We start from the raw sequence: 72089 nt of genomic DNA, 5'->3' as shown, positions 1-72089 counted from the left end.
ACTGTGATCATTTATATGTTTAGATGAAAATTTAACTAGATAGAGCCACAGAGTATGTAGGATCATACAGAAGAATTAAAGCCCCAAACCACAGAATGAAACTCATTCGTAGAGCATAGAATTTTTTTGGCTCCTAACTTACAATGACCAACAAGCCTCCTCCTGGTCATCCTATTGACCCATTCATTTTGTACAAGGTAAAATCCTATCAACTTATTAATTTATCTCATTGACAGAAGATTACCTCCAGAAGATGTTTATTATCTATGGTTGTTTCAATGTTTTTTTCCTACTGTGCAGTCTCTAACCCATATGCCTCAGTTATGACTTCTGCATATTTCTTATGAATCATTTATTCATGATTACTTCCATGCATGTTATCTATGACTGCAGCACATTAAACAGTTAGGCATGTACAGACATCAGTGTCATTCCCAGTGGACCAGCAGTGGAATTCCTGAGATGTGAAAGCCAATGTCTGCTGCTTCAGTACCACATCTACCCGGCCAGATCTTCCATTCTATGAGCCACTAATCAAACTCAGGATGACATATCTTTACTCCTCTGTACTATACTGCCTGAATTGGTAGACTGACATACTAGCAGCAACATATGCCTCTTATTATGAACTTGGATAACTAGTATAATTAGGATATAAAGGAATGGCACAAAGGATGCATGTTTAAAAATCAGCACTGATTGCAAAATAGCTGGAAGGTACACAGAATCAACGAGCTACCGTTCATTCATTCAGTCAGTATTTATAGAATGAAGGGATAGACAGACATATGAGTATTTCCTAGAAGGAACATTCATTACTGCACTATAGAAATGTTGAACAGCTGTGCACCACCTAAAAGAGAATGGCCAGATGTTTGACATGATAACAACAAAGATGCACTCAGCTTGTGTCTCATTTTGCTATCCAAATCTAAATATCATGGGGTAAGGAAGTATAATATTTTATTTTAACATATTTTGTGTGTGTAACAACTTGCTTTCAGTGCTTAAAGATCAGAAAGCTATGGGTTCCATTCCCATAATAGTGATTAGACGGATTTTCAAATTGCTGACACTGCAGTGTAAGATTAGGAGGTACTTTTACTCCTGAGTGTGCTGTCGTTAAAACCAAGGTCCTACCTGTTGAGTTCATGATAGTAAAAGATCCCATGACACCAATCAAAAAGAGAAGGGGAATGTTTCTCTAGTAGTATAAACATCACCTCGGGTCTCCCTTGAAAAAAAGGCCAGAAACCTAATGGGACTAAGCCTGTCAATAAAAAATAAATATTAATAAATAAATACATTTTGGAAGAACTGCCTTCCCACTTGTTTCCTATACCAGATTTTCTAATTTCCTTTTTCATAATCTGGTGCTTTCTTTGAAGGCCCCAGTTAATTCTGTACCTCAAACTGTGCAAGCCTGTCTCTGCCTTTGTGAGAATCTCGCAACTCCTATCACTTTGATAAAGAGGTGTTTTCCTTCATAAGCACCTCCACCACCACATGCGCAGTGATGTCAGGACACAGCAAGCATGTCACCATGCTTGTTCTCATCTTCTGTGAGGTGGGAGGACATTCACTCGTGGGGCCCTGCATCACAGATAGCCCTCAATGTGTTGATGGCACAGATCCCTAGAGTCCTCCCTCTAAAAAAAAAGAGAGCAATCTTTAGGCCACTTCAGCTTTCCTTCTCCCTCTTGTCTAGATATGCCTGCAGTTTAGGTTCATTCTTGAAAAGAGATGATAAGAGGCATGATCAGGTACCCTGGCTGTGTGCTATGACCTGTCTAGACTGGAACTATGCTGCCCGACTGAAAGAACTCCAGTTATATTCAGTTGCTTACCGCTTGCTCAGAGGTGGCCTGTGCCTGACATACAAGGCCATGTCAAACCCAGATTTGATGAACATGCTTCATCTCAAAAAATCTAGATCCCTCAGAGCCACAAGGGTGGGAGACTTAAACCTCGACACGGTTATTAATAGGTCGTGCTGGAGGGATAGATTCATCACCCAAAGACTCCCTATGCTGTGGAACAAAATCCCGGTTTATGTGAGGCAGAGCACCTCGCTGGCCTTGTTCAAGAGGAATCTTGACCAATGGATGGGAGATCGCAGATACACCCCAGGGGTTACCTCAGTGTCACTGCTCGACAGAGGCACAGCAAAATAATGGGCATAGTTTCTCCAAACCAAAGGGGTGGCGTAAGCCACAAAACTATGGGCTAGGCTTGTAAATGCCCTCGGGCAGATAGCCTAGTATGAACCTATGAACCTATGAACCTATGAATTATGGACAAATAAGTGCTATTTGCTGCTTCAAGCAAATGCATGCATGTCAAGTTGCATGAAGAAAGATCCATAACATTTAGATTTCTGATCTAAAACATCAAAATAAAAACATAAGTTTTGACAACTGCTTGCTTGTTCACATAGGTTTGCTGACTTTTCTGCCTACTAGATGAGCTATGGTTGTTATTTAATTAATGGCTTATGTTTCGATCACTGTAATGATTACCACTAGTTGGAATTCCTTAAATATTTTCAACACAACAACCTCCTCTTGAAACCTGTTTTATGCATATGCCACTCACTGTGTACTTTGTGAAAAATAATCAGTATTTCTTAATTCTCCCTAGATTTGAACACCTGGTGCTTTTAAATTGCATCATTTCAGTTCAATGCATGTCTTTTACAAAACAATCCTTTCCATATGGCTTTCTTAATTTCTTGGAGATATTTAAATATTCCTATCATGCTTTTCCCTTCCTTTGTTGTAAAGAGTATGCATATTACGTTGTTTCATGTTACATTTACATAGAATCTAATGAATCAGTTTGACCTTTATATAGATAGTGATGAATCAGCTTTGCTTCTTTTCTTTTAAACTGCTTTCATTCTGCAATTTGGTTGAAGAGAAGAATTTTGCAAAACTGGGCATAGATCACAGCAGGAGTCCTGGATTCAAAAGGATAGGAATGCTAAGCAACTCAGCATTAGGCTGCAGTAAGCTACTCAGTTAAAGTTTATCCATAGTTAACAGTTTGGGAGACAACTCTGCATGGTGATCTCATGAATAGTTAATTAATTGCTAGGCATGTTATAGCATAGTACAGACACACCCAGCTTGGTGAGCCATTGCCAGTAACAGCCTTATATAACAGTGATGTCAAGCTGCAGGAATGTCCTTGGACATAGCTTGGCATATACTGCCAGACAATTTAAAATGATTTAAAAGTCTAGAATACACAAAATAACTATTCCTCAATTTGCTGTAGCTGACTATGGAAAGTACAGTTGTATAAACTGAACATACCATAACAGTAGATATTTGGATGATCACTGCTGCAGTAGCCTTAGCTATATGGGTTATATCCTGCCAAGGATATAACAGCGGGCCAGCTTGCAAAGCTTCAAGGGCACCTTCCACATGCGCAAACTGTCAAGCAGCTAGAGCTGAGCTGACTAAAAGACAATGCCCTAGGGCAGATAGCCTAGTATGAACCTATGAACCTAAGTTTGGGAGCGAAGCCCTTCAGAGTTTTCCTGCCAGCAGACAGAGGGAGGCTGAGTTCTGAAAGGACAAGCTCAGGAATAACAAAAAATAAAAGTCCACATTCAGGCATAAAAAAAACACACCAAAAAGCAAGGGGGATGGAGGGAGGGAGTAACTACTGCAGCAGTGATCATTCGAACATCTACTGTTATGGTAAGTTCAGCTTATACAATTATATTCTCTACTTCATATTGATCACTGGGGTCTATGTTATATATTTGAACTTTCAAAATGTCGAATACCATATGTTCGATAACATATGGTCGATATTTGAAAGTTCAAATATATAATAAAAAAAAAAAGAAAAGAAAAACATACCTTAACAGTGCGAGCAGGAAGCCAAGCCCCCCTGCACCCCCCACACCCCCCCCATACCCCCCCTACTTAAATATACCAACTCCGAGACCGCACTTCAGTGCAGAAAAGGGAAATTCTCCCATTCTGCACCTTACGGCGCCATTAAAGTCAACCTTCAAACTCTTGAAATGTCGAACATATGGTCTCGACCATATGACGTTCGACATTTCAAGCATTCCTTTATTTGACATAGACCCAATCACTGCTGCTGTAGCCTTAGCTATATGGATAGATTACCATAACTAACTATATTTGGGAAGTGGAAGGAGAAGGGTCTAGGAGCCCCTGGAGAATGGTCCTGGCAAAGCATCATCTAGACCTAGAGAAGGAATCCAGCTTATAGTGCTTTGTAAAAATATGTACAGAGGGCCAAGTAGCAACTTCTAGAATACTTCTAGAATCCAACCCTTTCCAAAAGCCATAAAACAAGTCAAAGTCCTAGTAGAATGGATCTTGACCGCATCTGGAATATATTTGTCATGGTGAGTATAACAAAATATAATAGCCTTAGACCATTTGGAAATAGTCCGTTTTGACACCAGTTGTCCCTTCTTACCTTCATAAAGAAATTAATTTGATGATCTGAAAGATTTAGTTCTGTCAAGATAGCACCAGAGTTATCTGTGAACATCCAAAGTATAGAGTATTAATTCTCCCGCATTTTTAGGTTCAGGAAAGTAAACAGGGAGATGGATAGTTTGACTTAAAGTAAGCTCAGATACCACTTTAGGCATAAAAGGATTATTTCTCAAAGAAACCTTGTCTGTGTGCAAAATGAGGTAGGATTGACTCCCCATAAGAGCTTGCAAATCAGATACCTTTCTTGCAGAGGCCTGAGCAATCAATAAAACAAATTTCCATGTTAAGAACTTGAAGCCAGCCAGATTAGCTGGTTCAAATGGAGCAAGTGTTAGTTTCTGTAACATAAAATCAATATCCCAAGTAGGGGCCACCGGTTTACTTGGAAGCCTCTTATGCAACCCCCTTTCAAGAACATTTAGACAGATGACTACTTTGAAAGAGGAGGATCCATGAGCGGACATGCTGAAATAGCCAACAAATGAACCATGATACAGGAATAAGAAAGGCCATAGCACAGCAACTCACACAAATATTATAAAACCAGTGAACAATTAGCCCTGAATGGGTGTTGGTTATGTTGTTAGCACCAACTAGAAAACCTTTTTTCATTTGCTAATATATGATTTTCTGGTAGCCAGTTTTCTTGCCTACATCAGTACCTGCTATATGTCCTCAGAAAACTGGTGATTAAAGGGAATTAAGACCCTATCATCCAGGAAGTCAACTGAAGATGACTGATGTCAGGGTGTATCAAACACCTCTATTCTTGTGTGAGTAGATCCATTCTGTGAGAAAGCTTATCGCCTCTGGCCATTTCCAAAATAAGGGAGAACCATGGTTGCCTGGGCCACAAGGGAGTCACCACAATGATCTCGGAAGATTCCTTCTGAATCTTCAGAAGTAATCTGGATATTAGTGGAAAGGGTGGAAAGGCATACAGGAACATTCCTGTCCAAAGGAAAGAAAAGGCATCTGTCTTTCAGGCCTTCTTACCTGGAGTCCTGGAACAAAATTTTGCCAGTTGATTGTTCAGGAAGGAAGAAAAGAGGTCTACTTGAGGAACTTTCCCCAGATGGATCAAATTTTGTAAGACCACTGGATTTAGTTTCCATTTGTGAGGGTCTGTCCTGGTCCTGCACAGTTTGTCTGTCACACAGTTTTGCTCTGACGGAATTTAAGATGCCTCTGAAGCTATGTCCCAAGCTAACATAGCTAGTCTGAAAAGGGGGTACGGCTTGGTTGCCCTCTTGCTTGTTGATTTACCGTGTCACTGTGGCATTGTCTATAACCACTTGAAGAGGTCTCAAGGACCAAAGAGGTTTCAGAGAACTGAGTGCAGAACTAGAGTGACTCCAGAGGTTCCTTACAAAAACAATACAAGGCATAATAAACCCACCTTATGCAAATTGCCTTAAAGGCCTTTCCCTCTACTCAGTTTCATATAAATTGCTGAGGGATGATCTATGCCTGGTGTACAAGGCATTCACAAACCCCACACTTATGAATCTCCTACATATTCATAAGTCAAACAGTGCCAAAAATACACAGTCTAAGGTCCTGAATTTTGTCTGTGACTTAAACAGAACATACTGGAGAGACAGATATGTGTCCCAGAGACTGCCCCTCCTATAGAACAGGCTTTCCTTCCATGTGAAACTGAGTTCATCTATTACCCGGTTTAAGCTCAACCTAGACTAGTAGATGGGGAATAGAAAATTTACAATGGGCCTGGCACTTATGTCCTTTATGGACAGCTGTAGCTATAAATGCCTGGTTCTCAATGTCCTACTTGGATACAGGACATCATTATTCTTTTGGGAAAGCTTGGATAGACTTAGAAATGTTCCCTGGGTAATTAGCCTAGTAATAATCTATGAATCTATGAGAGAGATTCCTGACAGTTTGAAAAAAAACTCTGCAAAGATAAGGAAGTCATCTAAATACACTACAATGTGGATATACCCTGTAGCATACAATGAGCTATAACTGGAACTAGATACCTTATGAACACTTTTGGTGCAGTCTATAGTCCAAAGAGTAAGGCAGAGAACTGGTAATGCGATTCAGTCACACAAAACTTAAGAAATGCATGAACTCTGGATGAATAGGAATGTTATGATAAGCATCTTTAAAGTCTAGCGTTACCAGGAAACTGAAAAAGGAAGAAGAGTGAATAGGTTGTGAAGTGACATCATTTTAAATTTGGGCACTATCGCAAACAGGTTTAGGAAAGGAAGATCCAGAATTGGTCTCCAAGCATTCTCTTTCTTTGGGGCTATGCAGATCCTTGAACAAATATCCTTCCCCACCTGGGAAGTAGGTTGACCTGGTTTTATCACTCCTTGGGGCAGCATGTGTTGAAGAACAGGAGGAAACAAAACAGTCTGATTTGCAGGATGAGGAATGACACCGCCTGGAAAGGAGGAATTTCCTCCCACTGTCATCTGTAACTCTGATGAATGATTTTCAAAACCCATTTGTCTGAAACAGTCTGTTGCCAAAGAGAAAAATGAAGTTTCAGACTTTTTGGAAGCCAAAGAGGGCCTAGGTGGGAGGGGGCCACAAGGCTTCTTGAATAGTCATTCAGACCTGTTTGAATATCCTTGGCTTTGTGAGGTTTTTGGAACCTCCTTACCCCTTCTTCTTACATCTATGTTTACCTGAATTCTGTTGAGACTGTTTATTCTGTTTTTTGTTGAAATTGGATGAGAAGAAAGAAAATCCCTTGGACAATTTTGAAAAGGACGGCTGAAATATCTTAGAGATTCCCTAGATCAGCTCGTTTCTTTCATCACACTTTTTGATAATCTCTGCAGCAGAGGGGCCAAACACTAAATCTCTATCCAAAAGTGAATTTAAAATCTAATTTTTAACATCATCTGAAAGGTTCTGAGAATGCAGCTAAGCAAACCCCCTTAAATTTTCTAAAAACATGCATCTGGAGCATTACTCCCCGGGCCTCCGCTGAAAACAGGATCTGTGGAACCTAGTTGGACTTTCCCGGTCAACAAATGTAAAATAAAATAAAATAAAATTAAATTAAATTAAATTAAATCAGTACCAGTGACCATAGCCCTGGAAGAAGTATCAACAGAGTCATATATATATTGCAAACAATGAGAGGTGACCTGTGCAAAGAAACTAATTTATTTAAAGCAGATTTTTCTTCACAAGAAGAAATTGGAAATAAAACATTCCTCACGCTTTCACAGTATGTCAGAATAAACTTGAATATATGAGTCTGACAATTTAAAATTCTGAAAATCGAAGTTGAAAAAGTATATACTTTTTCCTGGACCTCTCAATAATTTCTTTTTGTTGCTAGAAGGAGGACTGACCGTGGCAGTGACAATCTGTTCCATGGTCAAGCTGAAAATGGTGCCTTTATCCTAGGGAATACCAAGCAACAATGTCAGTAAAACTACCAATCCACAAAAGTTACTTTTTTTGACAGAAAAAAAAAAACAGTAAAAAGCACTTTCAAACACTTTGGCAGCCCCGAAACCTTAAAATAAACATATTTTTTTCACAGAAAATAGTTAATCAGTTACATAACACTACTTTTAAATGACAGAAACAATGTGTGCTCTGTTTAAAGTATGTTACAGTCTCAAGACAATCCACTTAAACACAACATTCCTAGGTTTAAAACAACTTTCCTTAAGAGAAAAGTAATAAAACATCAGTAATAATAAGAAAATAGAAGTTTTTTCCCCAAAGGGAACTTGTTTGCCCAGCTAAGGAAAGCATAAGCCAACCATTGATCCTCAAAAGCCTCAGAGGCGCATACTCTTTGTCAGCAGTAAAGCTCTGAAGGTCTTTGCACCCAAACTTGTGTTTTAGTCAGTTCAGCTCAAGCTGCTGGACAGTTTGGGTATGCAGAAAGTGCCCTGAAGGCTTGTAAGTTGTCTGGCTATTACATCCTTGGCAGGATATAACCCATTTATCTAAGGCTACTGCAACAGTGATCAATATGAAGAACATTTTGTGTTCTTTATAAGTGAAAAGTCACCAGAGTTTTGAGCATGCACTGCTTGATTTTGGGTAATCATACAGGATCCTAAGGTTAGCTGTTCAGGATGCAGTAAACTCAGACATGCATATTGTGTGTACACAGAAAAGCACTCAGGATGTCTGCTACTGTGTTCTTCAGCCAGTCAGTCCCTCACTTTGTATTCAAGCTGGTAATAGGAGACTCTAAATATCTTCCTTGAACAGAAAAAGAAATAGAAATACATTGTGTGTTCAGTTCATATTCTCTGGCTGGCCTTTTAAATGGGATATATTCCTCCTCCTCAGACACGGTACCATGTTGGCTTTTCTTCCACCAGGCTGAACAAAGTTATTGCATTATCATGAAAACTACCTACGGCCTGTTTCAACACCCACAATGTGGGAAACAGAGCTACCCTTAAGCAAGCCAATTCTCCCTCACCTCTAATGTTTAGGAAGTGGAAACCTCCAGTGAATCCCTCCTAATGATTAGGACGTGAACCTAACAGTGGCTCTGCTCGGTATTACCTACTGCCAGTTTCAATGCCTACAATGCAGGAAACAGAACTGTCCTTAAACAAGCCAGTGTATGTTCTAATGTTTCACTACTAGTTTTTTTTAAATCCTTGCCATAGATTTGTACAGGGCACTCTGCTAGGGACCCTCAGCCACCTCTAACTTCCCATCTGATCTGTCCATACCCCTGCCCAATCCCCCCCCCCTGAAATTTTTACAAAGCAACATTAAAGTGATTGTTTACTCAACCCAGTGGATACCTTAGCAGCTTTCCAGTTATTAGTTGGAATAAGTGCTCTTTTTCTTTTTTCTTTTCATATTTCCCTCACTTCAGGTGCTTTGTCTGCTTACCTATTCGGGTGTTTTATTGCCTACTGCCCTCGCATCTTCTGCTTACATTAGTGTCTTCTTGTTTACAGTCTTTACCTTTTTCACTTAGCTGTTTTTCTGCCTTGCTGATTGTTTTTCTGACCTCATGGCTCTCAGATTTGAGTGCTACCCACTCCATTCGCCCTCCGCTATGCTCTGGGCTCACTACACTCCCCGTACCCTACCTCCATTCACACCCACCCTCAATTCAATTAGGTTTATACTTCCTTATGCCACACCCTCACCCCAATTAACAAATCACAGCCCTCCTACCATTCTAACAACCATAACACTTAACTCCACCCTAACATCCTCTCTTACCTCCTGCAATACTCCCTAGAGCCCTACCTCTTATATTCCTCCACTTAATTAACCCCTCTTATCCCATTTACTCTCTCTATTTCCATTTTGCACAATATGTCTTTCAACCCAGGACATACCATCCTCTCCATCAGCTTTATTACTATACTCTACCTACTATGCTACTCCACTTCCATCCACCACACATATTCCCTTTCCTAGATCTCTCACCCTTACAACACAACCTCTCAGTCATTGTAACAGCTTCTCCAACATTTCCTCCTCTTTATTCAGTTACTATACTTTTACCCCAACAAAACTAAAGCATGCCACAGTTATCTACACACTAAAACTTAATCTTAACTCACTTCATCATCCCCACTTTCCAGTCACATATCTCACTATACAAACAATTCATATTCAGGTTCTTTCCCAGTGTGGTGACATTCACCCCAATATTGGACCAACAAAATCTCCATCCCACTCTCAAAGAGCAAATACTCAAAACTTATTTATCACTACTGTGAACATTCGAAGCATCTGTAACAAAATCACTAAATTCCATGCCTGACTTTCTCTATATTCCACAGACATTGTGGCACTTACAGAAACCTAGTTAAAGCCACACATATCTGACACTGAAATAATCCCACCAGGATATAACATACTTAAAAACGACCATCTTCACAAAAAGGATGGAGGTGTTGCACTAATTTATAGTGACTCCTTAAGTATTACTCTTTTTTTCTAAACCTGTTCCTTCCTTTGGAAACTTAGAACAGCTGTACTCCATATCAGTAACAGAAAACAAATATGCATTGTCACAGTTTACATTCTCCCAGGTCAAAATATACCTAATCTAGAAGATTTTCTATCTTGGACAACTCTGAGCATAGCAAATGAAACCATCGTCCTGGGTGATACCAACATAAACAGGCAATCCCTCATCTCCAATTACCCTTCTAATAGTATAAACTTATATAGATTTCATCAACTCATAACAATCCCCACACACATAGTAAACAAAGAAACTAAATTAACCTTAGATTGGATACTTGTCACACACCCTCATAAATATTCCCAAACAGGAACCCTAATATCTCAAGCGACCACTTACCCGCCTTCACCCATAGAACTCTTATGCAAACAATAAAATCCCATCTGTACAAAACTTCTAGAAATCTTGCTCATTTCAATCAAAAGGCTTTCACAGATATTCTAAAAGCCCACAATTGGCTCCCAATTAAAACTCTTCCTCTGGATGATTCTGTAAACTATTTCAACAATGCCTTTCTTGATACACTCGACAGCCTTGCCCCCATGCGAACTAAAAGAATTAAGCATAACCATGCCCCATGGCTTACAAAATGTACTAAACAGATTCCCACTACCAGAGATGAAGCCTGGAAGGAATGGCATAGAAATAGAACCCCACAAAATGAAACGAAATATAAACAACTTCGTAACACTGCCAAAAAAAATAGTCATTTCTGACAAGAAAAATTACTTCTCCATTCAATTCAACTCCCAAAACAATAACCCCCAAAAATTCTGGAAATCTATTTCTTCACTTCTTAATCCTGGTATACAGCAAAATCCTACCCCGTCTCGTGAAAAAGAACCAGATAAAATTGCCCAAGCCTTTAATTCTCACTTCATTGAAACAATTCAAAAACTCAATGATTTTTCATTTCAAACAAACATTAACTATAAAAGTTCAGAAAGAAACTCGGATCTCTCCTCACTTAAGTCGAACACTTACCTCACCCCTGTAAATGACAACATAAACTATAGCCCACCCTCACCAATATTCATAATACAACCTGTCCTCACCTCTCTAGTACGTAAACTACTAACTAAACAAAAACCTTGCTCCCCCTCTACAGACAGACTTCCAGAAGAATACCTAAAACTAGTTGCAGATGCTATTGCATAAACTGTCAGCATTCTCATCAATCTTTCCATCACTGAATCGTACATCCCTCAACTTTGGAAAAATTACATTATAACACCTCTACACAAAGGGGGCAACACCAATGATTTCTCTAATTACTGGCCCATATCTATACTCTCTCCTTTATCTAAAATCCTAGAGAAGTGTATTTACACTCAGCTGCTAAAGTATCTCTTCAATAATAACCTACTTGCCCCCACACAACATGGCTTTCACCTCACACACAGTACAACCACAGCCTTATTGTCTTTCACTAATACCATTAACAAATCCTTGGATGCTGGTCTTCTAACCACAGCGATGATACTAGACCTATCCAAGGCTTTCGATATGGTATCACACCCTAAACTACTATTACAACTCAAATCCCTAAACTGCTTACCAAATGCACTAGCTTGGTTTTTCAACTACCTTTCTGACAGGAAACAGTCTGTCAAATGGCAAAACAAGCAACCTGATTATCTCATAACCAAAACTGGAGTTCCCCAGGGGTCCATTCTGGGCTCACTACTATTTAACATATTCATCAATAATCTACATAAAGCACCCCATTTTAGTACTTTGATTCAATACACAGATGATTCAACTATAATCACCTCTGTCAACAACCTATCAGATCTCCAGCTCCTAACACAAAAAGCCTTTATTTCTAATGAATCCTGGCAAAATGATGCTCAACCTCTCAATCCAAAAAATCTAAACTCTTAATATTTTCTTCAAAACCTCTAACTCAACACTTTAAATTTTTCTTACACAACAATACTGAAATTGAGCTTGTAAAATCATCAAAACTTCTGGGTATCACAATTGATTGCAAACTCTCCTTTGAAGATCATATTCACAATACAATCAAGAAGGCCCACTATAAACTTGGCATAAACTTTATATGGATAGGCCCACCAAGATGAAATTGGCTAACAATCTACTTCTCCCTACTCTCCATTATGGCAGCCCCATTTTCACTAACCTACACGGATCCCTCAAGAACAAATTACAATCCTACTTCTATAAAATAGCAAAATTTGCCACCAATATGCCAACCCGAACACATCACTGCCAAGCCTTAAAATGTATAAACTGGCTTGAATTATCCCACTATCAACAATACTCCCAACTAACACTCACTCACAAACTACTGTATAACCCTAATTATTGTCCCTCTCTTCAGACCTTGCTACAAACATACACCCCAACACAACATCTCAGATCCTCAACTAAACAACTCCTAAGAGTATCAAAACCCAACAAATGTGCCGGGCAAAGTCTTTATTCCTTTTCCATTGCCAAACTTTGGAATGCTCTACCCACTGCTATTACTCAAACAGACTCCTATAAAGCTTTCAAAAGTGCACTAAAGTCCCATTACCTTGATAATCTTATGTGCTCCTGCAACAACTGGTCTAAACCACCTTGACTACAATACTTTAATTAGTAACTGCCTAATAATTTTTCCTTAACTTTTCACCCCCCCAATTTTCCTATTCATTTTTTAGTTCCTATCATACTCCTTATAAGCTACTTGGATTACTTTAGCAGCTTAATAGAAGAACCCTAAGGTTATAATTGCCTAACTGCTAAAAAAAATACATTTATATATATATATATATATATATATATATATATATATATATATATATATATATATATAGTTTCACTTCATATTACCAAAATGCTGAAATATCGAATTTCAGCATTTCGACAGTATAAAGCCAAAACCATCACAACACCGACATTTCACAATCACGAAGCCAAAACATCGAACGTGCACAATACAGCACACAATACACAAACCATAACACCCACACCTCAAAAAATTAAATACAACAAAACATCACACAGACACACATCTACACTACACAAATGCAGGGGGGCAAGCCCCCCTGCACCCCCACACCGCTCCTACTTATATATATTAACTCCAAGATCACACAAACAGTAAAGAAAAAAAAAATCACACAGCCAACACACACAATCATACCTCCACCTCCCTACCCTAACCCACTCGTACAAGTTAGAAAAACACTCATGCACACTCACTCACCTTAAACTGCAAACACCATCCCAGCCAAACACTTCCACAACATAATGTACACGCATAAGCGTGAATTCGACATAGTCCTATTCGCGCTTATGCACTTTCGTTATTTTGAAGTTTTGACTTCATGGACATGAATTTCTGAAATTCGATATTTCAGCAATTCATGTTTATGAAGTGAAACCATATATATATATATATATATATATATATATATATATATATATATATATATATATATACACACACACACACACACACACACACACACACACACACACACACACACACACACACACATATATTCATATATTCTGTATAAACCTGCTGTAATTGATGTTATTTTTGTGTTTTGTTTTTGTTTTGTATAGTTAATGATAAAATGTCTCTTAGCAACTGTTTGCAACTTAAGTAACTTTCTGTATTGTTTTCATTGTAACTATACTGCAGCCTCTTTAAATGCAGTACATACTAGCGGCCACAGTGTTATAACCTTATATTTGTAACTGTACTAGGGGCTTTTCTCCCCGGGCCTCCACTGAAAATGGATCACTGATCCAGTGGACTTTCCCGATCACCAAATGTTAATAAATAAATAAATAAATAAATAAATAAATAAATAAATAAATAAAGGAACTTTGTTAGTTGCACAAAAGTGTGGACTTATTATCTGGTATAGCAAAACTCACCAAAAGCATCTATTATCTTACCAAATAATCTGTTTTATCCCAAATGTATTGTCACAGTGTCCATTAAATATGAATGATGTTTCTTTTTAAGTGTCATAAATGAAAGCATGCACAGAATAGTATATACTGTTATTAAAGCAGGCATTTGGTTCATGAAATAGTAACTATATTTCACAGTACATGACCAGTATTCTGAGCATGAATTTAGATGAAAAAGAATGTATGTTTAGTGAGACAGGGTGCATGGCACAGCAGATGTATAGACTCATGTTTCCATGATCTTGGATTGATACTGGTCATCATACAGAATTTATAGGGAACAATAACAGGAAATAAGTAGTCTCTTCAATGAGTAATGTGATCTTCAACTGTATGAAGACATTTTTCATACAAATAATAGTTACTTGTCTAGGTATAACTTCATGCTAACACTATTTCCAGTCAGGTCCATCATCATATGTGTGATCATTTATTTATGTGGGCTTCACCTTTACTTACTGGGTGCAATAAGAGTAGTTAAGCCTCATCATCTCTGTAAACTGTGGTTATAAATGTGGATTCATAACACAAAAGCCATTATGTTTTTATGACTGGAGTACAGAGAGCAGCCCTGATTCTTTTCATCAGCAAGAAATTTCAGTGTTGAACTATCTGTTGTATGACTGCCATGTGCTGTTTGGTATTTGTAGGGTAAGAGTTGTTACTATATCTTCTTTGTTAAGTCTTATATAATCACTTTGGTTGTGGGAGTCTGCTAAGAGTACGTGTTGCCTCACCTCCTATTCATAAATTAAATAGGTAGGATATGATGGTAAAGCTGAAGTCGATGAAGTATCCAGTTTAGGAGTGAGAGTTGCATGTCTTTCTTGTCTGTAGACATTATTACCCTCTTGGTTTCAAGTGACTCTGATGAGATGGGAGTCAACGCCAACAAGTCAGGGTCATGATTCTGTTCAGAAAAGAGTGGATTGATCTCTGTAGGTGTGTGTGGGGGGGCAGCTCCCATGTGTGGTGGTATTTCTGTATTTAGAAGACTTGTTCACAAGTGAGAGTAGAGGTAACTTGGATGGCGCAAACAACTCTTTTTATATCTACTCATTTAAATTGCCAACTCACTGTATCCATGCTGCTGTTATATTTAAGTAAGGGGGTTGGGGAGACTTTTGATGAATGTGGTTCATGAAACATTTTTTAAATAGCACCATAAAAAATACAGTACTGCTCTGGTGACCTATCTTGGACCACTAATATGTATCTCCGACAGCATGGCAGGTAGTTTCATAACTGCAAAAGCAGCAGAATTTTCCTTTTAGAATTTAAGTCCTCTCCACGTTACTCAGTGTAGTAAGCATTACATATGCACCATTATTCTTGCTCTTCAGTTCCTGGCACAAAACAAGAAGCATGTGTCGCTTGTCCTTGCAGTTCAGTCTTTGGTGAAATGTCAGGGGCACATGCACATCTTATACCCCATACAGTCCTACAGACATTCCATTTGTATGGAACCCTTTCATACACTAAAGTTCCTGTACATCAGAAGAGGTATGGACCCTTGCACAACTCATGCAGTTTCTTCCTTGAAATACCATTTATATGAATTGTTCATTCCTCCTGTTGTTTAATGAATGATGCATGCAATATTTTCCAAATTCCCTGGCATACAAATGAGATGTTAACCCCCTATGCTGTTTCATTCTCTATCACATGATAAATATTTTAAGTCTTTGTTTTTTGCTCAGGTTTTTATTTGTTAACCTGCTAAGCCCATTACATGTAGTTGACCCTTTTTCATGGCCAACCTGGGAGAAATTATTTAAGTGACTAGCACAGAGTCACTGTTTGCACGTAGAAAGTAAAGGAATCAAGACCAGTACGGCAGGATAAAGTTTGTTAGTAGGTCTCAACTTTAACCATCTAAGCTAAACTGTCAGATAAAGATTAAAGTTATCCCTTGCCATACAGTGTCTCAACATAATTAAATATTTAATTTTTTGCTTCTTGCATTGTATAGTCCCAGACTTACAAGGTATATATAAGCGTCCCTTCAATCAACAGTTCCTTTTCAGTACACTTACTTATAAAGAGCCTTCTCTGAACTTTCTGTCTCATCCTGATCACAGGAAGCCAAAAACAGCAATGCCACATTGCTTAACTGAGCTAGGTAAAAGTTTGCATAAATCAGTGATTTATAAATGTTTGATCACTTACATATCATCATAATGCTATTGAGATAAGAAATCCCTCAAATTCCTAGATTATACATGCAATTTAATGCAGTCCAATATAATAAACAAGATGGGGGGGGCTTTCAGTGCCTGACAACCCTTCCCCATACCAAGTACTGCCCCTGGATACATTGCATTTAGGACTTGTCATTATGCACTTTGCAGAAGCCATGTGAACACATTGCATGTCAAAAACATTTGGCATGTACCTGGCTTCTTCACAACTTTATTACTGTCTCTGTAATTCAAACAGATAATCATTTGGCGAGGAGTCTTTATACATCTCCGCAGATGAAATCTGCACAGAAGAAAACACTGGGCATGCTAATGTGGCATCATGAGGTTGAGAAATAATCCTGGGGATTCAGAAACACCTCATCCATGATCATGGCCAAGTTAACACTGTTTACCATGTATGCACAATGGCTCCTGAGAATCATTAGAAATGTATTCAGCCAGGCCAGTTTGCACAATGAGCAGTTCCTCATCACAGCTGCAGTAGGGACCCACAGGAAGATTGTGCAAGACCAACCAATTGCCAGAGTAAGGTATGGGCAACTAGTATAAACATTAACCATGCATGAACATCTAATGTAATTGCCATGTATACAGATGGTAATATTAATGTGCTGAATTATTGTTGTGACTCAAGGCAAAATACATGCAGAAAAATGTCTTTCAGACCAAAGTAAGGCTATGATTGGTAAGTGCTGAATATAGTGATAGTAGTAGGACAACAAAAGCAACAAAAACTGACAGAGGACTGCAAGGGGATCTGGTACACATAACAGGGATGCACGATGGAGAAGGGGGTATGACACATACAAGGATATCTATCTGGAAAACCTGAACATAAGCAATGTGAAACTCAGACACGATAGGGGGAATACAGTAAAATAACAATGTACTGACCTGCACCACTCTTGACATCATCACATTTTTATTTTGTCAGTATACCTGTACTATAATGGCAAATGTAATGATAAACAAAACATCAGTCCTGAGGTGATTTGAACCCATTACTTTGTTCAGTGATATTCTTGTATAGATAGCATTAACTAGGTGAGTTATTGGAGAAGTCATACTGAAATGATCAGGGAAACATACATCACAGGAATGTTATCAAACAGACTGGAAACAGTAAACAAAAGACAGGCTTTAAGAGAATTTAACCTATGCCTCATTCTAATGATAGTCTTATGAACTAGGTAAGCTGTTGCAGGAGTCATACTAAAGAGATTAAAGAAACATATGTTGGAGGAATGTTACACATGTACAGAATGGAGGCTGAAAAATTCAATAAAATATATAACCATGAGGGAATGGGAACACTCCACACTGTGCATTGTCAGTCTTCAAAGCAGGCCATTAACAAGCTGAGCCACAGCAGCAGTCAAATAAAGATGCAAGATTTATTTCATTTCATATTTGACAACTGCTGCGCAGCACCATTCGGCTAATCTTTGCAACAGATGGCAATATCTGTAGTGCTTGGCATAGCTCAGACTTAATTTTCTGTACAATAAGAAGTGCCATTTTTCATAGGTTAGATAAGGGCATTGAGAGTGCTCTCTGCAACCCATCATGCACTGTACAACCACACAAAGATGACTCATTTATAGGCCCTTTTTGTCATATGTGTCATGCATCTATCTATTTTTTGACCAGATTAAAGGTTGGAAATAGGAATATAAGACAGAGAGGATAAAGGGAAGCAAGCAGAGGGTGGAACAAAAGGCAAGTAAATATGGAATGAGCAAGATGGAGATGGGGCAGGTAGAATAATATATATATATATATATATATATATATATATATATATATATATATATATATATTTTTTTTTTTTGTGGGACAGGCGCCCACTTTTTAAGAGATGAGAAAGTTGAGGAATGAAGTAAGATAAAAGTAAGAGGTGTAGGTTAAGTAGCAGGGAAAGTCAGACAAAACTAACATGGTGTGAGGTACCACAATGAGGGAGGGAAAAATCCCCATAGTGAAGGAGAAATCAGATAAACAGAGGGGAGAGAATGGTGCTGGGATGATTGCTAAACCAAGGGTGACTGTGGACACAAAAGAGAGGGGAGTGCCAGGCTGTGGGACAGGACTGGGTCTTCGCTGATGCAGTCTCTGCCTGCTGAGACACTGTGAGAAATTATTCATCATCCTAGGTCCTTTCACAATAGGATCCTAGCTTAGAAGGTGGAGCCAGTGCTGGTCAGGGATGCAACCCAACAAGCATGATATCCATGTGACCAATGTGGGCATCCAAACTCCTGTTGGTGATATCCTTCCACTATGTCTGACAGCTACTGATGGATAATTAAGGTGTCACCTCTGCTTACACTGATACAGATGGGTACCACTGCACCAGCCTCCAGTGCTGGGCTACCTGATGTAGGTGGAGTAGGTATGCCAGAAGATGTGGAGACAAATGTGCCAGGTTAGGACACAGATATGCTTAGCGCTTCCACTTGTGGTGATGGTGATGCTGCTGCTGCTGTCTTCTCAGACACAACAGATTATAAATATATTTACAAAATCTTATGCCAAACAGTTTGACTCCACAAAAGGGGTGATAAGTTGTCCTAGTGACATCCAGGTAACCCCAGATACTGGAATCAAGTTAGATTATATTGAAAAAGAACTACTCAAACTCGACCTAAACAAAGCACAGGGAGGAGATGGAATTAGTAAGAATGACCTGAGAACACTTCAGCAAAAACCTAGGGTATCATTATACTATTATTCACTAGGTCAAGTAAATATGGGGAGATTCCTCTAGACTGGAGACATGCACTTATTAAACCTATCTTTAAGGGAAAGGGGAGTAGGACCAACCCAGAGTCATATAGACCCTTAAGTCTACTTTCATGTTGTGGAAAATAATGGAAAAGGTAATATTGGATTGTTATTGTCAGAACTGGATAGGTTGGGACTTGAAACCATATATCAGCATGCATATGTTGAAAACAGATCTATTACCACCTGTAACATGATGTTCTATAATAATATAATAACAGCTATGAATGAAAAATTGTGCTGTGATGTAATTTATATAGATTTAACTTCAGCATTTGACAGGGTCATACACAACACACTGATCAATAAATTAGAACAACTAGGTATTGATGTACTCTTGATAAGATGGATAGCTGCATGGCTTACAAATTGGACATGGCAAGTATAATACAACAACTGGACAGATGAAATTCTTGGTTACAGTCAGGGTGTCCCACAGGGCACTATCCTAGGCCCTTACATGTTTAGATTGTACCTTTCAGACCTAACTTTTTCATCTGAGGTGTTCTACAGTCTATACGCAGATGACCTGAAACTGTGTGAACTGATTACACGTGTTACAGATAAAGCATGTCTGCAATATAACTTGAGTAAATTGACTAAATTGACCATTTAGGTGCAGGAGAATAATATGCTGATAAATACATCAAACACTAAGCATATGAGATTTGGTTGACATAAATTGAAAGGTGAATATTTAATACAGTACACAGTGATTGAAACTGTAGACTCATTTAAGGACCTGGGTATATGGGTGGATCCACCTATGAGTTGTTCTGATCATATCAACTAATTGGTTAATGATAGTTATAGAACTACAGTATAGGTTGTATAAAAAGGTTTATAAAGTCTAGGGAATCAAAAATGATGAAGTCATTGTTTATTAGTTACATTAGACCCAAACTTGAGTATGGAATAGCAATATGGAAACCCAATAAAAAAACAAACATGAGTAAACTGGAAAGAGTATAGTGGAAATATACCAAGGGCATTCATCATCATCATCAGTTATTATGAAAGACTGCAATATCTGAACTTGTACAGTGTTTCTTATAGATATCTTAGAGGAGATCTTATTCAGGGCATTTAGAGGCAACTACCTCTGGGAATATTTGGGGTAATCAAAAAGTACTAGAGAATCATCAGATAACCTATGTAGAAGATTCTATAGGCATGAGAAGTGTACAAATTGGTTCACTGACAGAGTAGCTAATGCATGGATTGGATTACCAAATTACAATAAAGCAAGTACTAGTTTAGATATTTTTAAGAACAGCCTAGACATTTATTATGGGAACAAGTGTTTTGGTATATTGGCAAGCTAGAACGGCATTAATGCCTGTCCTTGAAATATTTGTATGTATGTATGTATGTATGTATGTTGTGAGGTTAAGTAAAAAGCACCGTGCATGCTCCAAGACAAGCTTCAGGGCATGCAAATACAAAACCACATTTTTTGCAGATTGGCAAGTTCTTCCGCATCCCCTCATGTGGGTGGCATCCCACTACTAATTTTATATTCTAAATTTGAAATTGTACAATACTGGGGAAAAAGCATATTCCCCAGTCCTGGTAAAGTAGTGATTTCTCACACCTGATGATCATTTATTTAGCTAACTGAAGTGTGTTGACTAAACAGATGTTGACTTTAATGACAGTCATCTTAATTACTAGGTCCCATTTGTGTATGTATGTGTGTATATCTCTCTCTCTCTCTCTCTCTCTATATATATATATATATATATATATATATATATATATATATACAGGGAAGCTCTAAATCAGCCATCCTAACCTGCAGTATTACAGACAGAAGATTAATGTCTGGGGCTATTTATGCAGACACATTGTGTGCCTGTGATCAGAGATGCATTTTTATGTCTGAGAATACTGTACATATAGAAAGCAAACATGCTTCTTAGAATACTTATTTCAGTCTCAGGTGATAGGCAAGTCCTATTGTAAGTTGTGAAATGTCCAGCAAAACAATAATGATGATCTTACTTAAATGGACCATGTACTGCTGCAATAACAGTACTGGTCAAAAAATATACAAGAAATTTTTTAATGCTAATAACAGAATGTATGGGGATGGGGGACAGAAATGAACGCACTGAGATGCCTATCATAGAGAGAGTACAGAAACTTTACATGGAGATCCACCTGTGCACGTATACAGAGTGGTTATGAAGAAGAACTTCCAACATTGCATAGTCATACTAATATCTTTGATCTATGCTAGCACTGACAAATGTACCACTGATGTATGAATGTTATACATTATTTTTTAATGCCAATGAGTGTTACTGTTCGAAGCCATACATTTTAATGACACTCTTGTGTGCTCCAGTCTGCTGCTGTGCATTTGCTTCTTTCTGTTGATCTTTTCAGGAGCTAGAGACATAAAAAGAGCAACAGGAAAATGTGATGGTGACATACAGTGGCAAGTTATTTGGTAGCTAAAAGAAATTATACTTGCAATATGAAAGGTGTTGACTGCACCTTAACTTCATCCCCTCATCAGTGAAGGAGGTCAGGATTGCGATCTCATGTCACTGTAATGGTGATGGTACTGTTCCCTCATGAGTGGGATGCCAGTAGCATATATGTCAGCCTTGCTTAAACTATTTCAGACATAAGCCTTCTGTAACCTGGTATAGGTCTCCTGTAAGAGCTTACAGCCATACTCCTTACAGAGAATGCCAAAAAAAAATCTTGGACTCCTCCTCATAGTACCTCTGGACTCTAAAAGGAGAACTACCCTCTCCTTCTCCAGCCATGATGTCTCACCTTAAAGAATCTCAGGGAAAAATGGCAGATGACTGTCACCCAAAGCAGTTATCACATGTCCTATCTTCCATGCAATGATGGGCATCAAATGGTATCTCATTTGTGTGACAGATGGAAAACTCAGAAAATATAGGTACCGTATTTTTATGGTCCAAGTATAAAACATGGTAATCCTTTATCCCTATGTATGCTGTTGAAAATGTATGCTCTACACGGACTCCATCTGATGATGGTTAAATATAGGGTGGCAATTCTCTCAACCCTAAACTAATCACTGCCTGTATGTGTGCGGATCTGCCCACAGGTGCTCAGGTGTCCACAGCATTGTGTAGAAATTATGACAGTGTTTATTAGGTTTACACATCAGACAAACTGAGTGATTCAAAAACAATAATGAGACAAACCCTAATCAGCATAATCTTTATGCACAGAAGGATGAATCTATTCAACATAAACCTGACCCTATGGATGAAAATTTTGTAACCAGAATTTGAATCCTGCTAAGGGTATATTTGAACAAATATTCAATCTCAAGAGAAAATTTTTGTATGAGGTAAGTGATACTTTTACACAGCTGCTTATTTGTACAGTGATAGCTTTTGGTCTGCCCTTTACTCTAAGACATTTAAGAGATGCCACTTTGTCAGTGTGATGATGTGAGGTATTGCCAACTATGCCAGGAGAAGTAGGGCAGTAGATGTTTAACATATGTCAGCATAGCTAGCTGAAGTTTTGTAAATAATTATATGTCATTTGTATATCAAACTGATTTGTACAGGTGCTTGTGTTGAAAATGTATTTGTAAAGTTGCTTGTGTTAAAAAATGTACCAATGGTGGGTTCTGCTGGACAGAAAAAGAAGTACACCTGTACATCAGACTGTATTGTAACTGTTGAAATTAATATTGCAATAGAGGATAGTGGAAGAGAAAATGTTAATCTCAGTCCAGCTAACTTTGAAAAAATAGTCTGAAATTAAATTACCTGGTTGAGGCCATAAAGATTGTATCTTAAATTTCTGATTGCAGCGAGAGACAAAATGTCTCTGAAAACAAGGACTAGGAATCCTGCTGTATCACCCTTAGCAGTGAACTAATTGCTACCTTGGAAGAGTGGAAGTGCTGAACTGTTTTATGGCTTCCAGATGCTATAAGACATCGTAGCAAAGCTGTTTGTATGGTAACACATACGTGCAAGATTCTGTTTCTGTTTCTAATAAAAGGGGGTAGTATGGGAACCAGATGTCAGATGACTAGATGTATATGATGTAATTCTGTAATCAAGTACTGGAATGATGTTTTAATACTAGATGAGACAGAAGTCTCAGCGCAGTCTGTTTTTGAAACCTGAGATAGAAGTATCACTCACCCACTTCATCTTGCCTTGCTTTTGCAAGTAACCAGGGAATAGTAGTTCTTTAGATCAGTCAGGAAAATATAGTGAAATTAGTTAAGTACTGCTTTTCTGTATCTGTGTGAATCTATTAATCTGTGCTATTTTAATATTTCCTGTGATTGAAACTCTGTTTATTGTAAATACATATTCAGTATTTTCATGTTCTTTTATTAATATTAAATATATTTAAACTTTTCATTGTGGCTGGTCTTTTAGAGAATATTTTACCCTTTGAGTATACTTATATTTATCTGGTGACACTGTGGCTACTCCTGAGCACCTTGCTACATTGGTCAAACACTACCATTTGTATTAACATTAATTTAACTCAGTATAATTGGATACCCTGGTAAGAGCCCTAGAGTAGCTGGCTTTGGAGTATCCTGGTAGCAGTATCTACCTTATAGTCTGGGCAGGGGGGCATAGCTAGTAAATCTGTGCCAGCATTTCCCAAGTGTGTGTGTGTGTGTGTGTGTGTGTGTGTGTGTGTGTGTAAATCAAATCTCAAAGGGTGTGTGTGTTAGATACTTGGAGCAGGGACACAAAGCACTGGTTTCAGAGAGAGAGTGGTGGAGGACTTGGCTTGAGACACTCAGTCGAGAACTCATCTCTATAGCTGTGCCAGCGGGGAGTCTTATTGGGAGCCAAGAGAGAGAGAGGCCCAGAACCTGTACTTAGTGTGTTCCCTGTATGCCCTTAAGGGAAATTGTGGTTGGTGAAGAGAACTGCATCTAGGAATATTGTGTGTATCTATTTTTGTCCAAGTGAATGTCCCTCATCATTGTCACTGGTGAGGATTCAGGGTCCTTGATTACTGGCCTAGAGGAGGAGAAGTCACATATTGTTGAGCAGTGGTGTGGATAGTAATTGAACTTCTGTAGCCTGTAGGCAGTTGTCACTAAAGGTGTGTGTACTCTTAGCAGCCACAAGATAAACACACAGAGTTTCATTTTCACAACAGTTTTACTTATTTTTTATTAGTTTAGTCAGGGAAAGCAGGCAAAGATTCCAGCAGAAGATTATGTCAAGATGACAAAAAAAAAAAAAAAACAGTTGACCAAGGTATGCAAAGCCAAAGAACTGGTGCACGCCAACCTGACTAAAGAGGAAATTATTTCAGCCTTAGTTGCAGCAACCTGGAGGATAACCAGTTTGGTGATGGAAATTTCCAGCCCTCAGAAACAGGACAGTTCACCTTTTCCTCAGGGGACTTAAAAATATATCTAGAGTTAAAGAGAGTTGAATTGGAGGCCAAACATTTAATTAGAATCAGTGGAGAGGCTGTGGTGTTTGGAGGTTGAAGAAAAGGAGAAACAGATGGAATTAGAATCAGCAGAGAGACCGAGGCAGGCGAAACAGATGGAATTAGAATCAGCAGAGAGACAGCAGCATTTGGATGCTGAAGAAAAAGAGAAGCAGCATCAACATGAGAGGGAGATGCTGACTCCTCAACAGTAACATGGAGGTAATGGGGAAGGGAAGAATTGAACCCCAGAAGCAATAAAGGTCAGTACATTTCTTCCACAGTTTACAGAGGGTGATAAATTAGATAGTTTTATTCATATATTTGAAAGAGTATGTAAACAGTATAATGTTGACCAAGGGCTCTAGGTACGGTTCTTGACCCCCTTACTCCATGATAAAGCTGTAACTGCTGTTTCTAAATCTTATGATATTGATTGTTTAAACTATGATAAAGTAAAACAATGTTTACTGGAATATTTTAAGTTAACACTTGAAGCTTGCAGAAGGTACATGAACATAGACAGAAGGCATATGAAAGTGTATGTGATTACATTCGAGAGTTAACTCATTACATCTGAGTGACGCCTCCAGATGCATCTACAGTTAACTCCTACTGATGCCTCAAGGCATCAAATAATGCTTGCTCATATTTGCATCAATGCTTCCAAAACTATGCTATGTACAAGATTTTAAAAGATTTCATCTTAAAGCTTACAGAATGGAAAACTCAATTGCTTTAATACTTGACCTCTGCCTAGTGCAGGTGAAGAGATATTAACTGTAGTTTTTATGATATTAATTTGTATAGATATAATGTTCACATTTTTCTAAATATTTCAACAGCCAAGTAACACAGATAGAATTCCTTAACCTCATATGAAAACTCTCAGCTAGATGAATAAAATGCTGCTGACAGTATGTGTGTAACTTGAGTGGATGCTGAGATATTATAAGTTGTTCGCAAAATATTACAAATGTAATGGCTACAGTGTTTACTGTGACTTATAAAATTCAGTTTTAAGACCTAGAACCTAAAGAATACTATCACTATAAAATAGTTTATGCTAAAGTGTTTGACATTGATACTTTTTTCATAACACCAATGGTTCTAGAGATATGAACATTTGTTTGAAATGTGAGGACATAATTTGATTTTGTTAAAAGGCTTAGGCTCCATCCATTGGAAGTTACAGGGCAAACTTCCTGAGCTCCATTGCAGTGAATGAGTTAAGCACTTATTTTCATAAGTGGTCGAGTGGGTGTCACGTCACCAGTTTTTAAGTGCTGGCAGACCTTTTGGTGAGGGGACAAGCCCTTAGCACTTTACCTGAGGGCACGCAAATCTGATTATCAGACTGGGAATGTAACTCTGCAGATGAGCTGGGGAAAAAAGGGGATCTCAACTTAGCAATTGCATGTCCACTTATAATACTATGTATGTGGTATACTTAGCTACTTGTGTCAAATGCCCCTCCCTTTATGTGGGTAAGAGTACTAAAAAGGTAAAAGAGCGAATATTTGAGCATAAGTCAGACATACATAGAAAGGTTTAACTGAACGCTCTGAGTAAACATGTCATGGATGCTGGCCTTGAACATCAGTTTAAATTTAGGGTGATAGAGCTAGTGGTTAAACAGGTTAGAGGTGGTGACACCAATAACATACTGGAGAATAAAGAATATGATTAGATAGTTAGGTTACAGGCAGATTCAAAACCTGGGCTAAATAATGTCATTAGCATTAAGCCTGTGTTAATGAGGAGACAACAGCAAATGTATTACAATATATATTTTTTAGTAAATGTGGATTTTTTTTAGTAAATGTGGATTTTGTATGTGATTTTTAAATAGGTATGCATTTTATTTGCTTACATTTTTAAATATGTTTTTGTGATTGGCTGACTGTGATCATATAATTTTAATTGTTCTCTATATAGAGTGAGTAATTATATTGTAAAGTATTAGCACTGTGGAAGGGTACTTTGCCTGATAGCTTTGCAATACACTTTGTTTCTGGCATTGGAATTGTTGTTTTAATACTAGATAAGACAGAAGTCTCAGTGCAGTCTATTTTTGAAACCTCACACAGAAGGATCACTCAGTCACTTCATCTTGCCTTGCTTTAGTAAGTAACTGAGGAATGGTAATTCTTTAGGTCAGTCAGGAAAGTATAGTGAGATTAGTTAAGTACTGTTTTTCTGTATCTGTGTGAATCTATTCATCTGTGTTAGTTTAATATTTCCTGTGATTGAAAATCTGGTGTTTATTGTAAACAAATATTCAGTATTTTCATTTTTTTATAATTTATTTTAAAATATATTTAAAATGTTCAATGTAGCCGATCTTTTAGAGAATATTTTTAACTTTGAGAGTACTTATATTTATTTGGTGACACTGTGGCCACTCCTGAACGCCTTGCTGCATTGGTCAAACATTACCATTTGTATTAGTATAATTTCACTCAGTATAATTGCATGTCCTCCCTGTGTTTGTGTGGGTTTCCTCTGGGTACTCCATTTTCCTCCCACATTACAAAGGCATGTATCTAGAGCATTTCTCCATAGGCCTCCGCTGAAATTGGCTTTGTTCCAAGTCAGGCTTTCCCAGTTAACAAATGTTAAATAAATAAAAATAAATAAAAATAATTGGATACACTGGTAAGAGCCTTAGACTATTTGGCTTTGGAGTGTCCTGGTGGCATTATCTACCTTATAGTCTGGGCTGAGGGGCATTGCTAGTAAATCTGTGCCAGCCATTCCCAGGTACATATATGTGTGTGTGTGTGTGTGTGTGTGTGTGTGTGTGTGTGTGTGTGTGTGTGTGTGTGTGTTTGTGTTTGTGTAAATCAAATCTAAAAGAGTATGTGTGTGTCAGCTACTTGGAGGAGGGACACAGAGCACTGGTTTCACAGAGACAGTGGTGGAGGATTTGGCTTGGGACACTGGGCTGTGGACTCAACTCTATAGTTGTGCTAATGGGGAGTCTTATTGGGGCCTGGAGAGAGAGAGAGAGAGAGAGAGAGAGAGAGAGAGAGAGAGAGAGAGAGAGAGAAGAAAACCCAGATTTCAGACTGAGTGTATATTGTGTGTATCTATTTTTGTTCCAAGTGAATGGCCCTCACTGGTGTCAGTGGTGAGGATTCAGGTTCCTTGATCACTGAACGGGGGGGGGGGGGATGTCACAGTCAGTAGTTGGAAATGTGTTGTCAAAAGTATATTAAGGGGTACATTGCAAGGTATACTGAATGTAGTACCATGCAGAATTGTTTGGATTAGATGGTAAATACACATTTGAGCTCAAATTAAGAGTAATGTTCAAATATTATTTTAGTGTTGTGTGTCTTGCACATATGAAATTAGCTACAATAGTTTTAACAGTGCTATTGTAAGGGTCAAGTGTTGTTACTCGTTTGCAGTTATATGCTTGTTTTTTTTTTAGAATATGTGCTCATACATGCCTGACATTTACTTAAAGATTGTGGGATACAGAACTCTGTCAGGTACAACTACAGCCTACTATATAGCTTAGTACTATAATAACAGTAGTGTAAGGATTAGGAAAGGCCCATGCTGGAACAAAGTTATTGATTCCACTGTTTTCCATACCAACAGAGCTGTGCCTAAAAACAGTGCCCAAATAAAAATTCTGCGTCTGGTGGTTCTTCTACATCCACCTACAAACCCAACAGATGCAGAGAAAGTGATGGTACTATCAGCCTTCTGTTTCCATGGATGATGGCTCTTTGCCATCCCTTCTACCAACCAGCCCTTCTGTGACACTGCCTGGGCTGAAACTCTTAGCCATGTTAATGCTGTGAATAGTCAGAACTGTAACTATGAAATGGTCCACCCCAGGGTCATGGATGTCATCTGTACTGACACCCTCAAAGTAGAAGCCATGGCACAGGAACATAGGGCAGCATGTGATGAGCCATCAACTGAACCACCCTTACAGATACAGAGGAGTTCCCAGCCTCTTGTGAGGGCAGAGCTGGACATGGTCCAAGAGAGTTTCAACTGCCGATACTCCAGATATGCAGTCCTAGTTCATTCTGTCAATAGCTGCAAATCCTCATTACCTTATAGCCTTTCTAAACTTCATTAAATCTTTCTGACTTATGGTATACAGATACATTGAGGTGCAGCTAGCACATCCATCTGCAAAAGGTATGGTCTAGGGTATAATTTTTTCTTATATTTATAGCTGTAAAGATATCAGTTTGCATGTGTAGCTGCGGTACTGAGTTCTACTTACACTGGATAGTTTTGCTTTAGTGTATTCATAGGTTGGTGTATCAGTGACCATAACCCAACATATATGCAGGACTATCATGAAGGCACAATCTAATTGCACCACAGCCATGGCAGAGATAGTGACAATGATCCATGCTGTGCACACACTGACCTACAGGAGTGCATGACCAGTATGTGTGATTGTTTAGATAGACTGAATCACACATTGACCACACAGTGTTGTCACTGATTCATCTGCATGGAGAGAGGGGTTATCCTCACAGCTGACTTTCTGCTACATCTGCAGATGTTATCTAACATGGTCATGGTCATGGATGAGTGAGTTTCCACAGTGTAGAACTTCCACAGTGTCATTGATTGTGGAGACATCTGTTGTCAGGAGAGGCTCTTCAAGTGGTCATTGCCATCCTCACGCTGGCTCATTTTCTATTGGACATTGTTTGAGGTCATGTAGCACACTGTTATCTATCTAAAGTTATGGCACAGCCAGTGCAATTCCTGATGGGGCTAGCTCTTGTAGAAGGGGGTATGCAAGGGAAGCCAAACCTGGCCTTCATGCCCTGGAACTAGCCAGGAGGTCAAGCCACATTGCTGCACAAGTGATGAGGCTGTGTCCTTGCAGACACACACAAATACACTCACACACACACACACACACACACACACACACACACACACACACACACACACACACACACACACACACCACCACCATAGTCCCCAGCATGTCCCATACGTCAACTGACCTGGCCCTTATCAACATTAACTCCCCATAACAGCTCCCAAAATACCCAGAAATGCACTTTTTGTTTTTGATACACGTCAGCACTCACACACTTCCTTGTGAAAGGAATGTACCCCAATACTATCTTGCTCACTTGTACAAATTATAAATTTGCCTTACCTTTTGTACATTCTTAGTTGAATACTCTGATGGTATGCATGGCCAGGTTGTGCATGGGTATGCACAGCCAAGTATTTTCACAGGCATCATTTTTACTGTTGTGTACCAATTTAAGTCTTGCATAGTTATGCTGTATAGCTATGTGTAATTTGTTGCCTCTTTGCTAGAGTCACAGTATTCTGTACTCACCTGTATCTGGCATGGTCATTCCCTGCTGCTGTCATCTCCTCTGACTTCTTGTCTGTCTCAGCTTCTGCTGCCTGTGGTGCTGGGAACTGCTGGTCCTGCATGGAGCCACTTTGCTATAACTGCTTCCTAACAATAATATTGTGAAACATAACATACACAGTCACATACCTCTCAACTATCCAGATATTCACAGAATATTCAGATTTTTGCTTCATATTTTTGGTCTGTTCCTCATAAAATGCGTGGTTTTCTGGTAAATCACTAAGGACTGAAGTCACTAACTAATTGCATGCATTTGAGTTTCAGGCTTAATATCCTTCAGAACATGCAGAATAACACAACACATGTTATTCTAGCAACTTTCTAAGTTTATAAGAGCAATATTTAAAATCTGTCCTTGTTTTAAGGCCTTTGTCTTCGCATTATTTTAGGCTTTGTCCAGATTTCTTGGTCTAAGAGGTTGAGAGGTATGCAAAGTCAGCATTTTGGCACATGTAGTTGGGTTATACTGTAGGGTACCACCGAAAGAATCCAGACAGTGAAAGTGTGCTTTCAGCAGCTCAATCCGAAACTCAATAATGTTTCTGGTTTGTGACACTGCATGGTTGTACTCCTGGTCAGTTTGACTGTGAGGATTTCTGATGGGTGTCATGAGCCAGGATTCCAGGGCATATCCAACATTAACAACTACATGTCATTGCGTTATATCATCCCTCACAAACCATTGATACTCGTCAGATGTGTACCATATGTGTGAGTCATGAAGACTTTACAGATGACATGCACACATTGTAAATGATACCCTCTACATTACACAACATCTGGCAGTTGATGGAGTAATAGCTTTTGTGGTTCATTTTCCTCCTTCACATTTTACAAGTTGAGGCCTTTATTTCTATGTGGGTACACTCTATGGCCCTCAGAATATTAGGGAAGCAAGCAATATCATAGAACTCCTGTGAGGTGTTGTCTCTCTGCTCTGGGTATATGGGTACTACTTATATTCCCCCACATGCTGAAGCATGACATTGCGGAACTAATGACATGTTTAAGCTTTTGGGAGAGTATATGAAGAAACATGGCATTAAGGAACTGGTGGAGTATTTTCAAAGCAGAGGCTTGAGATATCCCCATGTGTCCCCATCTTGTGACCGAAAGGTCCCTGTAGCTATTATATGTAGAATCACACATACCTTGGTATCCACTGGGTTAGATACTCCACAACCTCCACTGGGCTACAGACAAAGCTGATTCATTCCCATGATTTCTTACATGGTGTCCCTGTTCAGACAGTACTGGTGCACTATGCCGGTATTGTGGAAGTCACAAAATGTTAAGTATAGTTGGATGCCCCTGCACCTCAGAGAGGTGATGCTGTGCATTGTTGGACAAAGCAGCTGCAATGAGATCCAGTTCATAATGGCTGCAGCAACCCTAAGGATATTTGTGTGATGTATTTCATCTGGACATGGGCATATGGCCAAGTTCAAATGAGCAAAGCATTGGTGCACAACATTTAAAAGTTCTCAATCTCTCCATCATCTTGTTTTGCCTCATTATTATACATAGCACTTTATTATACAGTGATTAGCATATAACACAGCCAACCAGATTATTTGACCTAGCCACGTTATGTAGCTGGGTTTTCTGAATGGCACCCACCTTGCCTGTGGGTACTTTTCTTGCAAAGCCACTTAGGGTGATACCGTAAAGTTTTCTGAATCTGTGTGTATGTATCTCTAGAATGCAATGAGCTATTTATCTTTATTTATTGCATGGTGTAAGCTTGCTTATGCTTTGTATAACATTGTGGTATATGATGCACTTGCAGATTTACTGTGTGGCAGCTTGAGGCGTCTGTAGAAGTGAATCTAAACAGCAGCATAAACCGTGACTTGACTTTACTACAGCCATCTGGTAATAAACCGTGCTTAAAGAGTATACAGTGTCTCTTTATGTGTTTTTGTTAGTACATTCAGTTGAAGAAAGCCAGAAGAAGGAGATAATACTATTACTAAAGCAAACATAACTGACTTAAGAAGAAATGGCAGACTTAAAGGTAACTGCATAATTGTGATCAGGATAGATTAAAATGAACAGCTTTCACGGATAAATTTAGTACAGTGAAGCTGGTTTGTTTGGGAGATGATTCTGCAACATTTTTTAGTTGAATACCTTTTAGTGGTATATTGCTACTTGGGTTTTCCATGCCTAGGGAGCCTTCAGAATAAGCATGTTTCCCCATGCCATCACTCAGCATTTATATATTTATAGAGACAGGGATATGGAGGTGCAGAGAGGCTCCCCTCTATAAAAAAAGGTTTTGTTTGTGCTCATTGCTGGTATCAAAAAGCTTTAATGTCATAATGTTTTCTTCTATGAATACATTAACACTGATGAGTAACTAATAATCTGTTTTTCATTTAAAATTATATTCCTGAAAAAAATATAGGGTGAGATTCCAGAGTGTGCTGTCCACATATTGACTTTTTCAAACCTTTATTTAGCCATTAAAACCAGAGGATAAAAGCTAAAAAGAAATCTTTCGAATGTTAAAGAAATTGCAAACCTAAGCTGTTGATTTTATCAGAAGTATTCTATTTTAATCACTGCACCCAGAAAGTGACTGAGCTTGCAATGAAGTATGCTGCTGAGTTAAGTCATTCTTTGGCTGAGGCAGTTAACATGAATTAACTTTCTCACACGCAAACACGTGTGAAAGTTACGAGCATTTCTGGACTTGGCTAACTGCTTTGAAATGGTTGTCCCAAATGGAAGTACAGTCTTGACACCCAACAATGAAAACATCAAGAACATAATGCTTTCAAAAGATGTAAAAGATTATTAATGATTTACAAGGTGATAATACACTACACCTAGAGAATATCTATTACATCATCGCATGTGGTATTTCCAGCATATGGCACTGCAGCCAAGATTCCACACATTAGTTGCTTATGCAACTAAGGCTCTTTTTCCTGCAGAATGAATTGAAAGCACTAGGTTTGATTTTTGGAGTATTCTATCAATATCTATGGGGCAGAAAATTCAAGTACATGAGAGATCATAGACAACTGTTAACACTTTTGGGAGACTATAATCTTCTGTCAACTGTAGCAGCTTGCATGTATCTAAAGATGGGCTATTGTTTTATTTACCTCTGACTATTCATTTTTTATTCACTTGTTAACCAGAAAGCCCACTATCCACTGGCCAAATATGTTGCTTTTCAGGGGTGGCCTAGGAGTACTGGCTGGTCAAATGACTTGCTCAAAGTCACAGAGTAGGCAAATGGAAGTGGAAGGAATTAAACATTGCACCCTTGACTACACGAACCAGCTCATTTATTTATTTTTATTAGTTAACAGAGTGCTCTGGTTTCAGACTCTTTTCAGGCATGGCCCAGGCCATACAAGCAACACAACAAAAATTTACAATAAACAAACATAGCCATCATAAAAAATACACATAATCATAGCGGATAACATAAACAATACAAAAAGGTAGTACAATGTAAAGTAACAACATTGCACAGCTATTTACAAGCAGGGTTTGATGTGAGGATAGATGGTGTGTGCTTTTAGAGCAATATAAATTCAAAAATCTATTAAAGCAAACTGAGAAGAAACATTATTAAGCTATAAGGTTTGCAGATGCAGTTGAGAAAAGAGACAAGTGGCTGTTTGTCTAGTGGAACAGTTGGAGCCAACGGAGTGGATCTGGTTGTAGCCAGACTTTAATGCGGTGAGGAGAAAGAGACAGGGTAGAGATTTAATTGTATGTGCTAACTGCCAGACATATCAGCATGGTAGCATTGAATATAAGTTTCCAAAAGGGCCTGGAAATGCAAATGGTCTCTCAGGAATTCAATTACCGGAAGCTTCGGATCTGATAACAGAGAGAAATGTAGAATGTATTAAAGTTCTGACAGGAGATAATTTCCAAGAAATTCCATTCAAAACTGAACTGTTAGCATGAGTGCCATGAAATGGCAAAGAACTTATTAAAACTTTAGGTAATGTGATTTGTAAGACCAGTTGGCATAATGATTAACGTCTTTGCCTCCCATGCACAAGGTACAAGGCTCGATTCTGACCTCTGGCCCATGCCTGTTTAGTTTGCATGTTCTCCCTGTGTCTCTGTGGGGTTCTTCTGAAAAACATGCTGAGTGTTTCCATCTCAGACTCACCAATGAATGGAGCTGTGGGCAGCAGCACAGACTCTACATGGTGCCCTATAGGGGAAAGAGTTGTATAGACCAACCACTTTGGGCATCTATTGTGGTGCTCAGTATCCTCAAGATAGGAGAACATGGATCACAGACTGTGCTCCATGGCAGGGCTAGCCACTTGTTGGTGTAAAATATGGCTCTAGGTGATTTGGTCATGTTGACTAATGTCACCAAAAAGTGAGTTGAGGATTCGACCTATGCCAGGGACCATGGCAGCACCTCAAAACAGCCTGTGTGAGGACTACAGAACTGATATGTGCCCAAGCCAGGTATGGAAATAAGGGACATAAAGAAAGCTGGTGGAGTGCAGAAGTCTTGGAGGTCATCAAAAGAAAGACTGCATGAAAAAAGTGGGAGAAAGAAAAGACCAACCAGGCTAGGAAGAATACTGGTTGGCTAAGAAAGAATAGCAAAAACAGGGCATTGGAGTTATTCTGGAGTAGGTGGCACAAAGAAACTATATTAGTTTGCAAGGCAAAGACAGAAAGATAAAAAAGAAAGTCAGTCAGACAGCCTGCATAAGGGATGCCAGCAACAACCTGCTCACTAGTTCACAGGACATCAAAGGCAGATGGAAGGAATATTTCCAATAGCTTCTGAATGAAGAGAACCGTACATAAATAACCTACAATGAGAGAAAAAGATGTGCCATCCTAGATAAAGTAAGAATAGCACTAAGGAAAGTGAAGTAAGGGAAAACAGCAGGCTCAGATGAGGTCACAGCAGATATGATAAAGATGTTGGGTGAGATGGAGGAGAAATGGCTCCTGATGGTACTCATAGCAGTGCAGAGAGAAAGGTATATCCCAGATGACTGGAGAATAAGCATACTTATGCTAGTGTACCAGAACAAAGAGGCATCCACCACTGTGGGTAGTACAGAGGCATCAACTCCTGTCACATTGCATGAAAGTTCTGGAGAGGGTGATAAATGGATATGCAGAGTAGTGGAATGTAGGATGGGAGATGAATAGTTTAGATTCAGATTAGGATGCAGCACAACTGTTTGCAGTGAGATAGATAGTTGAGAAGAAGCTAGAGATGAGGAAAGAGTCCAAATAGCCATTCCTAGACTTGGACAAAGCATATGACAAAGTCCCAAGAAAGCTGATTTAGGCAGTATTGCTGTGGTTCAAAGTCACAGAAACACTGGTAGAATTAGTGCAGACTATGTAGAAGGACCCAGAGCTCACAAAAGGACAGTGTTTGGCTTCACAGAGGAGTTCCCAGTAGGAGTGAGTGTACACAAGAGTTCATCTCTGAGCCCACTGCTTTTCATAAGGGTGATGGACTACATTAGCAAACAGGTCGGAGGGAACAGATCAACAAAGATGCTGTATACAGATGATGTGGCATTATAGGCAGACTGAGCAAGAACTTAAGCAAATGATAGGGGAATAGAATGCAAAACTGAAGGCACATCAGATGAAACTGAGTACAGATAAGACAGTTGTAATGGCAGCAAATTAGGGAAATAAGAAGAAGCTGAGATTTGAGATAGAAGGGCAGATAGTGGAACAGGTAAATAGCTTCAAGCATCTGGGAGGGGGTGGTGGAGGAGAAGGGACATCTGAATGAAGAAGTCAAAGCTAGAATCAAATGGGCTGCAGCCAAATGGCACAGAATGTCAGGGGTAGTGTATAACAGAAGAATGCCAAAGAAGCTGAAACATAAGGTGTACAAGACAGTGGTGAGACCACTATTACTGTACGGTACAGAAACCTGGGCAGTAAAGGCAGAGCAGATGAGGAAGACAGAGATGATGGAAATGAAGCTAAAATAGCTCCAATTGCAGAAAAGATCAAAGAGAACAGATTATGATAGTTTGGACACTTGTGCAGAAAAGCAGAAGACAATCTGGTGATGAAGATTTGGGACAGACAGGAAGAAGGTAAGAGGAAACAAGGACATCCAACAAAGAGGTGGATTGATTGTGTGAAAGTAGATCTGCAACAGTCAGGCATGAGTATCGAAAAAGGCAGAAGGGTGGAATTAAATCAAGAGATATGGTGACAGTTAAACATGATACACTGACCCATGTAGAAAATGGGCAAAAGGAAGATGATGATGATGATGATTGTGAGGTAATGTGATGAAAAGGTGGTATTATCAAGCATATTAGAGCTTAAAAGTGTTCTGTAAGAGAATATTTGAATTGTCTGTGGAGAAAGTTTGACAAAGTTAATAAAGAACTGTTGGACAGCTGTACAGCATAAGTATTGGTATATGCCAAGGCATATCACAAGAAATAAGAATTACAAACGTGACTATATAAATGGGCATCATTACAAAGCAAGCATCCATACTCAGCTTGGAAATGCTGGGCAGAGTTTCAGTGGAGCATCTGCTCAAAAATGCACTGATCTTCTATATGCAGAAGAAGATGTTCACAATCAGGAACAAAGGTTTACATCAAGTGGATGCCTGCTGTCAATGTTCTCCTGTTGGTAATACATATGACATATATAAGAGAGTAGGTGTGCAGTATCATGCAGAAAGACATACATAGCTATTATAATATTTGTAGGCAGAGAACCACAAGCTATATCACCAAATTTTTTTCCTAAGCATTATGAGTGGCCAGATGCATGCAGTTACATACAACTGTGGCTATCAACTGCAACATGGGGTTGAAAACAGGTGCACAAGGTTGTAGCAAAAGGGACTGAGAGCAAACAGAGGGAAACTCACAAGACAATCTCACAGGAGCATGCAAGATGCAGTGGTACCATTTTTTTTTCTGGTGAGGCTAGAGCCCCTTTTCCATATAAAAAGACAAGGAATGGTGTAAGGTATGAAAGGGAAATCAGTGCAGGAAAGCTAGTGGGATCAAACACACAAACAGGAAATAGCACAGACATAGAGAGAGGTCATGGCCAATTGGGGCCCTAGGCAGGGTAACCCCCCTCCAACCCACAGGCATTCCAGTGTCCCATTGTTTGTCTGCCTTCCTTCAGTTCTCATAAATACTGTTCAAAACTGTTAGTGTGCACAATATTTTCTTCTTTACTTTTTTTAATGATTACAGAGATATGGATTTAATTTATTTATCCTTTGCTGACCATTTTAGTCCCTTAGGGGGAGACCCAAAGTGGTATTAATACGACTAGAGAAAATTTGGCCAGAGCATCATGTAACCTAACCTAGTCTTTTTGACTGGTGCTGTGGAATCTTTTACACCCAACTGAGCTACCACCAACTCAGTTTAGCATCTCATCTGAAGTATGACACACTCAGGAGTGCAGCACCCCCATTATGCTACACAGTAGTGTCAGCAATCCATCTACATGGAGTGGAAGTAGACCCCACAGCCTTCTGCACCAAAGATGAGTGAGCTACCTGGTGCACCACTAACACTGCTTTAAAATTTTATAGCACAAAAACTGATATACATTTGCCAAATAAAACCAAACAAAAAAGTTACCCATTGAAAATAGACTTAGCATGAGCAACAGTAAACTTTTCACTTAAAGGGAAAAATACATAGATATAGAGGGTGACTGATGATGAAGAAGGTTGGACCATGCACTTGATATGGGATTGGCACAGTAAGAAGGGGAATCACACAAGGCAGGAGATTGGGTAGGATGCTGGCTGCAGGGGCTGGAGGGCAACCTACAGAGAAGCAGCACCAGATACAGCCCTCTATGTTGCTGATGATAGGGTCTGTTGACCCTTCAGTGGCCTGATGGTTGGATCCTGGTGCTCCAGCATGTCTGCAATTTGCTGCAGGATGGACTTAATATGGCTAAACTAGTCTCCAACATGATGCTGCACCACTGCCTTAAACAGTGGTTGTAGTTATGGCTGTGCCACAGCAGACTGGACAGGGCTATCTACCAGAGAGTATTTTTTTGTATTCTTTGAGGAGGCACATCCATCCCCAGGAGTGGACTCAGCATGGGCCATAGCAGCAGGAGATTGTGATAATGTTGCATGGGCCTTTTCCTTATTTTATCAGGTCGTTCAGTACAGTGACATCACAAAATGAATATTGCTATGTGACACATCTGCCAGACATAAAGCCAACACTCAATCAGCTGTCAACCTCTGCACCCAAGTATGTTTACAATTTTTGCAGCCTCCTGTTGCTCCCACCTGCATAAAAGCATCACTTTTCCTGAGCTGAAAGATAAAGGTGCACACAGTGTAACTACCTGAATGACTACTATGCAGATAGAAAGAAGGCAACTTGATTCAGTAAAGGAGAAAACAAAGTAAAAAAAATAACTAAATAAAAATACTAACTACACATAGGGGGAGGGGGAGCTATCATTACACCTCACTTTCCCACTCCTACAACTGCATAAGCTGGTGGTACTTCAGGTCATCATACCTGTATCTATAATGTCTATAGACTACAGAATTTCTATGGCTATAGACAATTGGAGGCCCAGGACATACAAAGCATCCACCTTTCTGAAAGGTCCATTATAAGGATCTGGGAGCCATTGCTTCAAGGCCATGTGAATGTGATAGAAGAAAATGTTGGACTCTTTCACACACCATGCAGGAGCTCTTTGTCTTGTGCTAGGAGCCATCATTGGCAGATGCAAATGCTTATAGCTGAATCAACATGTAGTCATTCATGGGGCATGCACATTTGTAAATGACATTAATGGCAATCATTCACTGATCATTTGTGTAACATAAAGTCATGTGGCAGCCTTTTACATAAGTCTTGACATATTATGGCTCTCTTGCAAGAGCTGCTTATAAAAATTCTGGTAAGTGAAAGTGTAATTAGGTAATTCAGAAACATTTGTGCCAGAAGCCCTTGTTTGTTTACATAATACACATATGAGTATGAAATTGTGGAGTCTTTAGAATAGATGCCATTTGGTTACACAGGGCTGGCAAACAATGCAGTACTGAACAGCCAGCTCAGAAAGCTTTTGTATCATTTAGATAGCATGATTTTGCTGGTAGGGTGAATAGTTTGCTGTCTGATGATTTTCCCTCATGCTTCAGAACCCTAATAGTATAAGTATCATAGGTGTAACAAGCTAATATGATGCCAGGTTCCATCTCCTCATATGGTGCTATCCCCTCAACTTTAGTCATTTCATACTTGAAAAAAGGTCCACCACTTCAGGAAAAAAAGTTATATTTTAACACTGTAGCAAACCACTTGTAAAAGTTTTAACAAGTGGCTTGCTATAACTTATACAACACATGAAGTGCTGAAGCTTTCAATCCTGACTGCAAAAGCAGTACAGTTGCAAGCAGTTGCTACAGTTAAGACCACACATTGAGCTCTACAGTGTTAAGGTTTGACCTCAAATGCAATCCTGACTTTTAAATTTTAAATTATGTTATTGCATTAAAGAGAGATCAGGATTGGTGGATTGTGCTCTCCCAACAATTTGTGCCCTGGGCAGTTGCCCCTTTCATCCTACCATAGCTATGATACTGGTTTGTAAACCAGCATTAATTTTACATGTTGTGCAAGCAAGTACTGACCAGATGGGCCTATGAGAAATTGCTATGCAGTAAGCAAACATGCAGGTCAGAAATATGCCATATGTGGGAATCATGAGAACTAGCAGGGAACTACATGCATACATACATACATTGCAGATCTGTAGAAAGGATTACCTGACAGTTTAGGGGAGGGTAGCCTTTCCTAGTCACATGCCTGTATGACTGTAGGTCCATTCACATGAGTGTTGTCAATGACACCCTGTACCTCAGGATGGTATGCAATGCCACAGAAGCCATTAATATTGCCAGTTTTCTTCTCTGCAGTCCTGGAGAGCTATATATCCTCATTCAGATACAGCAACATGATGTCGAGGAATTTACTGAGTATTTGTGAGATGGATGACTCTGAAAAAACAAAAATATTCCCATATGTTCACTGATAGGTTCCTGCAGCTAAGATAGTAAGAGTTACAGATATCTTGGTTTCTAATGGCAAAATCATCATCATTATCATCATCATCTTCTTTCGGCTGTTCCTGTTAGGGGTCACCACAGTGGATCATCTGTTTCCATTTCTTTCTGTCCTCTGCATCATGCTCTGTCACACCAACCACCTGCATGTCCTCTCTCACCACATCCATAAACCTTATCTTAGGCCTTCCTCTTTTCCTGCTACCTGGTAGCTTCATCCTTAGCATCTTTTTCTCAATATACTCAGCATACCTCCTCAGCATGTGTTCAGACCAACGTAATCTTGCCTCTCTGGTTTTGTCTCCAAACCTTCCAACCTGGGCTGACGCCCTAATATACTTATTCCTAATCCTGTCCACCCTCATCACACCCAGTGCAAATCTTAACATCTTTTACTCTGCCACATCCAGCTTTAACTCCTGATTTTTATCAATGCCTCTGTCTCCAACCTATATAACATAGCTGGTCTCACTACCCTCTTGTAGACCTTCCATTTCACTCTTACTGATACTCATCTGTCACAAATCACTCCTGACACTCTTCTCCACCCACTCCATCCTACCTGCACTCTCTTCTTCACCACTCTTCTACACTCACCATTACTCTGAACTATTGATCCCAAGTATTTAAACTCATTCACCTTTGCCACCTCTACTCCTTGCATCCTCACCATTCCTCTATCCTCCCTCTGATTCACACACATATATTCTGTCTTAGTCCTGCTGACCTTCATTCCTCTTCTCGCTAGAGCATATCTCCATCTCTCTAGGGTCTCCTCCACCTGTTCCCTACTCTCACTATAGATCACAATGTCATCTTCAAACATCATAGTCCATGGGAACTCCTGTCTGATCTCGTCTGTCAACCTGTCCATCACCATCGCAAATTAGAAAGGGCTCAGAGCTGATCCTTGGTGTAATCCCACCTCCACCTTAAACGCATCTGTCACTCCCACCGCAGACCTCACCGCTGTTACACTACCCTAGTACATATCCTGTACCACTCTCACATACTTCTCTGACACTCCCGACTTCCTCATACAATACCACAACTCCTCTCTAGGCACCCTGTCATATGTTTTATGTTTTCTCTAAGTCTACAAAAACACAATGCAACTCCTTCTGACCTTCTCTGTACTTCTCCATCAACACTCTCAGAGCAAACATCGCGTTTGTAGTGCTCTTTCCTGGCATGAAACCATACTGCTGATCACTAATCATCATGTCCCTTCTTAACCTAGCTTCCACTACTATTTCCCATGACATCATGCTGTGACTGATCAATTTAATTCCTCTGTAGTTAGTACAGCTCTGCAAATCACCCTTATTCTTAAAGATCGGTACCAAAACACTTTTTCTCCATTCCTCAGGCATCCTCTCACTTTCCAAAATTTCATTAAACAATCTGGTTAAAAACTCCACTGCCATTTCACCTAAAAACCTCCATGCTTCCACAGGTATGGCAAAATAAGAGCACATTTTCCCAGAGGAGCAACAAATGGTGAAATGTATCAACAAGTGTCTTAATGATATTCCAATCCATCCTGTAATGATCAGTCTGGTTCTTGATCTGATTATGACAATGCAGCAACTTTTCAGTGCCTGTAGTTTACAAGGACATATAGCTTAGTTAACGCTGGCAGTGGTTACAGCAATAATGTCCTGCTGAGCACAGACTTAGGCAATTCTGATAATGGATGTAAGAAACAACACTGAATTTTTGATGTGCTGTCTCTACAAAAAGCTATGCAATAAAGTATACATGATACTGTGCTGATTTCTATGAATCACATTTTTAATTCATTTGATTTACATGTCATGATATAAGCATTTGGTTCCTATATATAATTTTTATCTGTTTGTGCAACCATCTGCATGTACTGCATACAGAGCTGTGCAAACTGCTATGCTCCTGTGTAGCCTGTGTTTCTGAATCACACCTACTCTTCACGTTGTTGAGATTCATACAAAATGGTCTTCTATGCAATGCAGCATGTCTATGAATTCCACCCTCTGTGCTCAGGGGTGAGCCATCATTATTATTCCATTCTGACATGAAAAAAGCCACATTGGATGTGGTGCACATTGCACATCCAGAGATGGCAAAAATGTAAAGTCTTGCTTCTACGCTTGTTTGAAAGGCAGTGCTTGATGCTGAAACTAAAAATATGTGAGCAATGTGCCCCATATCAGATGGGACTGAAAATGCAATTGTTAGCACTACTGCATCTATAAGAGTTTCTAGGAGGATTTGAAAAATTATTCACTTTGATTTTCAGATCCTTATATGAATAGTGCTGCCATTATTGTAGTGGTCATATATTTGAAGCAAATGGAAATACTTCAAATATCTGAAATTGCATTTCAATCTGCCATAAATAGATTAAGTTTGTTTGATTTATACGGATTGCTTAACTATACTGTACTAAATAATGTTATTCAATTTTTAGTCTGAAGGACCTGGTTGTTTTATTAAACAGAAGAAAATTATTGATTAGTACAGTGTAACTGGATTTCCTTCTAGGAATAGTTTAGCAAGAAGGTATGGTCAAATATTTCAGGATGAAATACAAAGTTTCCAAATATAATATTCCATGTAGAGGATATTGTTTCACTGTTACGTCTATAATCTGAAGCCTCACCAAAATGAATACTAGGTTAATATTTGCAGGCTTGTTTATAAGTAGATATGCTCAAGCCAGATGTTTAGTTCAGAGAAAACAATACATACATACATTTGATAAGAATACCATGGACGGATCTTTCACTGAATCCAATTCAGTGTATGTTTGAGATACAACATGAGATCCCAAATTGTTTTATGGAATGATAACTGAGCTAACAGGTCCTGTATTGCACAGAGTTGAATTAATAGATGGAAGTTTCATATTTCTAAGAAAGTGCAATCATTTGACAGACAGAATGGTTGTGAACACTAAAAAGTCAAGGGTGGAAAGGCCACCTTCAGACACTGTGGATGCTGACTGCATGAGCTTGCATTGTATAAAAAGTGAACCAAATACTTCACAAGACCCTCATACCAAATGATAAGTTGGTAGTATCTAAAGCACAGGAAGGGGATATACCATTTGAAGAATAATACTGCATATTGTGCATTTTCCCTGATTCCAATCTTCCAAACTGAGCAGTCCCTGAATAAATTTAATTTATTCACTGTACTTCAAAATCACAGTAATACAAGTGTTTTTTCACCCTTGCAGGTGTTTCTCCTTTCTGCATAATTGTGTGACCGTGGACCCAATAAACATAAGTAGTAAGGTTGCCATTGACATGAGCATTGCAGAAGGAATTGCACCTGTATAAAAAGCTTTTTCCTATTGTTACTCACAGGTTCAAAAGGTTAATGAATTTAGCTCATCAGGTTCATTGTCTTTTGGTTGTATATTAACTTCTTGTAGGGGATTCAGTACCTTAGCCTCTGCCAGAAATACATCATGTACTTTGAGTAACAGTATACTGATTTATTTTGCATTTGTGTAATTCAGTTTACATTTTTATATGAACTCTGAATTGCTAGTTGTCCCTGAATGGAAATGCATAATGATGTGGCTAAGAGTAAAAAGAAGGGTTATGATGTTCACTGAGCACTTGTAGCTATGCTCAGTTTGAGAATAAAGCATTCATAAGAGTGAGCCAGAGATGCAGCATGCAATACATTATGGCAGCTGTCATGGAGTAAAGTGTGTGCAAAGATTATACGTAGTTTCCTTGCGTGTTCTTATGAACTGTGGTCTTCCTTTGGAAAAAATATTTTTTAAACCAACTGGAAATCTAAAAAGATTTTGTCAATCCTATTGTTTGAGTGGGAGCAAACATCAGGTTTGGAAAAGATGGCTTTCTTCAATATACTAGAAACTTATTTTTGCAAAGCTGAAAAGTAATAATAAAAAAAGATTTTCTCTGGGGAAAACACCAGATGTGTGCATTTTATGAATGATTTAGTGACTTTCCACATGGAGAACTGTATCTGTTTCTGGAAAAAAAGTATTAAAATTAAATAGTGCTTTACCTGGGGTAAATTTACTGTTTCCTGTTGGAAAATAACATTCTCAGAAACATGTTTGTCAAAACACGTATTTTTCATCTTGTCAGTTGCTACTTCTTTTCAATGGCCACATTCATATTAACAATCTCTAAAGAGACTGTTGAGTGGAACAGCTCATTTAGAGGGATATATTTGCTATTCATTTATTTCTCTTGTTTCTTTCCAAGTTCTTAAATTCTCAATTTTGCTTTTAAATATGTCCTGTATGCTCAGTTGTTTTAAAACATATTGTAAGTGTACTATTCCTAGATTGTTAGAGATGCTGCTATAGACGATATTAATAAGTATACTATATAACCTGTATTGTATGTTGTCTCGTAGTTATCTATCAAGTTAGGCATTTGTCCATTATCTGTGTATATTAAGTTGCAATAACTAAGGAGAAATCTAATGACAGTACTTGTATCAGTAAAGGCATGACAAGAACATTTCCTTTGGAATGTAACCAGGCTGTAATGCCCTTCTAAGTAAAGAACACACTTTTTTAATTATAAAAAATGACAAATGACTCCCATTTTTGTCTGATTATACCAAGCAAAGTTATGATTACAAGACAAGAGAAAAAAAAAACAGAATTAGGAGTTAACAAGCCTGGGTTACAAATATTGAAACCAAAGCTTAATTTCTATAAAAAAATTGCTTCTTGGCTTCCTATAGAGAATTTGTTTCCTAGCAGTCTTCAAAGATAATGATAATTGACAATGGCTGCTCAACAAGTGGGAAGAATAATGGAGGGGAACAATCTTTACCATTACATCACTGTCTGTTCTTGCAAAATCTGGTAATAATTTTGACAGAGCTTCAATGGTCAAAATAATCAATTTCAGTGCAGGCAACTTAATAACCCCAGTTTTCCATTACATTTCCTTTAAAACAACCACATCATCACCACAAGCAGCGAATGTATGGGGCACCACAACTATTTAATTTGCTTTTTATTCAGACTAGTGGCATACAAGATTTTTCCATAATTTTAAATGATAACCAGTTTTCATGCACAACACTGCCTTACACAAAACTATGGGAACAGTAAATAAAACTGATGCAGAGTGTAACTCACATTGCTTCCTTGATAGCCTCCACTATTTTGTGTTATCATATTGTCTAGCTTTTTATTTATTTGTATTTTATTTGCTTTTGTTTACTGGGTTTAGACAAAAAAAAAAAAACTCTCAGCAGAAGCCCAGGAAAAATTACAAGCATTTTTAAACTTACCTTCAGTAACATACATGAACAGACATTAATACACAATAACAACTACACATATATTTGCTGATTAGATTACATTCATATGAAAGGAGAGGCTGCTCTTACAGTATAAAAGATACTTATGTATTAATAGATGTTGAACACTGAGTATTTGAAGAGGTGTATTAATGGGTTTGTCAGACAGATAGTAGATCATGTGATTAGTGCTTAGATACTCAAAGAAAATGAGGTGAGGGAAAGAATTAGGTTGGGCAGAACATGTTGATATTGTAGTTCAGAGGTAGGGTTTAAAGCAGGTTTAGAGACAATTGTAAATATAGCTATAATAAGGTTTATATTAGAAATATAGAGATGGGGATGAGCAGAGTCACAAAGTAATGAATGTAACTGGGAGATGCTATTAAAACTAGGTATTAATGAAGACTAGTTGTGTGGTATAAGATTCTGGATCAATGATATGACAAGCTGGAGAAAACAGCGGCATTTATCCTGGAGATGTACAGGAGTAGATTTGACAGGTGCAGTTTTAGCTGTGTTTTAATAAGTTTGCATTCTGAATGGCTTTCAGTGGTAGTGGGATGTGGTTCCATAGTTTAACTACACTATTTGAATATAGAAAGAAGCCTCTAGTATTAGATGATTTGGTTATAGTCATCAGTAATTTTTCTCTTGAGCATAAAAGTCTATTGGGGGACTAATGTTGCATTAAGTTATTAAGAGCTGGGCAATTGTCTGAGTTATGCAGAAGTCTGTGTATTGTAGCTAGCTGAGAAAGAGCTAGGTGATGTGGTAACCAGTTTAATTCTCTGAGGGATAGGAAGCAGTGTGCCCAGTTGTTACAGTTTACTGCAAATTTTTCCATTTTATTATAATGTTGCACAAGTTTGGACAGTTGTGAAAACTGAAGTTTAGGCAGCCTAGTAGACAGACAGTAGTAAGAAAATAGAGGCTATTTGTCCTCTGGTTATGGCACTGATATAACTTTTTACTCTCTATACTGTACATAGTTTTTGATGATTTTTTAACTACATTTGATACATGGTGGTCACATTTCAACTGGTCATCTATGATGGCAATCAGTGATTTGGTGTGGTTTACTTGTTCAATCATGGTATTGTTGGCAGCGATGATAGTGAATAGTGTTGTTCTGTTAGAGACTTGTTTTGGGAGTGAAGAACACTAGTTTAGTTTTTTAGGGTTTAGAAGTAGTTTTAAATTATTTAGCCATGTTTCAGTCAATAAGGATTGTTGTGTAAGGCCTTGGAGTTTTGAGAGAGATTTGGCAGAACTGATTAGAATTGAGTTGACAGTATTGATTTAGGGTAGCATTTTTTGTACTAGAGTATAGGTCATTGATGAATATGATGAAAAGTATGGGGCCTAGTATAGATCCTTGACGGACACCAATAGATACAGGCAACAATGTTGAGGAAACATTTTTCCATTTTATTGTTTCTGCTCTGCTTGAGCGATAGCTATGAAACCATTTTGCTGAAGAGTTGGTGAGCTCTAAAATGACAGTTTATATAGGAATTCTGGTGGGATACAGTATCAAAAGTTTTTGATAAGTCCAGACAGATGGTGGAGACTAGGCTTCTGGCATTTCTGTGGGTGTTGACAGTATTTACAAAATTTGGCAAAGAAGTAGTTGTATTGTGATGAATACAGAAGCTGGTTATCTGTTAGTTGATAAGTTGCTTATGAATACCTTTGTCTAATATTTTTGATAGGGGAGATAAACTGGTAATTGGCCTATAGTTTGAAATATTGTATGAATTCTGTATTAATTTCACCCTTGTGCAGGGGAATAACGAATGCTTTTTTCCCATAGTGAGGAGACTTTATTTTCAGATATGGACCAATTTATTGAATCTGAAAATGCAATAGCCTCAGCTGCTATTTTAAGATATTCACCAGGTAAATTGTTAAGGGCAGTTGTAGGCTTTAATTTTTGGAGGTATTTTTTGATGGTATCTGTGGGAGCTGGTTTGAAGGAGAAATGTTGAAGGAGGTTATTTGATTGAGCGGAGATTCAAGAGCTTGATTGTTCATCTGGTTGTTTAATGAATGTACTGTCTGTATAAAGTGTGTTTAGAATTGGTTGCCTATGATATCATTTTCTTTCTGAGTGTTTGGTGTTGGCTGTGTAGCTTGTCCTGGATTTAACAGTTTATTGATTGAGGCCCAGAACAGTTTCAGATTATTAATGTGCATGTTTTGATTGGTTGAATAGTAGGTTTTCTTGTCTTTGGTGATAAGTTAATTTGTGAGGTTTTGTGGTTGTCAATATGTTAGAAGAATAGCAGCAGCTTTATATTGTGTCCAGACCTTAAATGCTTTGTCTGTTTCATGAGTTAATTGCTAAGTTTAGCCATGGGGCAGGGATGGCTTTGATTCATTCTATTCTGATGTGGCTGAGTGTGTTTAGACCAACTAGGAGGATTTTGTTGAACTCAGAGACAGCATCATCTATGGGGAAAGTCTTTAATGACTCCCAGTTGATGAGATGTAGTGTATTAATAAAATTGTTTTCATGCGAAGAAGTAAGTTTTCTTACCAGGCTGTAATGAGTGTGTTTTAGGGTTTCTGCTTTGGTACCTTACAGTGTAGATTAGTAAGTGGTCACTTAGGCTGTCTGACAAGAGTTCTATGGGATGATATTTTATTTGGAGAAAATGGTAGTATCCAATCAAGGGTTGATTCTATGGTTGTGGCTTTGTTATATCTAGTTGGTGTGGTTGTAAGTTGGATGAACTTGTACAGATGTCTATCATTGGTTGAATTTTCAGACCTTTATACATCTCTGACCCTAAAATTTTCTTAATTAAACACAGGTGTTTTAAGAATGAGAATACATACTACCTCTGATTTTTTTTCCTTTATTGACTTGCTGGTCAAATAATAGAAATCTGAAGTCTTAAAATTTAGAAACTTTAAATATTACTCTGGATTTTATTGGGGGCCAGTAGAAAAATGATGTGGATGATTTAAAGTTTAACATTCACGTGAGGAAAAGTTGGCTGCCCTTTTTAATCAAGTAATACAGTACTCAAAATGACTACTCAACTGAATATATAAAGCAAATAAAAACAATTGAACATATTTTGATTAAACAGATTGTTTCTTTAGATGACAACAGCAGTTTGAAGGTAGTCCACATGCCAAAACAAATGCAGCCAGATTATGAAGAGGCTACAGCTTTTCATTATTAAAGCAATTCTAGAAATATTTAGATACTTTTATAAGAATTATATAGGCAAGCTCAGAAATCTGGCTATTCCAGAAAGTGTATGAACACTTGAAGATAATTGGGGGATTGAATAAAGCCTACACAGTCATTTTTTACCATGTGTGCATTGAGGCATAATATGCACTTGACCATGGAAAGTTTAATAAGTGCTGTGTAACAGAGAGCACCACCATGCAGACAAGGTAAATACCATGGTATACTAATTACTGCATAAGCAGCTGAACTGCATCTTAAGTAACCAATCCAACACAGTTTAGGTATTTAACAAGCTATAAAGCATTCATGTAGACCCTTGTAGGCTTTCCCTGTGAATTTCAAAACTTTTGGAATACAGCCACAGAAAGGAGTCTACATGAACAGAATATAAAGTAAAAGGTGGAAGATTTGTACAGAACTGACCTTAACATGTGACAGCAGAGACATATTTCAGTTAGATAGTCTGGATGCAACAAAAGGAGAGTAACAATAGCAACATATCCTTTTTTGTTTCATAACAGAAATGCAGCTTTGCTCCCCCACCCCCAAATTAACAGACAAATAACACATTTGGCTGAGAAAGCATCACTGAAATGCTAAAAGTACTATACAATGGCCTGTCCCTGAAACATGTCTACAGATTTAATATAGAATATTCCATGTGAAGGTATTGCCAATTGTATATACCCGTAAAATGCCCTGACAAACTTGCCCATGCCATCAGTACACTTGTAACTAATGCAGCCAGATAAAAGTGTAAAAGTGTGTGCTAATCAAAATAAATATAAAAACTATTAAACAGACTATTCATAGTTACATGTCAACATATGTAGCATGTAGCTGACGAAATGCAGGCATATATTCTCAACATTAGTAGTCCTCTGTGCAGATATATCCCAAAGTAATATCCTTTCTTCTATGTTCAACACATAAACAATTTGGCTCCCCTTCAGTTTCCCTAGCTACATAGTTGCCGTCTGGTGTAGATTCAGGGCTATCAGCACAGTAAAGATGCAAATGAGGTGTGAACTCATTAGAATTGCTGAATCCCAAATCCTTGGCTCCATGTACCAGATGTAAAGATAGTGCAGGCAGCCCTCAGTGTTTGTGCCTAATGGATGGGAACCGTGAAATGATTCCATCAGGTGGGTGTGTCAGGTTAGACTTGGAAAGTGTTACATGCATGTTTGTCAAGGTAGGAAATGCAAGTAAGCAGTGCATATTGCACAAGTTCTATTTCATGAATATCCAACCTCCTCTTCATTTATTGGCAAATTGTGTTTTCTCTGTCAGTTTTTTATTATTTCATTATTTTTGGCCATTGTTTGTGTGATGTGGTGCCTAGTGAAATCACGGGAAATGGAGAAATGAATGGACGGTTCAGCTGTGCTCATCTTGTTTGTCTGGAGTTGCATGGCAGGAAAAAGGGAGATCTTAAGAATGACTAGTACATAAGGGAATGACATGTAACTATTCCAATGGCAACATTGCTAAAGTCTGGCAGTTAGTATTGAGTCTCTGGAATACACCTGCTACTTAAGTGATTCTGTGGCAGCATGTGCTAATGCAGTTAATGCTGTGATACATTCCTTTTTGGAGCCAGATGGTACAGGGTTACTTTTAACTACTTTTGTATTACCATTGCTGCTAGTTTGTGCATGATGTGCACCATCATGCAATAATGTATTAAAGAAAAGAAGTGGGGAAGATAGGACAGTGGTGAAATGGGGAGCAAGCAGGGGGGGGAGAATAAATGGAAAGCAATACAGGAATGTGCAGGAGGGAGATAGGAAAGATCCATAGCTATCCATTTCTTCAACAGTAAATCTGATAATATATGCAGACTATTAGCTGAATTTGGACTGTCACCTCCAGAGAGAGGGGTGACTACAAATCAATCATGTTGTATAGCCAATTGGACTGCATCGAGTGTGTCAAGAGGACATGTGTGTAAAATAGAGAGCTATGTATGGGACAATTTATTTTGTGGGACAGGTGCCCATTTTTTTGCTTGAGAGAGAAATGTTGGGGAAGGGATGTAGGTATGTCTGGGTCTGGTAAGTTGGGTAGGTGAAGAAGCAATTGCAGATAGACAAGACAAACAAGACAAGAGACAGGGACAGTGATAGACACAAGAGATTGGTGGACACCATGGATGGGGTGAAGGTGGGGACATCCAGGACCCATGGTTGTCAAGCTGGGTGACAGTGAGAATCAAGTCCTCACCCACAATACTCTCATCACTGTCACTTCACTCCACTACTGGCTGGAGCACTTGACATCTCTTTCTCCAATTTCTCCTAGTTCTATGTAAAATAAGGGAGAGAAGCTTTTCCAGCTGGCATAGGTGTGCACCAGCAGTGTGGTGCACAACTCCATGCACCATTCCTGCCAACTTGGTGTGGGTGATAAACTCACCACCTCTGCCACTGCTACAAGAGGAAACCACCAGACTATCCTCCAGGACAGGACTACCTGAGGGGGCAGGTAGTGCAGGTGCAGCAGAGGTGATGCTGCCAGGATGACTCCCAGACATGCTTAACAATGGTGCCATAGTCAGTGGAGTGGGGGCAGGCGGATCCTGTGGGGAAGGACTACCATGCTGTGCTGTGGAGCATTTCATGATGTGGTACACATGGATGATGTGGATACATTTTGATGACATGTAATAAAATAAAACAGAAAATTAAACAAAAAAAGAGAGATAAGGGTTGGGGTGAGAGAAAAAAAGAGATAAGATTAGCACCTTCATATGTGACATACAATGCATTAATACAATTTTTTGACTCTATTATCTTAACCTTTACTCAAGACTACCAATCCCTAACAGATAACTTTTACTTTTAAGACTACCAGCTCCTAACAGATATACATTATACTACAGATTACAGCAAGAAATCCTTTACATGTGCATATATTGCACATATACATGTGACAATTATACAGATTGCAGTTTACAGTGGGGCATGTGTGCCACTGTTATAGAGCTTTTACTCTAAATCTTTAAGTTACATATAATTGAAGATTTAACAGCATTGCATATTTTTGAGGTGTGGTATTTGAATCCACAACCTCTGACTAAAGTCTAATATTGTACTCTTGGTTTGTGCTACAGACTAATGCATGCATACAATTAAGATATGCATGCTCAACTTGATACAACTCTATAAAATACCAAAAAATATCTTTACCTTTTAATTCTACAGTAACACTACTTACACTACGTTTCTGCTGCATACATACCACATGCCTCCCTCATCCTTGGCAATCTAGTGCCATGGGTCCTAACACTGATCTCCCTTTCCATGGCAGCTGTGGAAAAAATGGAACAGAACAGCATACCATTATGAATACCAGTCTTGCCTATATTCAGATTTTAAGCCTGACAAGTAAAGCTCTGTAGTTGATACTTTACACATCTGTGGGATGCCGACAGTCCTATATTCCTCAATCCAAGCATTATCCTCCTGTGATGTAGGTCACTAAAGTGGTGCCTATATTGGTCACCAGTGAGTGGGATACTGGTGGCACTGGATACAGCCTGGGCCAAACTATTCCAAGCTTCTGACTTATACTGGGAGTGTGAATAGTCCCCCTGTAGCAGCCTGGCACTGTGATATTTCAAAAGGAGTCAAAAATCTTGGACTCCTGGGCACCCCATCTCTCAGCCCTAAATATCACACCCTCTCCACGAATGCCTGCTATGTCTACCATGAATCAAGAGCAATGGACACTGATGGTTTCCCACAAATTTCAGTTATCACATTTACTGGGAGTGTGCACAATGTTTTAAAATGTTGTGCACAATGTACCATTGTGCAAACATGCTGCTCAGCAGTGTACACCTCCAAGCCCTGCTTTTGCATGATGGTAAGCAGTGTGCAGCAGTGGCAAGCAGTGAGAAGTTACACAGACAATTGTGTATGTGTGTTAGGTAAATGTGGAGACCATGCCAGTCCAGATAGCAGAAATATACTTACAGGAATATAGTACACAATATACTCACAGTCGTACATTTGATCATGTGATAATACATAATGGGAATTGGGATAAAAATAAAAGTGTATGGAATATGCTGTGTTTGAACCAAGGACCATGTCTATGGTAGTCCTACACTTACACCTGTTCCCACAAGAGGGTTGAGAAGACACATGTCTATGTTGCAGTTCATTGCTATAAACTGCAATGTCACAATAGTAAAACAAAGGTTGTGCACCCTGTAGTAGAACCCAGGGCCATCTGTACTCCAGCCCTACACTTAACACCTGCTATCACAGGACTAATTATACGACTTCACTGTCATTAATTGAATGTATCTAGTTTCTATTTGTGGCTGTATGAGTCTAATCTGCTCCTTACGTTGTCTAGTTAGCCAGTTGGTACATAGCCTTGCATTGCACAAATGACATAATCACAGCCAAAATTTCCATTAATTTCCTCCATTCCCACAATTGCACTATCAGCTGCATCATGCAAATACTGGACGAAAAAGACATTACACAAACAAAGATAGAAAAGGGGAAAAAAGGAAAAAAGGGAGCAAGTAGTTGAAATGAGGAAAAGCAAAGTATGACATACACACAAGGAAATGGTGGCCTTAGACCTCTTTGCCACAGAAACAGCTTTGCAGCAAAAAACTGAACTCATTCTTCATACAACCAACTGCAACAGAATATACACTGATATCAAACCATAAACTATTATTTGTGCATTCTTTATATTTATTATATTTGGATGTAGTGCACTTAGTGATCACACAACCTGTTATGATTATTGCTTGCAAATATACAGCTGTGTCTTACCTTTCTGTGTTTGTTGGTCATTCATCAGTTATCTGATCAGTACTCTGACACATGCAGTGTGTAAACCATTGTATATCATTGGGCTTAAATGTTTGACGATATTAACTGGGAATAATATGATATGCAGTTGCCAACAACTGAAGGGCACTTTGGATGGCATAAACAAGCACATACTATTCTTTTGAGGGGGGCAAAGGTGAATTACAGTTATGGCACATACAAGGGTACATTGTTCTTTTGTAGGGGGAACAAAGCTGAGTTACTGTTATGGCACAAACAAGCACAGACTGTTCCTTTGAGGGGAGCAAAAATCAGTTACTGTTATGGCACAAACAAGGGTACACTTATTTTTGGGGTGGGGGCAAAGGTGAGTTACTGAGATGGCATAAACAAGGATATGTTGCTCTTGTTACTCTCCTTTTTTTGCATCCTACCTGTTGTTTGATCTTGTGAGGGTTGTGAAGTCAGTAAATGCAATATGTATCATAACTCACTAACTTCTCTCTTTAGTGATTTTCCAGTACACATGTTTGGTGCTAAACTGAGGGCATGCAGTGATCACCAGTACTTTTGAAAGGTATGACTGTGTGAATCTTTGATGTCTGAGGCCTACTACATACTAATGGACACATATAAGTGAAATAAGTCTTTGCTGTCACGTGTTAAGGAAATGTTTGTACAAATCTCCCACCTTTTACTTGCTTACTATACCAACTGATGAAATACAAGGATATGCCATAATATTATTAAATAATATACTGTAGGTTCAGGACTTACCTTGTAAATGCAGCCTCTGCCAGAGTGTTAGTTCAGGGCTGACTCTGTCTGATGCAAGCAGTACACAGCCAATACATGGGGTGATGCAAGCAATACACATCCAATACATGAGGAGGTAAAGGTTGTGTGAGTTGCCTGACATCAGTGTATGTGAGTAGGAGGAAGTTTTAGGCCCCTAGGTGGTGAGTGAGTGTATTATGCATCGTCTCTTAGCCAATGCAAGGGCATATTGAGCACACCTATGTCTGCCTCTACATCCACAGCAGCTGATGGTTCCCCCTCTGACTCCTTATCTGCCTGTGTCTGTGGTGACCCTGGCATTGGTGGTGGGATGTGTGCCCCTTCCCCTTGCTGATCCTGCTGCAGCTGTTTCCTCAGTATTATGTTGTGTAGCATGGCACATACTGTGAAGCTTTCTGTACATGTACTGCAGGGCTTCCCCAGATGTATCGCACCACCAGACCACTAAGATCCAGCAACAAAAAATCACTTGCAGATCACTAAAGCCAATAACTCTGCTGGTGAAGCACTATTCTCTTGCACCATAGCCAAATTATGGAACTCCCTCCCACCCACAATTACCTCCTTACCATCATGCACCCACTTCAAAACTTTACTAAAAGGATACCTAAAAACATGCTGGCTATGCCCTTGCAACTCCCACTCTAATATCACCCACCCTATCCAACCGCTACCTTTCTTTCCACTCCAATAAATACCTTGGTTATAGCAAGCTCAGATGCTCATAAGCCTAGTACTTATTATACAGCAGGAACTTCTTATTGTAACATTTGTTAATGTCTGTTATGTACTTCACAGATAAAGATTCTAGTTGTCTACTGATGTACTATGTTCTTCATCTGTAAATATGTTGTAAGTAATTGCTATGTTAAATTGTTAATCGCTATGTAATCCAATGTAACTACTGTCTGTTTATTTTAACTGTGGAGCTTTTCTCCCCGGGCCTCTGCTGAAAATGGACCTATGTCCAGTCGGACACTCCCGGTCAACAAATGTAAATAAATAATTAATTAATTAAATAAATAAATAAATAAACAAATAAATAAATAAATAAATAATCCAGGCACTGGAACCATGAATACAGCATCCCAAATACACGGTCTATGACATTTCTGGTTTGAGCATGTGCCTCATTATGGCATATTTCCATGAGTGTGTGTGTGTGTGTGTGTGTGTGTGTGTGTGTGTGTGTGTGTGTGTGTGTGTGTGTGTGTTTGTGCATTTCTGATGGGTGTCATGAGCCATGGTTCCAGTGTGTAACCTGAATCCCCCAGTAAATGCCCCTGTGGGATATCCTCCCTGGCAAACACCTGGTGCAGTTGGGAGGTGTGCCAGATATGTGAGTCATGGTAACTGCCAGGGGTTGCCGTTGCCAGCACACCCATTCAAGATTATTCCCTTGGCATTACACATGACTTGGCAGTTGATAGAGTGGTAGCCCTTTCTGTTTATGTACAACTTACCCTGTTCCCCAGGTGATGCTTTAATTTCTACATGAGTGCAATCTATTGCACCCAGTACTTCAGGGTAGTGTGCCACCTGGTTGAACTGTTGCATATTTATGGCCCTCTCTTCTGAACTATGGGGAAGATATATGTGCTCACTACCATGTTGGAGCATAGCATCCAGGAATTGGTGGAGGATCCTAGATGCTGATGCTTGTGACACCCCCAGAATGTCCCCTCTCGGTCTCTGAAAGGTACCTGTAGATAAGATTCTAAGGGCTACAAATACCTTTTCTCCACTGGGATTGGCTCTGACTCTGGGTTGAGGGCAAGAGAGGTTGCAGAGTTCCAGTAGTGTGTTCCCGTCCACCCTGTAGTACTCTACAATTTCAATATCATGTAAGTTGTGAAAAGTTAAATGTGGCCTGAAAACTTTCCCCTTCTCAGCCTAGGCCTACTGGCAGGAGCAGCAGCATTGACTTCAGCCTGTAGCACATACAAATGGATTAAAGCAAAAGCAGCCCCTAACATTCTGTCCATGTAGACTTTCTGTGTCTCTACTCCAAAAGTTGTTAAATCTGCAGGAAAAACAAGCATTGTGTCTACATGCCTGCTTTGTAGCTTGTTGAGTAGATCCACCGTATTGACTTGGTTGATTAGCATACAGTTCAGCTGCTTATGCTGTAATTAACATTTGTAAAACACACTTGCTGCTTAACTGACAGAAAAGGAAAAAAAGGAAAACAAAAGGGGTAAGTAGTTGAAATTAAAAAAAATAGTGTATGACATACACACACGAAAATGATGGCCTTAGCCTTATTTGCCACAGAGACAGCTTTGCAGCAAGGAACTGAACTCTTCTTCAAACAACCAACTGCAACAGAATATACAATGATATCAAACCATAAATTATTATTTGTGCATTTATTATATTTATTATATTTGGATGTAGTGCACTTAGTGATCACATAACTTGTGATGTATATTACTTGCAAATGTACAGCTCTGTCTTACCTTTCTGTGTTTGCTGGATATTCATCAATTATCTGACCAGTACTCTGATACATGCAGTGTGTAAATCATTCCATGTCATTGGCCTTAAAATGTGTGAGGATAAGTGGAAATAATATCATGTGCAGTTGCCAACAAATGAAGGCCAGGTTGGATGTTAAGAAACAAAACCTGTGAATTGTGTGTTGCTTACTTACATGTCCAACTTTACCTCTAACACTTTGTAGCTCTAACCTGACACACCCAGTGGTAGTAAGGCAGCCTGCAGTGGTGTTGTGTTTTCCTTCTCCCAAAGAGTAATCCCTCACAGTTGCAATTGATTAATAATCTATACCCCATATAAAAAGTCAACTATGTAGCTAGACAAACTGATGGTGAGGAGAGTTGTATATGTTTGGAAGACTGCAAACATGCTTCTTTCTTCCAGATATAGGTTCATAGGTTCATAGGTTCGTACTAGGCTATCTGCCCAAGGGCATTTATAAGCCTAGCCCATAGTTATTTGGCTTTCGCCACCCCTTTAGTTTGAATAAAACTATGCCTATTATTTTGCTGTGCCTCTGTCAAGCAGTGACACTGAAGTAATCCCTGGGGTATATCTGCGATCCCCCATCCATTGGTCAAGATTCCTCTTGAACAAGGCCAGCGAGGTGCTCTGCCTCACATGTACCGGGATTTTGTTCCACAGCATAGGGAGTCTCTGGGTGATGAATCTGTCCCTCCAGCACGTTCTATTAATAACCGTGTCAAGGTTTAAGTCTCCGCCCTTGTGGTTCTGAGGGATCTAGATTTTTGAGGTGAAGCATATTCATCAAATCAGGGTTTGACATGGCCTTATATGTCAGGCACAGGTCACCTCTGAGCAAGCGGTATGAGACTGAATAGAGCTGGAGTTCTTTCAGTCGGGCAGCATAAGACATATTTTGAGACCCTTTATCCTTTTGGTGAGGAACTTTTGGGGCCTTTCCAGCTGCTGCAGGTGTCGGGTCAGATACATTCGAATGGGGCATTGTACTCAATCATAGGTCTAATGAGTGATGAGTACAGGGGACGATGACCTCCCTTGATCTAGATGTGAATCCCTTCATGATCAGGTGGGCAATGTAGAAGGTTTTCCTAACTACTTTAGCAACATGAGTGTCAAGCGAAGGCTACTGTCAACCTGGGTCCCCAGATCCCTGATGACTTCTTCTGTGCTCAGTGGATTGCCACCTATATGGTAGCTAGGGGTAACCTTGTTTTTCCCGAAGGGTATGACTATGCATTTCTTGGCATTTAACTTTAGGCCATGGCTCTGGCACCAGTTATCCGTTTCTGTGAGGCCCTTCTGAAGGATATCTGTGTCAGATGTGTTTTCGACTATGGCCCAGTTTGCAGTCATCTGCAAACTTTGTCAGCCATAACCCTCCTGTGTTTGCTTGTACTTCAGAAAAGTAGATGCCGAACAAGAGTGGACCCAGGACTGATCCCTGTGGGACACCACTTGTGACAGGCTTTGAGTCTGACATGGCTCCAGCAACTCTGACCCTGTGGGTTCTGTCACTTAGCCAGTTTGCAACCCATCTTGTGATGTATGGGTTTACATTCAAGCTGATGAGTTTTTGATGATACCTGAGTGGGGTATTGTGTGAAGGCCTTTGCCAGGTCAAGGTAGGCTGTATGGACTGCCTTTCCCTCATCAATGGCCTTGGTGACTGTCTCGAAAAAGTCAACCAAGTTTAAAAGGCATGATCTGCCTTTGACAAAGCCAAACTGGGTTGGATCCAAAGTCTGCAAGTTCCCTATGTCTTTATTTATGAGTTCCATTATGATCCTCTCCATGGCTTTGCAGATAAGGCTTGTCAAGCTAATGGGACGGTAATTCCCAGGGTCGGTGGAGGCAACGCCCTTGTGAAGTCGGACCACAGTCGCCGTGCGCCACTCCTTGGGTACGTATCCTGAGGTGAGGCTAAGATTAAACAGCTGTCCTAACTGCGGGTTTAATTCCTCATTGAGTTCGTGGAGCACACAGCCGGGGACACCATCTGGTCCCATGGATGCTGTGTTTTTTGCTTTGGAGAGAGCAGTTCTCACCTGGGTGTTGGAGATGTTTGTGGGGGCTACAATCCTCTGGTATAGATATCTCTTCTTTTGGGGGGGAGGGGGGGAGAAGTTTGCACTGAACCTGTCAGCCAGTATGTTGGCAATGTGTGTAGGTTCAGTAATCTTCACATCATTTTGAACTAATTCTGAGCATATCTGGGAGTTTCCTCCTAGGTTTCTAACATAGCTAAAGAAGGCCTTATGATTGTCTTTTGAGTCCTTGGCGATATTTCTCTCAAAATTTGCCTTGGATGATTTTATGAGAGCTCTTAGTTTTTTACTTATAATGATCAAAGGTGTCTTACCTTTCAAGGATTTTGCTCTATCTTGTAGTAGCTTCCTCCTTTTGTTGTAGAGCTTGTTTATGGCTGGGGTCCACCAGACTGGATGCTTGCCTTTGGTACAAAGAGTCTTAGTTTTGTTTGGGATTGCCTGATCCATGCAGTCCTGTAGGTGCTGGTAGAAGGCATTTGTAAGTGATTCAGCGGGTTGAGTAATGTTTACCACTGGCTCAGGGGCCTTAAAGGAGACCACATTCATTTTTAGAAGTGTGAAGTCAGCTTTTGAGAAGTTTTTCACTGTGGTCTTTTTTATTTCAGGTGGGGGCAGGATGAGGACCTCCAGCGAGATTAGTTTATGATCTGATCTCACCAGTGAGGGGTATACTTCCGGTGTTGAACATTTTGATCCCATGTTCGTGATGATGAGATCAAGTATGTTTTCTCCTCTTGTGGGGATGGTGACTAGTTGTTCCATGGCATTTGAGTTTATGAACTCCAGGAACCTTTGGGCTAGAGTGTTTGGGCTTGAGTAGTGTTCCCAGTCTATATTAGGGTAGTTGAAGTCACCTAGTATGATGGTGTTTGGAGATACATTTATCCCTCCATTGTTTTCAGGAAGGCCATGTGAGGTTCCTGAGTTTGAGAGGGTGGCCTGTAACATGCTACAAATTGCAGAGCAGTCTTGCCTATGGTTAATTGCACCTGGATGGTCTCAGATGCATCGTGTGTTGCCACCAACCTTGAGGTGTGGGTGTCCTTTATGAATATGGCCACCCCTCCTTTCTTGGTGTTGTCCGGATTTTGGGGCGGAGCATGATATGAAGTGAAACCTGCTAGTGCTGGGGTGCTCTCAGGAGCCTTGAACCAGGTTTCTGTCACAGCACAGACATCGATGTTCTCCATACTGAGAAGGGCCTCGAGTGCATGCATCTTGAGATTGAGACTTCTGGCATTGAGCAGCATTACCCTTAGTTTTTACTTTTTGTGTTCTAGGGTGGTAGGTTTAGAATTTGAGCCTTGCCTAAAAAGGCACTATGGGGTGGCAAGAGCCTTTGCCAATATCCGGAAGCCTAGGGGTGACAGGTGCAAGCCATCCCTTGCGAAGCAGCGTGGCTTGTCCAGCATGTCATCCCAGGCAGACAGACATTGGATCCCCTTTGAATGACACCAGAATTTAAGCCAATTATTAAAGCTGATCATCTTATCACTGTATTGTGGCATCATTCTAGGTGAAGGTAGGATACTGCTCAAGGTCAGGGTCATACCTGCCTGGGCCACATAATCAGAGAGCTCCTCAATGTCTCTTTTCATGTAGTCCAAGGAGGTACGTCTCAGGTCGTTGACACCAGCGTGGACAATGACTGAGTCGTACTTGTACCTGCTGTTGAGAGACCTGAGTGCTTGTGTTATGTGGCGGATTCTAGCGCCCGACAGGCAGCTTACTGTGACCTTCTCCTTACTCAGTCTGGTGAGCGGGACGTCAGTGTGTCAGACTATGGAGTCACCTATGACAAGTATGTTTGGTGTTGTATTTTGCCTTAAGGGCAGTGACTGCTTTGCACACTGATTTTGTTGTTTATGTGTTGTTTGTGTGGTGTATTGAGTTTGCAGTTGCTTGGGTGTCTGCTTTGGAGGCCTCTGCTGTTTAGGTAAATTTTACTCAGAGCCTCGAGTATGTCTTAGTGTGTTTATGTGTTTGATTCAGTGGTGTGGTTGAGTTATGTGAGACTGGTATTGTGGTGTGTGTAGTTGCCTTCTCCTCCTGCCTGGTCTTGCCAGTCCTGAGTTGAGAGAGCTCAGCCTCCAGTCTGGCTAAATAGCTGCATCTCTCACAAGTGTTAGTGTTACGTGGGAGGAGGAGAGGGTTGTCCGTGTACATGAGACAATTGTAACATTGTCTCAGAATTCCCAGATTCACCAACTGGGCAGGAGAGGATGCCAGCATCTGACCCTTCGACATGCTAGAAAGAATTATGAGTTGGTATGAGACAGAAAAGTAGTGGGCTTAGCAGGAAAGTGGGCACTCCTGGGGGGTTTTGCTAGTGAGAGATTTGTATAATATAGGAGTGCTTGACCTGCAAAGAGAATGCTTATAAGACAAGGGATATGCTTATAAGACAAGTGCTGAGCTTTTTGAGAAGAAAAAGCTATTTGGAACAAGTGCTGCACTTTTTAGTGTAGGTGTAAACTGTTTAGGTTCCTAACAGAGCAGTTCTAAGGGAAAAATTGAAGAACAGACTTTCTGGAGCCAGAAAGAGTTTAACCTTGTTTAACCGGCGCTGCCTGATGCTGCTCTAGTGGCAACTCCGCTAAATCGCGCTAAAGCACGTTAAAGCGTGCTTGATAGCAGGGGCTGGAAAGAAGCAGGAATAGACCCAAAAGGGAAATAAAACTACAGTTTCAAGTCAGTAACCACCTCTACGGGGGGCAGGGAAGCTGCTCAATGTTAGTCACTGCCACTGATCAACAGAGAGACCCTCCTCCAGCCCAAGCAAAAATGGCCTCACAGAAACTTTCAAACAGTTCAGGAACAGCAAGCCTGTAACTGAACTTTTTTAACTCTCAGAAAAGTGGGAAAAAAGCAAGATTTTTTTTTTGTTTATTTTTTTACAGAGATAGCAGAGGTTCACAAGTAATATCAAGTTATAACAGTGCAGTAAATGACCCCACACAAGAGTGCTAGGTCAAGGACAGAAAATATGCAAGTTTTAAGAAAAAAACGATTTAAAATTAAGTGCAAACAGGAAATTCAGCAAACAGCTTTTGGTTGTGCTCTAAATACAGCTACTAATACAGAAATCAAGTTTAACAAGCCAGAAAATGCTCAAGCTAGGCAGCTATGCAGAAAAACTTAGCAAATAAACAGAGAAAAAATACTTAAAATCTCAAAAGTGGCTCCCTTCTTCTCTCAGCGTTTTTTCCTCTTGGAGGGTGCTTCATCAACAGCCAACAAGCCTGAAAAGACGCCCAAACCATGAGGCAACTGGGTTTTAAGAGAGGAAGATGAAGGAGTTATGGAAATGACCCCTGGTGGCTAATAAAACTACAGTTTCAAGTCAGTAACCACCTCTACGGGGGCAGGGAAGCTGCTCAATGTTAGTCACTGCCACTGATCAACAGAGAGACCCTCCTCCAGCCCAAGCAAAAATGGCCTCACAGAAACTTTTAAACAGTTCAGGAACAGCAAGCCTGTAACTGAACTTTTTTAACTCTCAGAAAAGTGGGAAAAAAGCAAGATTTTTTTGTTTGTTTTTTACAGAGATAGCAGAGGTTCACAAGTAATATCAAGTTATAACAGTGCAGTAAATGACCCCACACAAGAGTGCTAGGTCAAGGACAGAAAATATGCAAGTTTTAAGAAAAAACGATTTAAAATTAAGTGCAAACAGGAAATTCAGCAAACAGCTTTTGGTTGTGCTCCAAATACAGCTACTAATACAGAAATCAAGTTTAACAAGCCAGAAAATGCTCAAGCTAGGCAGCTATGCAGAAAAACTTAGCAAATAAACAGAGAAAAAATACTTAAAATCTCAAAAGTGGCTCCCTTCTTCTCTCAGCATTTTTTCCTCTTGGAGGGTGCTTCACCAACAGCCAACAAGCCTGAAAAGATGCCCAAACCACGAGGCAACTGGGTTTTAAGAGAGGAAGATGAAGGAGTTATGGAAATGACCCCTGGTGGCCAATAAAACTACAGTTTCAAGTCAGTAGCCACCTCTACGGGGGGCAGGGAAGCTGCTCAATGTTAGTCACTGCCACTGATCAACAGAGAGACCCTCCTCCAGCCCAAGCAAAAATGGCCTCACAGAAACTTTCAAACAGTTCAGGAACAGCAAGCCTGTAACTGAACTTTTTTAACTCTCAGAAAAGTGGGGAAAAAGCAAGATTTTTTTTTTTGTTTTTGTTTTTTACAGAGATAGCAGAGGTTCACAAGTAATATCATGTTATAACAGTGCAGTAAATGACCCCACACAAGAGTGCTAGGTCAAGGACAGAAAATATGCAAGTTTTAAGAAAAAAATGATTTAAAATTAAGTGCAAACAGGAATTTCAGCAAACAGCTTTTGGTTGTGCTCTAAATACAGCTACTAATACAGAAATCAAGTTTAACAAGCCAGAAAATGCTCAAGCTAGGCAGCTATGCAGAAAAACTTAGCAAATAAACAGAGAAAAATACTTAAAATCTCAAAAGTGGCTCCCTTCTTCTCTCAGCGTTTTTTCCTCTTGGAGGGTGCTTCACCAACAGCCAACAAGCCTGAAAAGATGCCCAAACCATGAGGCAACTGGGTTTTAAGAGAGGAAGATGAAGGAGTTATGGAAATGACCCCTGGTGGCCAATAAAACTACAGTTTCAAGTCAGTAACCACCTCTACGGGGGCAGGGAAGCTGCTCAATGTTAGTCACTGCCACTGATCAACAGAGAGACCCTCCTCCAGCCCAAGCAAAAATGGCCTCACAGAAACTTTTAAACAGTTGAGGAACAGCAAGCCTGTAACTGAACTTTTTTAACTCTCAGAAAAGTGGGAAAAAAGCAAGATTTTTTTTTTGTTTTTGTTTTTTACAGAGATAGCAGAGGTTCACAAGTAATATCAAGTTATAACAGTGCAGTAAATGACCCCACACGAGTGCTAGGTCAAGGACAGAAATATAGCTAACTAAAGAAGGTTTGCTTTCATTTCATCATCTACATACTATATATGCTGGAATGTATTTAAGAATAATGTGAATCAAAGGCTTTTACACTTTTATCTGAATGCATTAGCTAGAGGTGTACTGATAGCATGGGCATGTTTGTCAAGCTGTTTCAGACATATACATGATTGCAATACATAAAAATGGAATGCTGTGAAATAAATATGTGCAAACATTTTAGGGACAGGTTCTTTGATAGCACTTTTAGCATTTTAAAGATGTTTTGTTAGCAAAATGGGTCATTTACCAGTTATTTTGTGGGGGGACAAAGAGGAGTTACTGTTATGGCACAAACAAAAATGGACTGTTCCTTTGGTGGGGAAAGCCAAGGCGAGTTACTGTTATGGCACAAACAAGGATATGCTGCTCTTGTTACTCTCTTTGTTTTGCATCCTGCCTGTTAGTATTTCACATCTCTAGACTGTTTTATGTTTCTCTAGTGGGTAATATTGACTAGCTACCTTTTCTGTTTTATCTGGAAACAGTTATTTTGTAGTTATGTTATACTTATGTGTATTATACTTGTGTTGTATTTTAGAACACCTATGAGTATGCCACCCAGGCGTGTCAATCCACGGAGACCCCTCTTCACCAATGCTGAGAACTAGGTTATCATTGATGGGGTTCAGCAACATGTTGGTTTTCTCCTGGAAAGAGGATGGGGAGATATAGCACATAGGATGTGAATACTGCAGCAGATTGTCCATTATCTAAATGCCTGTGTGTGGACATGACAGGACATACAAACAGGTATGCTGCAGGGCCACTGACATGACCACATCTGCATGGATGAGAGCAGCTGCAGTGGGCCATGTCTAGATGGTTACCAGGGAGGGCCTGCTAGGGAACCACCACTAACTCCCAATGAAGAGTTCCATGTCAATATTACAGATCCAAACAGCTCCCAGGAGAGTGCAGTACAGCATGTGTTGGATGTCAGAGCTACAGACTGGCATGGCCTTCACATTTGTCTAACACACATACACGATGCTGTGTAATTTCTCACTTCTTGCCACTGTTGCACACTGCTTACCATCATTCAGACATGGAGCTCATGGCTGTGTACTGCTGAGCAGCATGTTTGAGTGATGGTAAGCAATGTGCAACATTTTCAAACAGTGTGTGCACTTTCAGTAAATGTGATAACTGTAATTTGGAACACCATCAGTCTCTACTGTTCTGCATGATAGACATGGCAGGCTTTTGTGTAGAGAATGTGATATTTAGGACTCAGAGATGGGGTGTTCAGGAGTCCCAGATTTTTATTGGACTCCTAGTGAAACACCACACTACTAGGCTGCTGCAGGGGGACTATTCTGGCTCCCATCATAACTCAGAAGCCCAGGATAGTTTAGCCCAGGCTGTAATCAGTGCCATTGGTATCCCATGCAATGGTGAACAATGTTGGCTTCACTACAGTAACCTCCAGAGGAGGAAGAAGGAGACCCTTGACCATTGGATTAGGGAATTTAGGACTGTGGACATCTCACACCCATGTAAGTATCAACTACAGCGACTACTTGTAAGATTTAAAAGCTGAATATATGCAAGACTGGTATTCATAATGGCATTCTGTTCTTATCTGTTTTTTCCACTGCTGCCATGGAAAGGAAGGCCAATGTTAGGACCCATGGTGCTAGATTGGTGAGGATGTGGGCGGTATGTAGTATGTATGTAGCAGAATAGTAGTGTTACTGTAGCATTAAAAGTTAAAGATAGCTTTTTTGGTATTTTATAGAGTTGTTACAAATTGAGCATGCATATCTGAACTGTAAAAGCAAGTATGCATGCATTAGTCTGTAGCACAAACCAAGAGTACAATATTAGACATTAGCCAGAGGCTGTGGGTTCAAATACCACACTTCCCAAGTATACAATACTGTTAATTCTTCAATTATCTGTAACTTAAAGGTTTAAATTTAAAGCTCTATACCAGTGGCACACATGCCCTGTTGTAAACTGTAATCTGTATAATTGCAACATGTATATGTGCAAAATATGCACATGTAAAGGGGTACTTTATGCAATCTATAGTATAGTGTGCATCTGTTAGGAGCTGGTAGTCTTAAAGTAAAAGTTACCTGTTAGGGGGTGGTAGTCTTAAGAGTAAACATTAAGATAGAGTCCAATAATTGTATTAATGCATTTTATGTCACATATGAATGTACCAATTGCATCACTTTTTGTCTCTCACCCTAACCCTTAACTCCCTTGTTTTCTTTTCTTTTCTTTTTCTTTTTTTTTTTGTTTTACTACATGTTGTAAAAATGTGTCCATGCCATCCATGTGTACCACATCACAAAATTCTTCATGGCTCAGTGGGGTAGGCCTGTCCCACAGATCCACCTGCCCCCACTCCATTTGCTACAGCACTGTTGTCCAGCACATCTGGGAGCAACCTGGCAGTACCACCTCTGCTGCCACTCCACTACCTGCACCCTCTGGTAGTTCTGCCCTGGAAGATAGTCCAGTGGTTTCCTCTTGGAGCAGTGACAAAGGTGGTGAGTTTATCACCCACACCAAGTTGCCAGGAATTGTGCATAGAGTTGTGCACCACACTGTTGGCGCATGCCTATGCCAGCTGGAGAGGCTTGTCTCTCTCATTTTATGTAGTACTAGGAGGAGGAGAAGGAGACATCAAGTGCCCCAGAGAGTGGCAGAGTGAGGTGACAGTGATGTCAGTCCTCCTAGATAGGAAGGGGTTCTGTTCTCACTGCAGTCAACTTGGTGTGTGTGTGTGTGTGTGTGTGTGTGTGTGTGTGTGTGTGTGTGTATGTGTGTGCGTGTGTGTGTCCAGACATCAGAGCAGAAGTGTGTATCACCCAGATTGACAAAAATGGGTCATGGATGCCTCCAACCTCACCTCATCCATGGTGTCCACCGGCCTCTTGTGTCCATCACTGTCTCTGTCGCTTGTCTTGTCTGTCTGCAATTGCTTCCTCACCTTACTAACTTACCAGACTGAGACATACCTAGGTCCTTTCCTCAACATTCTTCTCTCTCAAAAAAAGTGGCACCTGTCCCACAAAAAAAAAAATCATCCCATAAATAGCTCTCTATTTCACACACATGTCTTCTTGACACACTTGATTCAGTCCAGTTGGCTATACAACATGGTAGCATTGTGGTCTCCCCTCTCTCTGGAGGTGAAAGTCCAAATTCAGCTAATATTCTGCATATATTATCAGTTTTTACTGGTGGAGAAATGGATAGCTATGGTTCTTTCCTACCTCCCTCCTGCATATTCCTTCATTGCTTTCCATTTGTTCTTCCCTCTGCTTGCTCCCCATTTTAGCACTGTCCTATCTTCCCCATTTCTTTTCTTTATTGCATTATTGCATGATGGTGTGCATCATACAACAACTCACAGCAATGGTAATACAAAAGTAGTTAAAAGTAACCCAGTACCATCTGGCCCCAAAAAGGAATGTATCACTGCATTAACTGCATTAACACATGCTGACACAGAGTGAGTTAAGTAGCAGGTGTATTCCAGAGAGTCAATATTAACTGTCAGATGTTAACAATGCACCTCACATTTGTGCACTGCTTAGCAGTGCGCAAACATGTGTATCTTACATGCATATGCACTTCACTAACTGTTGTGCAAACCTGCTGCTTGCTGTGCTATGGCTATGTATATATTATGCTGCACTACAGCTGTTTAATGTCCATTTCCTTTTTATTTCATGAAATTACATGTAGAAACATTACAAACTGTGGGCCTATCTAACTATATGTCACATATTTAAAATACATCCATGTATTGCTGCCCTCTGAAGCACTACAACCCTGGGATCTCAGTACTTTTTCCACTTACAAAATGTAAAATAAAATGTTGTGTGCTATGCAATTCATGTCAATCTGGTAACATGCAGAACTACAACTATTGACCTATATGCCTAAAAAGCCTTACCTGCAAGCTAGTGCAGCATCACAATGGACCATATCAACAGGGACACAGGTGACCTTCAACACACTTGAACCTACCCATTTTGGTTTTGTCAAGGGTAATCCTGGATGAGGGAAAACAGACATGCAACCTATGTTGAGTTATCCAAGACCTTTGACACTATCCCACATTCATGTCTCATAGTGATCTCCTGTCTGAGAATTAGGCCATACAGTACTAGATGTATAGCCAACTGGCTTAATGACAGAACACACACTCTCAAAGTTGGGGACTGCACCTCCACCAGTAGCCCACTCACCAGTGGATTACTACAAGGATCTGTGCTGGGCCTTCAACTGTTTTGGAAATACTTCCCTGAAGCACAAGCAACAGGAGATGGCCTGTGGTTTACCAAGTTTGCAGACGACTGTTAACTGGACTGTTAACTGGACACATTCATATAGAGTCCCCCAATGATTGTAACATATTACAGTAGGGGCTGACACAGACTGATTGGTGACAAACTCACAGACTGAACTTTAAGAATACAATGACTCTTTGTCACTTTTGATAATGAAGTACCCCTGCTAATTATGATACACATAGCACCCCCTTAAGCTCAAACACACAGTATTTTGAGACTTGGGAACCATATCGATAGTAATCTACACTTTCATCACTATGTGCCCATAGTGGTGACACACATGCAATCTGCATTGTGCACATCATACATATGGACATCACATCCAAGACCAAGGTAGTCATACCTTTGCTGTACTCTACCCTTATCACACCAGTAGTGGATTACAATGCTCACATCTTTCTGTACCTCACCAGACACGTGAAACAATTGAGAGAGAACACAAGGTTGTGCGTGGGAGACTCCCAGGCTTCCAAACATGACATACATAGAAAGACTGAGATACCTGTCACTGTACTTGGTATCATGCAGGCTGCTGAGAGGTGACCTATGGCTGCTCTGCAGACCAGTCTCAAACCATGCCCTTCTGGAAATGATGGACAGCTGCAATTCAAATGGGACAACAATAATTTGACCCACAGTTCTCAACCTAACCTGTGACATAAACAGAACAGGTTGGGGAGACAGATATATCCCATCAGGATTCACACTCCTCTGTAAGAAGCTCCCACTACATGTAAATCAGTGCTCCTCAATACCCCTGTTTAAGCACAAGCCTGATAACTGGTTGGGTGATTGTAAAGTCACCGCTGAGCTGGCACCTATGGACAGGGCCAGTTGGTGTTTGTCACAAACACGATCTGATAAAAATGACCATCCATCTATCCTCAATAAGGGTACTTGTGTTTTTACACAGCTAGGCATCTAAACACCCTGGTGCTATCAGGCTAGTAGACTCATATGAACCTATGAAGCTATGTGCCTATGCAGGCTTCCCAACCTGTTGTCACCCACATGGCCTGCTTATGTCATCTATGATAAGTTCACCTGCACTCCTGTAGAAATCGGACTTGTGCCATGGTGCTTGCATTAAGAACTGTGTTTTGTAGTCCATGTACTTACATTGGGCTTCTGTTCTCACTGCAGTCAACTTGGTGTGCATGTGTGTGCATGTGCATGCATGCATGTGTGGTGTGTGTGTGTGTGTGTGTGTGTGTGTGTGTGTGTGTGCACGTGCATGTACGTGTGTGCATGTGTGTGTGCTTGTATGTGTGTAGGCAGCAGAGGAGAATTGTGTATCCCACAGTTACTGCTCCAATACCATGCAATGACAGTATTTTGATACTTTCTCATGCCTACATATCCATTTCATACAGACCTCCCAACCTCTTGTCTCCCAGATGGCCTGCTGATGTCATCTACTATAAGTTCACCTGCACTCCTGTATAAATCAGACTTGTGCAGTGGCGCTTGCATTAAGCACTGTGCTCTGTAGTTTGTGTACTTAGATAGGAAGGGGTTCTGTTTTCACTGCAGTCAACTTGGTGTGTGTGTGTGTGTGTGTGTGTGTGTGTGTGTGTGTGTGTGTGTGTGTGTGTGTGTGTGTGTATGGCACTGCTGATGTCATCAGCTATCAAATGTTGTGTGACGTATTCCAACTCAGACCTGAGCTGTGGCACTTGCGTAAAGTACTGTGTTCTATAGTATGTGTACTTAGATAGGTACAGGTTCTATTCTCACTGTAGTCAACTGGCTTTGTTGGTGTGAGCTGTTGCTTGACATTACAGATAGCATTTTACACCAGCATGTGGGACACTATTTTCTCAACAGACACCACTGATGTCATTTGCTATATCACATTTTTGGATATGCAGTACTCCCACCAGAGCAGGTTATTAGTTAAGTGATGGACATCACAGATGACATACACATGCTGTATCCAAACAGCTGCCTGAAGGACTACAGCTTGTCGGCAATCATTGACTCAAACTGTGATATTAGTATAATACAGACAGTATCAACACATACCAGAGATTGCTGCCACAGCCATGACAATACCTGCATTGATGAGACACATGGAGAGATTTGTTGAATCAGATAACAGACACCCCCCCAAGTATAATGTGAACATCACACCCTATAATCAAACCAATAAGTATATGACCTGTGTCCTAGGGTAGAGGGTAAGTAGTACATCCACCAGCATGTGGTCACAGAGCTGAATAGTCCCTTGAATGTAACATAAGTACGGGGTATGTGAAGGACATGCACATCAGAGGCCATAATAACTCATGGTTCTCAGCATTCATCATACCAGTAACTGTGTACAATGCACCCTTTTTCATATACCTCCCTACACATGTTCCATTGAGGTGTACCACCTTTGGCACTCTGCACCATCACACAGCTTATTGTCCATACCTACGTATTCTTTCTGTGGAATATACATGACTGTCTGATGGTGCAAAACACCAATCAAGTTGTTACTAGTTGCATGTGTGCTACCTGTTTAGCTTATGCATACACTGCATACATAGGTGTTTGACATTATTAATGGCATTCATATCATTCATAACATTGTGGACTGTGCCATAGATGTATGCCATGCACACCAGACAACTAGCCTGTATTGTCCATACTATCACAGGTATGGCAGTGTCCCTCCTAATACCTCCTGCAGATATTACAATACCATGACAGTGTGCATGTTTACTCTCATAGAATGTGGATGTATCATAATAGTTGTCAAGTGTGTGTGAGCAGGCTCAACTCTTATCACTCCACATCACATATACAGTGGATATAAAAAGTGTACCCACCCTGTTAAAATGCCAGTCTTTTGTGATATAGAAAAATGAGACCAAAATAAATAATTTTAAAACATTTCCCACCTTTAATGTGACCTATAACCTGTACAATTCAATTGAAAAACAAACAAATCTGTTAGGGGAAAATATAAAAAATAAAAAAACATACAGTAAGCTGGTTGCATAAGTATGCACACCGTTAAACTAATACTTTGTTGAAGCACCTTTTGATTTAATTACAGCATTCAGTCTTCTTGGGTATACACCTGCCATCAATTAAAGAGACTCTGATTAACCCCAAATAAAGTTCAGCTGTCCTAGTAGGATTTTCTTGACATTTACTCAGTTGCCTGCTGCAGAAAAAAACATGGTTCACAGAGAGCTTACAAAGCATCAAAGGGTTCTCATTGTTGAAAGGTATCAGTCAGGAGAAGGATACAAAAACAATTCCATAGCATTGGTTATACCATGGAATACAGTGAAGACAGTCATCAAAAAATGGAGAAAATATGGGACAACATTGACATTGCAAATAACTGGATATCTCTCCCTGTGCACAAGAGATGCCCTCGCAATCTGACAGATTTTGAGCACCTTTGCAAGGAAGAGTGGGCAAATATTGCTAAGTCAAGATGTGCTATGCTGACAGACTCCTACCCAAGAAGACTGAATGGTGTAATTAAATCAAAAGGTGCTTCAACAAAGTATTAGTTTAAGGGTGTGCACACTCATGCAACCATCTTATTGTACATATTTTATTTTTTATTTTTTCCCCTAACAGATTTGTTTGTTTTTTAATTGAATTGTACAGGTTATAGGTCACATTAAAGGTAGGAAAAGTTTTGAAATGATTTATTGTAGTCTCATTTTTTTATATCACAAAAACCTAGCATTTTAACAGGGGTATGTACACTTTTTAGATCCACTGTATTATGTCAGAGGCATGGGACTAGTGGTGGTATTATTCTGATATTGTCCATGACTATGGCTGGTTCTTGCAATCTTTGCCATGATCATTTACTTGTGGACCCCTTTCTGGGGACCTCTGGTAAGAGTACACTCATATTCAGGTATATCAGTTT

Source organism: Protopterus annectens, chromosome 11.part0 (genome assembly GCF_019279795.1).
Source record: "Protopterus annectens isolate FY-2018-M chromosome 11.part0, PAN1.0, whole genome shotgun sequence".
In the NCBI taxonomy this organism is placed as follows: domain Eukaryota; kingdom Metazoa; phylum Chordata; order Ceratodontiformes; family Protopteridae; genus Protopterus; species Protopterus annectens.
This window is presented reverse-complemented; position numbering follows the sequence as displayed.